The 72,089-nt window shown below is 34.3% G+C and overlaps 2 protein-coding genes and 1 pseudogene across 4 annotated transcripts; 2 read left to right on the top strand and 1 right to left on the bottom strand.

Moving 5' to 3' along the window:
• The first annotated feature begins 13,359 nt into the window (after positions 1–13,359).
• LOC105763110 (tetraketide alpha-pyrone reductase 2) lies at positions 13,360–23,797 on the top strand. The gene is given in 6 exon segments (XM_052625851.1): positions 13,360–13,628; positions 13,714–13,890; positions 15,174–15,385; positions 15,477–15,639; positions 23,251–23,440; positions 23,562–23,797. Coding segments are annotated over 6 exon segments (1,065 nt in total). The 5' UTR covers positions 13,360–13,447; the 3' UTR covers positions 23,704–23,797.
• Positions 23,798–40,338: 16,541 nt separating this feature from the next.
• On the bottom strand, positions 40,339–42,140 carry LOC105763109 (polyadenylate-binding protein-interacting protein 5-like; annotated as a pseudogene).
• Positions 42,141–59,747: 17,607 nt separating this feature from the next.
• Positions 59,748–62,400, top strand: LOC105763108 (putative protein NRT1/ PTR FAMILY 2.14). Of its 3 annotated transcripts, XM_052625003.1 has the most exons (5): positions 59,748–59,891; positions 60,009–60,226; positions 60,795–61,363; positions 61,468–61,808; positions 61,878–62,400. In XM_052625003.1, exons 1-5 carry the CDS (start codon positions 59,771–59,773, stop codon positions 62,294–62,296), a joined length of 1,668 nt encoding a protein of 555 aa, XP_052480963.1. In that variant the 5' UTR covers positions 59,748–59,770; the 3' UTR covers positions 62,297–62,400. The 3 variants fall into 3 exon arrangements, with proteins under 3 accessions (XP_052480963.1, XP_052480962.1, XP_012436651.1); XM_052625002.1 differs by having other exon boundaries at positions 60,834–61,363; positions 61,468–62,400; XM_012581197.2 differs by having other exon boundaries at positions 61,468–62,400.
• The last annotated feature ends 9,689 nt before the right edge of the window (positions 62,401–72,089 follow it).

The following is a 72,089-nucleotide window of genomic DNA, read 5'->3' as shown; positions in this document are numbered from 1 at the left end:
GGCAAATTCGGGTCGAGCCCGGGCCTAAAAATCTTACTTGAGGCCCGACATGTTTAGAAAACAAGCATTATTTTTTATCCAACCCATTTTTTGCCCAAACCCTCCCACTTTTTGGGCAAGCATGGACGAGTTGCCCGACCCATGATTAGGTATACAGTGCCCCTATACTATTTTTAGTGTTTCGAGCTTTTTGATGCTCCTACTTGGCCTTGGACCCTTCTAATCAACTAAAAAATAATTCTAGATGAGTTTAAAATGACTTTTAAACCTTTGAATTGATTTTAACAAATTTTTTATACCTAAATTTAATTATTCCAAGTTCAAATTTTAAAATATTTTCATGATTTCTGCTTCATATGTGCTCTGGTGACATCTCCCATTTGTACTAGGCATCAGTGTCACGGACTTAGAGTTTTCTCACGGATCCGTGCGGCCTTAGGCAGTTTCTTTGCTCAAAAACGCCTAAGTCAGCCTAACTTGCAGTAATAAAGGATTCAATAGTAAAAACGCCTAAGTCAGCTTAACTCGCAACAATAAAGGATTCAACAGAATTCCCTTAAGGTTTCCACGAAGAACAGTAGAAGAACAAAGTAAGAATGAGCCTTGAAATATGAACAAAAGCAAGAACACTTGAGAGAAAAGTTTGAGTGAATACTCTCAAAATTCTTATTAACAACTGAATGAATTACAATGAGCAGAGAGTCCTCTATTTATAGTTGAGGCTCTCCAAAATCAACGGTCTAAATCAAAATAGATCAATGGCTACAATTAAAAGATATCACAATATCAAATCTCTAAGATTACATAATCGTATCTTCTAAAGATTTCATTTAATATCTAGGATCACATATCTCACAAGATCACCTTCCATATTTGCCAAGCATATCTTCAAAAGATCACTTTCCTTATTTGCCAAGCTCCGGAGATGGGCTTTTAATTCCTCCAAGTAATGGACCAGTCCAGTTGGGCCAAATGACCTCCCTCGAATGCGATGGATCGCACGAATCCGTCATGGTTGCGAGATCCCATGCGCAACCCATGACATTCTCCCCCACTTGTTCTAGCGACGCCCTCGTCGCGTCCTCCTCATGGAACTGGTCAATTTTTCCTTGGAACTGCCACAATGCCTCGGCAAGTTCCCAACTTACTTCGCTATCAGGAAGTCCCTTCCATCGAACTAAGTATTCATGACGCAGTCGATGGTACTTTTGTCTAATCACACGGTCTGCCTCAATGGTTTCCACGTCGCGGTCATAAGAGACCTTTACCCCCATTGGTGCTCGTTCAGACTTGTCCTGATTCAGATCTTCTTGGTCCCAATGAAATGGCTTAAGCATACTTACATGGAACACTGGGTGGATTTAAAGTTTTGGAGGCAACTCAAGCTTGTATGCCACTTTGCCCACTCTCTTAACAACTTTAAATGGCCCCTCATACCTTCGCACGAGCCCTTTGTGCAAGCTCGTATATCGCAACATCAAGTGTAGTTTGGCAAGGACTGAGTCACCCACTTGAAATTGCACGTCTCTTCGGTTTTGATCGGCCCACTTCTTATTGCGCTTGCTTGCCTTATGTAAACAAGCCCTAGCCAAGTCATTCTTCTCTTGCCAATCCTTCGCAAAACGATAAGTCACGGATTTGGTCCTCAGATAACGAGTTACCACAAGATTGGGTGTGAGTGGTCATTGGCCGTCACTATCTCAAATGACTTTGGTTCGTTGCCCCACTTCAGAGGTTATATGAGAATTGAGCCACATCTAATAACTTTGGCCAATCCCTTTGTGTGACACTCACATAGTGTCGCAGATATGTTTCTAACAATGCGTTTACTCTCTCAGTTTGCCCATCGGTTTGTGGATGCATACTCGTGGAAAAGTTCAAGTCTGAACCCGTTGACTTGAACAACTCGGTCCAGAACCGACCTGTGAATCGCCCATCTCGATCACTGACAATCGACTGTGGCACGCCCCAATATTTTACCACATCTCTAAGGAATAAACGAGCTGCCTCCTCAGCAGGACATTCCTTGGTGGCCGGAATGAACGTTGCATATTTCGAGAACTTGTCCACCACAACAAGAATACTCGTAAACCCGTCAGACTTAGGTAAACCAACAATAAAATCCATGGATAAACTCTCCCATGGTCTTTCTGGAATGGGCAAGGGTTGAAGCAAACCGGCTGGGGTCTTTAACTCAACCTTGTCTTGTTGGTAAACCAGACAAGTCTTCACATAAGTTTCCACATCATCACCCATGTGAGGCCAATAATAACGTTCCTCCAAAAGGGCCAAAGTACAGTGCATCCCTGGGTGGCCCGCCCATCTCGAGTCATGGCACTCTTTCATGACTTCCTTACGTAGCTTCCCATAATGAGGCACATAGAGGCGACGCCCTTGGGTGTATAGCAACTCTCCATCAAGCCAAAATCTTCTCGTTTTTCCCTCATTAGCCAACTCCGTCAGATTTTTGGCTGTGGGATCATGGGACAATCCTTTTCGAATACGTTCCAACAAGGAACCATCAGGTTGGCTAATTGCCGCAAATTTATCTTTCGACTCAGTGCGTCGGCCACAATGTTGGCACTCCCCGGCTTATACTCTATGGTAAAATCAAATTCAGCTAAGAAGACCTGCCAACGAGCCTGTTTGGGAGACAACTTTTTCTAGGTTAGAAAATAACTGTTGGCAACATTATCAGTAAGGACAACGAACCTAGAACCCAATAAATAATGTCTCCACGTGCGCAAGCAATGTACCACCACAGTCATCTCCTTCTCTTGGACCGTATATCTTCGCTCCGTCTGATTAAGCTTTCGACTCTCGAAAGCAATAGGATGTCCATTTTGCGTTAGGACTCCTCCGATAGCATAATCTGATGCATCTGTGTGTACCTCATATGGCCTCGAAAAATCTGGCAAGGCAAGCACAGGTTCCTTCGTCATCTCTTGCTTCAATTGATTAAAGGCCCTCTCACATTCCGGATTCCAATCTCATACCTTCCCTTTTTTCTTCATGTCCGTCAAGGGTGTGGTAATTCTCGAGTAGCCTTTAATAAAGCGTCGATAGTAATTTGCCAACCCAAGAAAAGATCTCAACTCTGTCACCTTGGTTGGGGCCTCCCACTCTGAAATGGCTCGAACCTTGCTCTTATCCATTCGGATCTTACCCCCTCCCACAATGTGGCCTAAGAATGACACCTCTTGTTGGGCAAATGAGCACTTCTCCTCCTTAACAAACAACTCATTTTCCCTTAAAGTTTGGAACACCTCCCTCAAGTGTTCCACGTGCTCCTCGAGAGACTTGCTATACACCACAATATCATCAAGATAAACAACCACAAAACGATCAAGGAAAGGTTGAAGTACCTTATTCATTAGGGTGCAGAAGGTAGCTGGGGCATTCGTGAGTCCGAAAGGCATCACAAGGAACTCGTACGAACCATATTGTGTCACACAAGCTGTCTTTGGTTCATCCCCCTCGGCTATCCGAACTTGATGGTACCCCGATCTCAAATCCAACTTGGTAAACCATCTTGCACTACCAAGTTGATCAAACAAATCTGCAATAAGAGGAATAGGGCACTTGTTCTTTACAGTGACCTTGTTTAGAGCCCGATAATCAATGCACATTCTCAAGGACCCATCATGTTTCTTTTGAAACAACACTGGCGCACCGTATGGGGATTTAGATGGTCTAATAAATCCTGCATCCAATAGCTCCTTCAGTTGTTTTCGTAGTTCTTCTAACTCTAGCGGAGCCATACGATAGGGGGCCCTTGCTGGCGGTACCACGTTGGACACTAACTCAATTTTGTGGTCCACCTCTCTCTTTGGTGGCAAACTTTTTGGCAACTGAGCAGGCATCACATCCCAAAAGCACTGCAATAATTGGCTCACTTCTTTCGGGATTTCACTAACGGACTTAACGGTATCCTCGATCTTCAAGGTAGCCAAATAAGAGACTTCATCCCTGCGTACTCCTTTAGCAAATTGAATTGCTGACAGTGTTTTTTCCTCTAAGCTTCTCTTCCTTGTCATTCTTACCATGCATGGATGGTTCGAACCCGCAATCACCATGTAATCACTCGAAGGGGCAATAAGTGCCTTAACCTGATCAAGAAAACTTAGTCCAACCACACAATCATAGTCATCGAGTGGTATTACCTTAATGGATACCTTGCCAGCCTAATCACCCAGTTGAAGATCCACTCCCTTGGCAACACCCTTAATTGGGACACTTTCTGAGTTAACTATTTTGATCCGACCCAGCTCATTCTCTATCTTGAGCCCAAGTCTCTGAACTGCCTCTTCGGACATGAACAAATCAGATGCCCCAGTGTCGACCAGCGCATTCAATTTTCTGTCGGCCACAATAATGTCCACAAACATCAATCCATGACTCGTTCTATCTTCGACACCCCCTAGTATTGAACCGAGATTGTTGTCCTCCACATCTGACTCCCCCTTTGTTTCCATAGCCGTGAGAGCGGCCTTCTTTGGGCAGTCCCTGATCATATGTGGACCATTACAGTGAAAGCAACTTATAGGCCCACTCTTTCTCTTGTCCCAAGGTTTCTTACCGTTGCCATTCCTAGCGGGCCTTTCTTTATCTCCCCCACTATTACCCTTTTGATTGAATCTGGGCTTAGAAGAATTCGCATTGTCTTTCTTCCCACCAAATTCAGCAAGCGATTCTGCCAAAGACATCGCCTTGGTAAGCTCTTGGGCTCCTCGGCGTTGCAACTCTTACTTTGCCCACGGTTTCAACCCATCCATGAAGGAAAAGAATGCTTCTTTCTCACCCATATTTGAGATTTGAAGCATAAGTTCGCTAAATTCCTGCACATACTCTCTCACAGTGCCTTGTTGCGTAAGCCGGCGCAACTTTACCCGAGCCTCATCCTCGGCATACTCTGGGTAAAACTGTGCTTTAAACTCACGTCGAAACTCCTCCCAAGTTCCAATTTCAGCCCCACCACGACTCACATCAGTGGACCTACGACGCCACCATAACAAAGCAACGTCAGTGAGATACATAGCAGCAGTAGTTACCTTAGTGGCATCCTTCGTAATGCCTTTGGCACGAAAGTATTGCTTGATTCCCCAAAGGAAGTTGTCCACATCTCTAGCAGACCTTGTTCCCTTGAACTCCTTTGGCTTGGGAACATCAACACTGGGCTTGGGTGCTACAGCAGCTAACCCTCCATTGCCCAAAGCAACCTTGTAGATTGTGAGTTCACCCTTGAGCTCCGCAATCTCCTCTTTCAAGGCTGTTACCATAGCCTCAATGGCATCATCTCTGCCATTCAGTTTTTCAACATTATCCAACACATACTCTTTGAGTTGCTCCTGCATGGACTGCAACCCACCATATAGCCTATCATCGACATCATCAATCATCTCCTTGATGTCTCCTACGGAATCCTCGAGAGTGATGACTCGATCTTCCAAAGCTGATAGTATATCTCTCGATCGACTAGCTTTCCTAGCCCTCCCACGGGTCTCCATTCCCTCAACATTCTCAGCAGCTTCTTTGGACATCTTTCAGTGGTACCTACAAACACTGGCTCGGATACCAACTGTCACGGACTTAGAGTTTTCTCACGGATTCGTGCGGCTTTAGGCAGTTTCTTTGCTCAAAAACACCTAAGTTAGCCTAACTTGCAGTAATAAAGGATTCAACAGTAAAAACGCCTAAGTCAGCTTAACTCGCAACAATAAAGGATTCAACAGAATTCCCTTAAGGTTTCCACAAAGAACAACAGAAGAACGAAGTAAGAACGAGCCTTGAAATATGAACAAAAGCAAGAACACTTGAGAGAAAAGTTTGAGTGAATACTCTCAAAATTCTTATTAACAACTGAATGAATTACAATGAGCAGAGAGTCCTCTATTTATAGTTGAGGCTCTCCAAAATCAACGGTCTAAATCAAAATACATCAATGGCTACAATTAAAAGCTATCACAATATCAAATCTCTAAGATTACATAATCGTATCTTCTAAAGATTTCATTTAATATCTAGGATCACATATCTCACAATATCACCTTCCATATTTGCCAAGCATATCTTCAAAAGATCACTTTCCTTATTTGCCAAGCTCCGGAGATGGGCTTTTAATTCCTCCAAGTAATGGACCAGTCCAGTTGGGCCAAATGACCTCCCTCGAATACGATGGATCGCACGAATCCGTCATGGTTGCGAGATCCCATGCGCAACCCATGACATCAGGGGTAGGTTAGGAGTGTTACATTTAGTGGTATGTAACACCTCATACCCAATCCGATCGCCAGGTCCGAGTTATAAGGTACCATATTCATTGTTGAAGCAACTTCTATCAAACTACAAACAAATTATACCATTAAATGATTAATTCTAGATAATACATAAATACAATACAATATACATTTGTGTTCGAGTCTTAAACGAGCTTACAAAAGCTCCAAATCTAAGGCAAGATCAATTTGAGACTAAAATGTAACGTTTCAAAAATTTAGGTTGACGCCACGATGTAAGAGGTTTCCTTGTCGCGACGTAACAAATTATTTAGGCCTCATTGCAAGGACCATCCTTAACATCACGATGTGGCACGGTGGCCAGATTTCGTCACGACGCCTTACATTTGACGTTGCGAAGTTACATACTATTTCTGCAATTCTTAATTGAATATTACCTACAAATTGTCCAAACACACATAATACACACCCACACCTAAAGATAAACCAATATATGCAACTTTCTAGCATCAATTCACACATAATACCTTATTCACATTTGAATTAAGAAGCATGTTGTGATATATTAATTTAAAACAATGACTAAATTGTAAATATATGAAAAGCTTGTGGCTCAAATGTAAATATTCAAAATCTAAAGGGTCAAAGGTTAAAAATGAGTAAGTTAAAGAATGAAAATAACCCAACTTTTATGACATCAAATTGGCATATGAGGACTAAATCGAGTAAGTGGAGAAATAAAAATGACAAAATCGTAATTTTAACAAAAGTGAATAATGACTCGATGATGGAATTTTGAAGAAATATGAGGGGTAAAGTGGTCATTACTCAACTTAGATAAATATATTATGAAATAATTAAGGAAGAAAAGTGTTAAAATATGATTGGTTGAATAAATTATTATTTTATAAGATATTTTGATATTTTAATTAATTAATTAAAGAGATATTTTTAAAGAAAAGTGTAGAAATTTCTTCCATCCTCCATGCTTCTCATGTCCATCTATATAAGGTTGAAAAGGATTTTCATTTTCTTACAATTTGGTCCTTTACGATGAAATCCCACTTTTTCTCTCAAATTCCTTGGAAATTTCCATAGCTACTCAAAAGGATAAGTGAAGTAGAAACACTAGAGAGTTAGAATATCATCTTGGAAGAAAGAAATTGAAAGCAGAAGCGGAGAAAGTTATGGAAAAAGTGAACAAATTAGAGAACTAAGGTAAGCACTTCAAGAATTTTTGCTTTATTTAATTTTAATCTAAGTATAGAGTATGTTAAAGAGTTGAATTAATTATGAAAGTGTAAATATTACTATGAAAATAAATTTGTGCATTGAAATAGTAGAAAATGAGTAAATTGTAAAGTAAACAAAATAAGTCTTGTGGAATTGAATGTTGAAAAGAGAATATAAATGAAGTGAGAAGAAATAGCGATGCTATAAAAAGTGAATGTGTGGTAAAATTCTAAAGTATATTGAAATTATGATAATAAAGACTAAATTGTAAAGTCTATAAAAGTTTATGATTTAAATAAAGTATTATGAAAAGAGTTTAAATGAAATGTTAAGTGTTAGTGAATTGATTTCAAAGTGATGCTAAGGTGAAATTATAGTAAATAATAAAATCCCACGATGTTAAAGATTAAATTGTAAATTTGTGAAATTTATAATTGAAACAATTGAAGTGTCTAAGAATTTGTTATGTGAAACAAGATATTATAACGGATTATTTGATTAAAGTACTTATGTAGTGAAACATAAATTCCATGGCATTAAGGACTAAATTGAACAGTACAAAAGTTTAAGTATGGATAAGATATTATTATAAAAACTTAAAGGAAAATTTAAATGTTAGTGAATTAATTACAAAGTAATACTTAAGTGAATTTCTAGTAATTCCTGAATTTCATATTGAAAATGACCAAATTGAAAAATATACAAAAGTGACTAAGTATACTAAGATTTTGAAATAGCACGTTAAAGTCAAAGATATATGAAATTGAAAGGTATGCCAAGTGAAAGGATAGTTATTAATGAAACTATATACTTAGCTATGCCGAGTACATAGGTTAAATTTAATGTGAACATAAATGGACCTAATTGTAGAATTTGGATATTTTGTTAATTTTATAAAATTTATTGAAATGAAATGGGTTTAAAATTAAATAACCCATATTGAGTTCTTCTTAAATTCTCAAACATTGAACCGTAAAACGATATCGACACCAGGATGAAGGTATCAATACTATAATAAATGTATTGATACTTTGATAAAAGGTAATTTGAGAAAAGTATCGATACTTTAAGCAATGTACATATACTTTAACCAAAATACAAATACTTTTAGTAAACATATTCATCAAAATAGTTTGGACAACAATAGTGGTCCAACTTTGAAAATTCAGCAAAAATTATAGGGATTGATTTAGAGGTTTAATTAGATATGAAATTAAAACTTAATTAGTCTAGTTTTGCTTAAAAGAAATGGTGTAAGCAATAGAATTGTAAATTATGAGATATATCGATTTTTGTGAGACAAGCTCAAAATGATTTTGGGTTCCTTTGTTCTAACATTGAAAAATTATAGTAATTTGTAAAAAAATTTAGGATATGAAATTTATATGAATAAAATTTTAGTGAGTCTATTTTAAGGAAAACAAATGAAAACTAAATATGAGTCTTGTACTATTAGATAATTAATTTTTAGTAAAGAATGGTCAAAGTTGATTAGATGCAGAACAAGGGAAGATTTGAAGAAAAAATTGTATTTTGGGCTTAAGTAGAAATTCTGAAATTTTTATGGTAAAAATTTATTGAGTCTAGTTTCAAAAATAAAAAGCGGATCTTAATTTTGAATTTCATAGATTGAAATACAAATAATTTAGTGCCATAGTGTCTGTTGGAATCTAGTGCCATAGTGCAGTGTTTTCGTATATATATATTTGTATTTTTTGAACAAATTGGTTTAATAAAATATCTCTTAGTTTCATTAATATCTTTGTGTATTGTTCTGAATGGTTTCTGCATGTAAAGCAAAATGAAAGCAAATATTGTCTCACTGATTATCTAATGTTTAACTAATATTAAATAGTATTATGTGGTCGGATCGTAATACAAAAAGACGACTTATATTAGTAGATAATCTTAGCACGTCCTTAGTCTAATTGAAATTGAGCAAATCGACTAAAAGATTAATATCTCGTCTATTAAGTTCAATTCGGGAAATACATTGTCTTGAGTATTGAAATGGATGACTCCAAAAGATAAAGATAGAGATATGACTAACTGGACTGACAATACATTCAACATGACCCAAGTAAAATAGATCCTAGATTCGTTTATAGATTTATTTACTTGTGAAGTTCATAATGTGACATATCTTGATATTGAGTAGACAATGGACTATAGGGGTGAGCAAAACTCAATTCGACTCAAAGGAAATAGAAAAAAAAAATTTAAATTCCGAGTTAAACAAATTAAGTTATTCGAGTCAACTCAATCTTTTTTTGAATTTCAAGTTTGAATCAAGTTAAGTTTTCGAATTCGAATAATTCAAATAAACCAAATATCAAACTATAATATTTACATTTTTACTTTAAACTCTTAAACCTTTTTACTTTCCCTCCAAAACTTTTACTCCCTCCTACTTTTCTCCGAAAACTTTTATTTCCCTTCCATCCCACCCCCTGTCTACCCCAAACCTATTTCCCCCCCAAAATTTTACTCTCCCAAATCCCCAAAACTTTTTGTTTTTTCCCTAAACTTTTACTTCTCACCCTTTACCCCCAAATAAAAAAAAATCAAAACAATCTAAAAAAATCCCTAAACCTAAATAGTAATAATTTTATTTATATCTAATATTTATATAATTAAATTAAATTTCACATTTTCTAATATTTATATTATTGAATTGTTTAATCATATTGAATCTTTATAAATTTACATTAAAATTGAATTATTGATGATGCCAAAAATTTCGTGTTAAAATTTTATATTAATATCAATTTCACATTTTATCTTTAAAATAATTTTATTAAAAATCATATTTTTTACATTTAATATATTTTTAATTTCAAAATACATAGTGACAATAATCAAAAGATATTTGAAGCAACTAAGTAAGAAAAGAAGTTAACATTTATATAAAAAATTAATAAATAAATTATGAGGGGGTGAAAGTTAATAACAAATTTGATTACGGTGGGCAAATTTGATTACAGTGGGTGACAGTGGTTACAAGAACCCAAAGTCATTTTTTAAATTTAACTCAAACAAATATATTCGACTCGATTCAATTCGAATTCCATCTCACTTGACTCGATCCGAGAAATTTTTAAATCGAGTTAGGATGATAAAATATGATTCGTCAACTCGATTAACTCGAAATTTTTTCATTCGAATCAATCTAACGCTCATCCCTAATGGACTATGTATGTGTGACTATATACATTGATGTAAATGAAAGCTTGAATTCAAAAAGATAAAGAACCGAAAGTTGACACTTTGGGTATATGACTTCTACAATATATAGCATCAATCCATAATAGTGGAATTCATAGCCTAATAAAGGGTAAATGATATCCTTTCGTTGGCATTACATGATAGATGAAAAGTAAACACGAATATGAGTCATTTGTTTTTGTAATAAATGATTTAATTACTATTTGATAATAGTTAACTTTTTATGAAGATATAATGATTACCATGAGATAAAATATGATCATATTTGAAAGTCGATTTATGGATTCTAATTGATGTACTTAGAGAATGACTACAATTTGTCATGATTTCCAAAAGATGAGGATTGTAAGAAGGTATTGAAAGAGAGATCATGGGTGATCTATGGTTAATACCTAATTGTGAAACATTGGTCTCCTATTTTTTTTGACAAGATCTTCATTTCCAAAGAATGTTATGGCTTGGATATGGCTTTTGGGTCTATTGGTAGAGATGTACAAAATGATATCATAATGGGTATTGGGGAGACTATTAGGAAGGTATCAAGGGGGAAGTTTGCACGTAACCCTCTAATTTCAAAAATTTTATATTGATGATCGAGCGGTGGTGGTCGAGTATGAATCTTTGCCCAACATATGTGTTAGTGTGGCATGTTTGGCCATTTGAAGACATCTTACATGTCCAAGCTAGTCCATGAGGTGAACCAAAATATGAAATGCACTGCGGAGTAGAGGTGCTCATGGGCCGGGCCAGGCCCAGAAGTGTCTTAGGCCCGGGCCTGGCCCGGCCCGAAATATGGGCCTGAAATTTTTGTCCAGGCCCGGCCCATTTTTTAAATAAACACAAAAAAAATTTTAAAAGTATTTTTAAAATATTTTAAAAATAAAAAAATTAAAAAAAAAGTATTTTAAAAATAAAAAAATTAAAAAATATTTATTATATTCGGGCCGGGCCGGGCCGGGCCCGGGCCAAAAAAGTGCTGCCCGAGGCCCGACCCGTTTTCTAAACGAGCCTCATTGTTTTGCCCAAACCTATATTTCGGGCCTATATTTTTACCCGAACCCTCCCATATTTCGGGAGGGCCGTCGGGCCGGGCCGGGTCGCCCGGCCCATGAGCAGCTCTACTGCGGAGCAAGGAGGACCAAGTGGCGAAAAGCAGTTATTGCCCTTGGATGATTGCTAAGAATAAGAGACGACGATAGAAAATAAGGGCTTTATATCGAGGAAGTCCAGATTTGATATTTTTAAATTTTATTGATGAGGGAGTTTTTTTTTTTTTTTGGTGAATTACAATAACAGGGTAAAGCCCAAACAACAAACGCGACTAGTACGACTCAAACCTAGATCGCATCTGGGATGGTGAACACCCTTGATCATCATATCATCACATGCGGTTCGATGAGGCAGTTTTTAATGTTGAAGATAATGAAGATAAAGATAATAAACAGACTGTGAAATAGCTGTCCAGTGTATTACAGCCGGTTGTTGCCAATCAAATGGTCTGGTGCTGGTAAATTGAATTAAAGAGGTGTGTATGGTAAGTTCAAATTTCTCATATTCCCATGGATATGAACGGTGTGGCAGATCGGGTTTCTAAGTTACCAGCTGCTGAAGAGCTGAGTTTGACTATTATTGATCAAGCTCCCCCGACATCTACAGTTGTTTACATAACCATGTTTTGTCTTTTCAGCGATAAGCTAAGCTTTTTACACCCAAAAAAAAAAAATGGAAAATTTCCTAAATGCATCCAACTATTTTGGGCGTAAGAAAAATAATCATTTGATTTAAAATAGAAAACTATTTTTGTTATGGGAAATTATTTTTTAATATTAAAATTAAACTTATTTTAATTCAATTTTTGGATAATGCATGATTAGTTGATATTGTTTTAAAGATCGACATCTCCTCAAATTTTATTTTCACAGAAAAATTAGTGTTTTAATAAATTATAGACTATTTTAAAATTATATTAAAATGACAAACCTTTTGGCGAATTCATGTTTTTACAAAATTCGTCTAGTGGTAAAAAAATGGTTACGACAGGAGGATCAAAATTTTGTGATACATAATTTCACAATCGATCTTGACACCCAGTAAAAAACATACAATTAACTTTTACGTAAACACATATATAATGGAAGGCTGGTTAAATTTCAATTTGATCCTTATATTTCATTCAAATTTGAGATTTAATTTATATGTTTTAATTTTGACATAATTTGGTACATCGATTTTTATAATCTCATTAGTTAGTCTAAATATTGTATTCTAATTAAAATGATAATGTGAACTTTTAAGAATTGTTAGCGCTGTTAAAATTTTTCATTAAATTCAGTGTCTGTTATAATGTTATTTTTTGTTACAATGATACCAAGTGAGTATTTTTTTATTTCAAAATGTCACACCAAAGAAATTTAATAAAAGAATTTTAATAGTGTTAACAGATGGACCTAACTTTTAAATTCGAAAATTAGAAGGATTAAATTCCTAAAATAAAAATACAGAGATTAAATTCCAAATATATGAAAAGTAAAAAAACTTTGCGCAAATTATAACCTTTAAATTTTATAAAATTTTAATTAAAAATAATTAATTAGCCTGATGGAAACCAGCTTGAATAAATAAAGGAAAATGAATTTAAAGCACACTTGTCTGGGTCTTTGTTTCTCTCTTGCGGAATGAATGAAGCATCTGCTTATATCCTTCCCCACTCCAAAAGAAACATGATGATAAATATATAAAGAAATGCAAAGCACATGACAATTGAGCCACCAATATATTTAGTGATGGTAGAAATAAGAAATGAAACAAGTGAAGAAGACAGAAGAAATATGGCGGAATATTGTGTAACAGGCGGAACAGGATTCATTGCTGCTTATTTGGTGAAGTCGTTGCTGGAGAAAGGTTGTTTTGTGCGTACCACAGTGCGAGACCCAGGTTGTTGGTTGCTTGAACCCCATCAAGTATGAGGTTGATTTTCATGTTTTCCTTTTAATTGAATTGAATTGAATTGAATGAGCAGGGGATGCAGAAAAGGTTGGTTTTCTTATGGAATTGGCAGGAGCAAAGGAGAGGTTGAAGATTATGAAAGCTGATTTAACTGAGGATGGAAGCTTTGACGAAGCTATCCAAGGCGTCGTTGGTGTTTTCCACACTGCATCTCCTGTTCTCGTTCCTTACGATCAAAATATTCAAGCAAGTTTTCTTATTTATTTTCCTCTATTCTTTTGGGAATTGCTTGCTGGGTGGGAAGCCTAATTGAAACTCACATTATGGATAAAATATATATGCATGAATTTTGATAAATATTTATTTTGTGCATCTTTTTATATTAAAATTTCATTTGATTCTACTTTTATAAATTATTAACACAATTATCTATGTAGAATCATTTAACGCTTGTATATTGCATATTCAAATAATTATATTTATCTAATATATAAATAAATTGATGTATATATATTTTTGATTGTGTACAGTTGAATCAAAATCAAATTTTTAGTTATACATTTGTACTACAATACAAGTTGTGTATGATTGCATCAAAGTTCATGTGTAGTTTTGAAATTTATCCATTATGTTATACAAATCTTACTTCTATCCATAATCTCTTCCAACCCTTAAATTGGAGGGGAAAAAACCCACTCGAACCCACATCTTTCTAGTTGTTACAATAACAATGATATCAACTAAGTTAAGACTCAATCAACATCAATATAGCTAACTCAAAACTTGATATTATAATTTTTTTAGTTTTAAATTTTAAAATTTACTATTTAAAATTTGTTTATTTAATTTTAAATTCGAGCTTTTGTTTTATTATCAAAACTAGTATTAATACCAAACATTTTCATTAAAATTTAGGAAGACTCTTTCTCTTTTACATGTTAATCCAAGCAATTGATGCATTACGTGTTTGCAATTTGAGCAATATATTTTAAATAGGCTTCAAATCAAAATTGAGCTAACATTTAACGCTCATACTAATGGAGAGGTTGATGGAAAGACTTGATTAATGCAATACTCATACTTTGGAAACTCAATTAGAATATTTTGAAGTTTGAAAATAAATTTAAAATCTAGATCATAATTTGAGAAGATTTTGTGAAGTTAACCCTTAATATGATTAAGGACTTGAATTTCAACTACGTTAAATTGTTATTGAATTAAGTGTTGAATATATTAGATTATATATGGTTAATTAGGAAATATTATTGTTTCTCAATGTTATTTGAATCGGACCGGTTGGATCTGGAACTAATTAGGGTATTAGTTTGGGAGGTACTTTTGAATCGATTAGATCAAGAACTAGCATGAATCGTCGAACTGGCCTTTTTAATCGAATCGAACAAACCGACAAATTAATGACCTAATCGATTCAATCTTCGGTCCGGTTTAAAAAACATTGCAGTTTCATATAAATGTTTGTTCCCGCATTTATTTTGTTAAAAATGAGTCGGAAATGCTTATATCTAATGTCAGAAATACATTACCTGTAGGCAACTCTAATTGATCCATGCATAAAGGGTACGTTGAATGTGCTGAGATCATGCTCAAAAGCCAGCAGTGTGAAAAGGGTGGTGCTCACCTCATCATGCTCTTCTATACGTTACCGTTTCGATGTCCAGAAGCAGCAAATTACTTCCCTGGACGAGTCACATTGGAGTGATCCAGAGTATTGCAAGCGTTACAATGTAGTGAGATGCAAAAGATTCAATTGTGATTATTAATCTTTTTTTGTTGCATTCTCTTGTTATTAAAATTAAAACCTTTGCTTCGCTGCAGCTCTTTTACGCATATGCAAAGACTGTAGCGGAAAAAGAAGCGTGGAGAGTGGCAAAAGAAACAGGGATGGATCTGGTGGTAGTCAATCCATCTTTCGTGGTTGGCCCCTTGCTTGCTCCACACCCAACCAGTACTCTGCTCTTGATACTCGCTATAGTTAAAGGTCAGGTTTAAATGCATGCATGAATGATTTTTATTTTGGAATTTTGACTCTCACCACTGTTCATATTTATGATCAATATTTACTATATTTGGTCAATGAGGCCCCACTTGAGTCCTACAAAATCCCCTTATCCTAGTTGGACCATAGCTCTCAACATAGACCCGTCAGTGTTGAATTTAACATAGCTAGACAGTGGTGGAGACCATTGCCAATATAAAATAAATCAGAATGCTTGATAAAATCGATTAGATCAAGGTAAGCCTCCTTTCAGAGGACAGAAACTTCCCTTTCCAGTTAGCTAATCTAGCTTTAATTTGTCAACAACATGCTACCAAATTGCTGAAGAATTCTTATGACAGCTGAGAGGGAGCCCAAGATATTGTGTGGGAAGGGTTCCAAATCAACAGTATCGCCTTTCTCATAAACGGAACCGAAATGGATCTTCATAGCCATTCTAATCTCCGAACAATGACACAAGATCTCATTGCCAACAGTGATTTGCTCGATTCTGTTTAACTCTTCCCCTCTCCGAGGCAGCCAAGTGAAAGAAATTGGTGTTTTTGTCACCTTTGAGGAACCATCTCAAGCGTGACTTTTAAGCCATTCGAACTCCTCTTTCCTATACAAACTCCATAATTTGATACATCCCTCCTTGATTTTATTCATAATGTTACGACTCCTAGGATCATGTTGTTGCTTAACTTCGAGTTCATTACTATGATTTTCAAGAGCAAAAATGGTTGTCATCAGATTCGATTTACGCTAGGTATACCATTTATTGATCGCTACCTTCATTAATTATAGCTTTTGCCAATTTCACCATTTAGTGTACTTTGGATGAAAATCATCCCCATTTTCCACTTACCTAACAGATTCTTGACTGCCCATCTTTTATGAAATCAAATTGAAGGCAGACATAGAAAGATGGAAGTAACACACCTAATTGAACGCTTCCTCCAGGCTTAAGAAACAACAATGTCCTCCTCTTTAAGAACCTTAAATCTAACAAGGGCTCTATCCAATTCCTAGGTAACCCCGCCTCCTAGGAAATCGTTTATTCCCCATCCCCTCACCCTTGAATCAGAAACTTTAAACTATGAATTTCGGAGCTCATATGCCTTTTTCCCATTGCTCAATTCCACGATATCCCTATGAACATGATTCCTTTGGTGTTTCACTGCACAGTTAACTTCTAGAATATCACAGTTACGAAGGTTGAGCCTAACATCCATTTTGCTCTTGATGCACCCAAGATAGATCTCTTACCAATCCATTTCCTTTTGAGGGATATGAACCTCAAACTAGTTCTTGCAATGAGACCCAGCTCTAGGGCGCTCACCCAAAAAGACAGATCTCTTATGGTTGCTCTTGGTCTGAGGATTTGTTGGAACTAAGAATGCAAAATGAATGAAGTTAACAAAGACTTGAGGTAGAAGGCTCAATGACATGTTGAGCAAACAAGCAGAATCGGGCTTGAAGAACAAAAGAAAGCAGAACTTTAAGCAGAGAACTAGGAGAGAATTTGATGAAAATTGATTCATTCATATTTGAAAATGTAAACATTACATATATAAAGTGATTGTGAAGTTGATTACAGCAAAAATTTACCTAAACTCACCTAACTCCACTAACATTGCCTTGAAACTAATAAAACATTGCTTGTACATTTTGTTGTGCTGATTTACCAAATCTTATCATCACCAACTTACAACAAACTCATTACAAACTTGGTTCAAATCTAACTAAGCAACAAAACATAAGCTGAAAAGTAACAAACTGACAACATGTGCTCCAGCTACAATTTGCATGGCTTGGGCAGCTTGATCTGCTCCTTGTGCTGCATGAAAGCCAACTTCAACACTCCTCATTGGCTTGCATGTTGCATACTCCTAATTTAGCTATTAAAACTTTGAATCTTGACACACAAAGAGGTTTTGTCAAGATATTAGTAAGCTGATCTTTAGAACTTCAATGAATCAGTCTAATTTCTTGGGATTGTTCCATTTCCCTAACAAAATGAAACTTTTTCTTGAAATGATTTGTTCTTCAATGGAATACTAGATTCTTTGCAATTGAAACAGCAGATTCGTTGTCACATTTAACCAAATAGCTTGGTTAACAGCTCCTGCAGCTGCCACATGTTCTGCTTCAGCAGTTGATTGAGCAACAACATTTTGCTTCTTCGAACTCTAACAAAAAATGGCTGAACCAAGGGTAAACAGATACCCTGAGGTGCTCTTCATATCATCTATCGATCCAGCCCAATCACTATCAGGATAACCAAGTAGCTTCATGCTATCAACTTTGGTTAACATCATTCCAAAGCTCAGTATACCTTTGATGTACGAACTCTTTTGACAGCTTGGAAATGCTTCACATTGCAGTAATGCATGAATCTAGATAGCAAACTTACAGCAAATATGATGTCTGGTCTCGTGGCTATCAAATAAAGCAAACATCCAACCAAACTCCTGTAGGTTGACTCAGCTACTTTCTCAAAATCACCTTGGCTGGTCAACTTTTCTCCAACAGTAACTAGTGTGCTTGTAGCCTTACAATTTTCCATAGAGAATCTGTTTAGAATCTTCAAGGCAAAAGCCTTTTGGCTTAAAAAAATACCTTGCCGAGTTTGTGAAACTTCCATGCTAAGGAAGTAAGTCATTTCTCTCAAGTCTGACATCTCGAACATGTTCTCCATTTTGCCTTTGAAATCAGCCAATATGGCATTGTTTCCTCCTATCACCAACAGGTCATCCACATACAAGGAGACTATGAGTTGTGTTTCATCACCTTCCTTTTTCACATACAAGGTTGGCTCACTGATGCTCCTCTCGAACCCCAAGCTAGCTAGGTAGCTATCGATTCTGTCATACCAGGCTCTTGGTGCTTGTTTCAAGACATATAAGGCCTTTTTCAGCTTATACACTTTATTTTCTTCACCAACAACTTTGAAATCATCAGGTTTTTCAACATAAATCTCCTTATCAAGAAAACCTTTGAGGAAGGCAGACTTTACATCAAGTTGATGTATCTTCCATTGCTTCTGTGTAGACAAAGCAACCAACAGCTTGATTGTGTCAAGTCTGGCCACTGGTGTAAATGTTTTAAAGTAGTCAATGACATACTTCTGATTGAATCCCTTCACTACCAGCCTTTCCTTCAGCTTGCTCAAAGTTCCATCAGCATTATGCTTGGCTCGAAACACCCACTTCACTCCTATGACCTTTTTGTTGGCTGGTATTGCAAGTAGTTCTCAGGTCTGATTCTTATCAATCATGCTCATTTCATCGAGCATAGCCTGTTTCCATCCTTGTTGAGCTTCAGCCTCTTCAAAACAACTTGGTTCAACAGCAACCGCATCAGCTCTCTCATATATTTCAGCTAATGGTCTGGTTCCTCTAATTGGCACATCATCAATGTCTATTTCAGAATTATTTTTATCAGCTTCAGTTTGATCTGACACTAAGTCTTCAGCAGAGTCTCTGGTTCATTTTTATCCCAGTTCCAGCCTGACTTTTCATCAAACACAACATCTCTACTCACAAAGACTTTGTTGATTGAAGGATCCAGAATCCTATACCCTTTCTTCACAGTGCTGTAGCCCATCAGGATGCTAGGTTAGCATTCTTGGCTAACTTGTCTCTTTTTACTACAGGAATATGTGCATAACATATGCATCCAAAGACCTTCAAGTGAGCAAGTGATGGTTTGAACCTAAACCAGACCTCGAATAGAGTTTTTTGAACCAATGCTTTGGTTGGTAGCCTGTTTTGAATATATACAGTAGTGTTAACTGCCTCAGCCCACAAGGACAAACATCTTTCCATATCCATCAAGCTTCTATTCTTTCTCTCACTGACACCATTCTGCTGAGGTGTGTAGGTGTTGGTGAGCTGGTGCTTGATGCCTGCTTCATCATAAAAACCCTAAAACATAGCTGAAGTATACTCTGTCTCATTTTCTGACCTGAATGTCTTCAGCTTGCAACCTGTTTCTGTTTCTACTGCAGCATTGAACTTTCAAAACACTGAGGTCACTTCTGACTTGTACTTTAGGAAGTAAACCCAACAAAACCTCGAGTAATCATCAATGAAAAGGATAAAATACTTGCTGCCATTCAAATACTGTGTCTTCATATGGCCACACACATTAGTGGTGGACTAGTTGCAACCTTTCAGATGCTTTCTAGGCCTTGTTCAAAGAAAATGGCAGTCTAGCTTGCTTTCCTGGCTGACACACTTCACAAACATCTTCTTTCTCGACTGATTTGGAGAAGTTTTCAACCAAGTCCCATTTGGTCAGCTGAACCAGTGACTTGTAGTTGGCATGACCTAGCCTTTTGTGCCACAACTTAGACTCGTCTAAGACAGCTATGTAGGCACTGTCTCAACTCTTGTTCTAATCCACTACAAAACTTCTATCAGCCATGGTCACTGACATGAGTTTGGATCCACTTGGATCTCTAATTAGGCATTCTTTGCCTTTGAATACAACTGAGTATCCTTTTTCAAGTAGCTGAGCAATACTAAGAAGATTTTTGTCAATTTTAAGCACAAACAAGACATTAGAAACAAGTTTGGTACCTGTAGGAGTGTCAATCAGCACATCTCCCTTGCCTTTTACTTTGATGAAGTGTCCATTGCCAACTTTTATCCTTGTTTTAAACCTTCTATCTATGTTATTGAAGATAGCAACATTAGGGGTCATGTGGTTTGTGCAACCACTGTCAATCAACCATCTTTTTGTGGCTTTTCTTTAGGCAGCTGAGCATGAGATAGTAAAGACTTACTCTTCTTGATCACCACCTTCTTCTGCCACTTGAGCTTCAACTCTAGGCTGTTGAGGCTAATTTTTCTTCGGCTTGCCTTTGTTTCTACAAACGTTCTTCGAATGGCCCATCTTTTTGCAGACTTTGTACTGCACATCAGGCTTGAACCAATAGTTTTCTTTTGGATGACTGAGCCTTTTGCAATGTGGGCAAGGTGGATACCTTCTTCTTGCTCCATCTCTTCTAGGATTGTCTGACCAGGTCTTCTTCCCTTTGTGGCCAGAGGAGCTCAAGGTAGGTTTGCTCTTAGCTTGGAAGGCACCTTCTTGATGCTCCTATTGCATGCTAGCTCTTCTCTATTCTTGAGCATAGAGAGCATTGATCAGCTCAGTTAAGGAGATGCTTGACAGATCTCTTGAATATTCCAGGGAAGAAATCTTGGCTTCATATCTCTCAGGCAAGGTTGAGATAACCTTCTCTACAATTCTTGCTTCACTAAACTAATCCCCAAGCAATCTGATACTGTTCACAACAGCCATGATTCTATTTGAATATTGCTTTACTGTTGCTTCGTCCTTCATCTTCAAATTTTCAAAGTCCCTTCTCAAATTCAATAGTTGTTGTTGTTTCGTTCTTTCATTCCGTTAAAACTCTTCCTTCAGCCTATCCCAAGCTTATTTTAGAGACTCACAAGCCATGATCCTTGTGAAAATCACATCAGACACACTGTTTTGGATGCATGACATAGCCTTGTATCTTTTGGTTCTTTCATCTGTGTGTTGCCTGATCTGAGCCACAGTAGGATTGGCTCTTAGAGGTGCTGTTTCAACATCTAAATTGACAACCTCCCATAGGTCAAATGCTTGCGGGTGGGTCTTCATTTTTACTACCCAAATGTGGTAGCCTTCTCTATTGAACACTGGTGGTGGAGCTGGAGAGAATCCAAATGAAGACATGGTTTTAAGGATTGAAAAAATGATAGGTCCACTAAGAAAATGAGCTCTAGATACAAATTGTTGGAACTAAGAATACAAGATGAATGAAGTTAACAGAGACTTGAGCTAGAAGGCTCAATGACTTGCTTAGTAAACAAGCAGAATCGAGCTTGAAGAACAAAAGAAAGAAAAATTTTAAGCAGAGAACTAAGAGAGAATTTGATGAAAATTGATTCATTCATATTTGAAAATGTAAACATTACATATATCAAGTGATTGTGAAGTTGATTACAGCAAAAATTTACCTAAACTCACCTAACTCCACTAACATTGCCTTGAAACTAATAAAACATTGCTTGTACATCTTGTTGTGCTGATTTATCAAATCTTATCAGCACCAACTTACAACAAACTCATTACAAACTTGGTTCAAATCTAACTAAGCAATAAAACATAAGCTGAAAAGTAACAAAATGACAACATGTGCTCCAGCTGCAATTTGCATGGCTCGGGCAGCTTGATCTGCTCCATGTGCTGCTTCTTGTGCTGTATGAAATTCAACTTCAACAGGCCTTCCCAAAAGAACCTCTTTGTACGATTGGTGATCCCTGACACCCTACGTGTTTAAGGAGTGGAAACTCTTATGTTGAAATCTTGCCTGCCCTGTCTATTTGAATCCCTCACCTGTCTCTGAAACCTTGCGTTGGACCTTGATCCTCCTAAAGCCATCTAAGAGCATGATATTCCCTTTCACAATGGCGGATCCATTTCCTCTTTTCTCCCTACCTGACAAAGCTAAACATTGCACTGAGGAGCTTCTCTTGCTATTCCGATACACCCCATAAACATTAATGACTTTCCCATAGCACTAAAAACATTTCCAACGTCAGGCTTAGGGACTCTGTTGCTTAGGTTATCCACAAAGACGGTGAAAACCTCCTGATGATAGAAACTCCCGAACACCATTCACGGCAATGGTCACTTCATTAACACATGAATTGTTACTTTAGCTTTACGTTATCTCTTCGTATGTAAAGGCTCGTTGAGCTTCAATATTATGCAAGTTATATCATATTTAAATTAAATATTAAAAAACATGTTAAGATGTTAATATTTATAAATTTAATACAAAAACAATGAAAATACTAACTATTAAATAAAAATAATATTTAAAAAATCAAGGAGTTTAAACATGCTTGGATTAGTTGTTTACAAATTAAATAAAATCCTATATAAAATTTGGACATATTTCATTTAGGTTCAACTTGGATAATCATACATAGCGTTAATATCATACATGGGCTTGATTAAACTTGATCTAGTCCAATCCATGAACACTTCTAACTAGCTTCAATTTTATTGTAGGCTCTTAGATATTGTGATTTTGAGTGAACTCAAATGCATAATATTTTTATACTGAGTATATTTAAGGGTTTAAAATTAAAATTGGCAAGATAAAAGCATATCAACGAATACTTAGATTGGTACTTCAAGAATTAATTTAACAATTAAACTTTAACATTATTAGCAAATGTTGAGTCATTAGTGTTATAATGTTAAAATGCGAATGCCTCACTATAAAAAGAAAATATACACAAACGCACTAAAGGAGATAACGATAGCTTCTGTGTATGATATTTATTTTCAAATGTATAGGGTGAACATTACAACAATGATCTTATCGGCAATTAAAATAACAACTTGCTGGAAACGAGGAGCACATGATTGGAAAAGCAAAGGAAAAGAAGGGGCTATAAAATTTATTTAAATCAGGGCTTAGAATATACTTACACTAGTACTATAAGGCTATAAACATTTAGGGAGGTGAATCCCTGTTTTGTTTTCCTAAGTGACATGGCTTGTTTTCATTTGTTCAAAAAAATGTATTCTCATTAACTTCTTTACCAGGTTTGAGAGGAGAATACCCGAACACCACAGTAGGTTTTGTGCACATAGATGATGTGGTTGCTGCTCACATTTTAGCTATGGAGGAATGCAAAGCCTCAGGCAGGTTGGTATGCTCTAGCTCAGTAGCTCATTGGACACAGATTATTGAGATACTGAAGGCCAAGTATCCTTCCTATCCTTTTGAAAACAAGTGAGTGAAACAATAATCTAGGGTTACTTTTATTATACCTTTTTCTCAAGAATTAATCATTGAAAAAAAATTTCAAATGCAATGCTTAAGGAACTAACAGTTGAATTAATCTATATTGAAGGTGTAGCAGTCAAGAAGGAGACAACTGTGAGCATATCATGGAAACGAGCAAGATACAAAAGTTGGGCTTCCCAGCATTCAAATCGGTTCCTGAAATGTTTGATGACTGTATCAAGAGTTTCCAAGAAAAAGGATTTCTATGAACTTTCTCATTGTCCTCGCCATATCCCACTGTTTGTTTGTTTTTTTCCTTCATCGAATAAAAGCTGTCAAATTAATGAACTTATGCCAAATGCAAACACCGCATTAACTAATGCAGTTTGATCCGTAATTCTGCTCGTTCTTCCTATGCCTTCAAACCAAGTAGATCTTGTTAAAGAATCCAAAGGGGTAAAATCTAGAAAGGGTAGCCGTCACGAGGAGCTAAAAGACAATGTTACATACCATGGCATTTTTTATGATTACATTTTTCCATGAACAACCTTCACCTATCCCAACGTTCGGTAAGGATGGATATTCTACCAGAACATGTACAAATAATAAATCTTTAATTTTTTTTGATCATTTCAACTTAAAGCATCTTGTTTGAAAGTTTATCAAATAGAAATGATTATTCAAAATTAAAATAATCGAACAAACATATGTTTATGTACAACATCCTATATCTGACCCGATCGCTAAATTTGAGATACAAGGTGTTACACTCGTTGCAAGAGCAACTACGGTCAAAGCATATTCAATTAATACCAAGTAACATGAAAATACAAATAATATAAGCACATGATATGACATAAAATCATCCTCAATTCTTATACGAGCTTACGAAAGCTCTAATGCTAACCCGAAGTCAAATTAGGACTAAATTGTAATGTTGACAAAACTTCAGCTTGATATCCCGATGTAGGGGGTTCCTCGTCGCTACGTAACATACTGTTTTAGCCTCATCATGGCGACCAAGTTCGACATCACACCATGGCCTAGAGCCTTGATCTCGTCACGACAACACCCATTTGACGTTGTGATGTCACATACTATTTCTACAATTTCTAAATGAAAATCAACCTACAACTTTTCAATTCAACTACCAAACACAAGCAATTCATATTCAGCCAATATATGTCATTCCCTAGCATTAGTTCATGCACTTCAATACCTAATTCAATATTATACTAATGCATTATCACCAATAAGCTAACCATTTAGTGCAATTCATTCCAAACTTATACATACGTAAATTCACCAAGGTCATTAGCATATATAGTATTTCATACCATTTAAACCATATATACACAAAATTTAGGAACATGTTGCAATCATTTAACCAAATTTACACCTTTAAGCTCTACCCCTAAATGTTGTAACACTCCAAACTTAGCCTAGACGTTATGGTCGGATCTTGAGGAATTACATAACTTGTTTTTAACCCAGAAATTGAATTCGAAATCGTGAGTTTTGACAGAATCAATTTTGGCATATTGCTTTCCAATTTTAGGGAAAATACTCGTTAAAAACTATTTATTTTGTTATAGAAAAACACTTCAGTGATTACTCCATTTTGCAGCGAAAATTTCTAAGTTATTAAATTCTGAAAACCATGACTCAGTTTGTAAAACATATAATTTTGAAGATTAAAGATATTAACTACTAAATCCGAAAAAAACAAAGAAATAAATAATGAAAAATAACGTCCAAAATAGTTTAAAATCCAAAAAGTCTGAAAAAGTCCATGTTAAACATTAAGTCCTTTTTAAAATATTTTTATTACAGAGTATCCAACCTAAGCTACTGTGCGCCATCCAATCTTAAGTTTGTTGTAACAACCCTAACCTATATCGGTCACCAAAATAGGGTTACGGAGCATTACCGTACAAACGGAACATTTAAACATACATTTCATACATGATCATAAACACATAATAAAAAAATCATTCACATACATATTATCCCTTAACTAAGCCCTCGAGGCCTTAAAATTACCTTAGAAGCGATTCGAGATTAAATTGGAAACAATTTGGAAAGTTTAGGAAAAAGTTACAAAATTTACAAAACAGGGGTCACACGTCTGTATCTCAGACCGTGTAACATTCGAAATAGCCCCATATGCTCATGTGCCAAGCCGTGTGTTAGGCCGTGTAACTGTCTGACTTGCATGCAATAAAACCTAGGAGACACACGGCTGGGTCACACGTTCGTGTCTCAGGCCGTCTGGACATGAATTTTCCCAAAATCAAGCAATTTCCAACATCAACTCATGCATCCACCTAAAGACCTTTAGTGCACATTATCAAAGTAACATAACCTTACCAAAACATACATATAATGACCAATTTAATGGTCCCAAATCAATCAACCAACCAATATGCCAATCAAGGCACCTCAAATACAAACATTTAAACTTACCTAAACATGCATTTATTTGATCACATTTCCATCATCAAACCTAATTAAATTTCTAACAAATCAAACCACAAATATGACCATTACTATTCCATTACAAAACATGCAACATGATGTAGTCACAATGACAAACTAACAAGGCATCAAATAAACCAACATAGTTAACTTACATAACGTATACTTACCAAATCACTTTCAAACCATTTTCAAACTATCATCAATATGCCAAGTGTATCATGTCAACAAGCACTTTAAAGTAATCAATATCACATAACTTGGTAAGGTATCAAGGTGTACCAAACCAATATAGCTTTCCAAAGCTTACACATACCAAAACATCATTAACACACGCACTATTATACCATTACAAATCATCCTATACATGCCATTATAAACCGTAACCAAATTACTCAAAAACTATCGATTTGTCCTCCGGATAGTGTGATAGATCTCCGATGAACTTTCAACCGATTGAACTTCTAATAATATGTAAAGTAAAGGAAAAATAATTACTTAAGCAATGAATGCTTAGTAAGCTCGTATAAACTTTAAACATAATAATCCATTTCAATAATGAACTTTATAGGATAAATATAAACCTATATCAATGCCATATGATTTATAAAATTATATAACCATCAATTCGCAAATGAGTAAGTCCATCAACATCACATATATTTTTCATTCATAACATAATAGGATTTTATAAGACACATTACACAATCATCAACCTTTTCATAAGATTATGAACCATTCCACTTACTTATACTTACTTTCCATTCCATTCCAAATGTTTAACATAAGTCTAAACAACATTATCAATTCACGACTTAGTGTATTTATCCATGATATAGGTAAATTCATTCATAGCATAAGTAGATTTCTCATATATAAGTACAACATTTAACTCATAAATCCTTTTATATCATCATATTATATCCCAGTTATGAACTTACCATTTCATTCCCTTTTCTTACCCGTTTCATTTGCATAGTACAAAACATAACATAAAATCAACCATACATGTTCCTGTCATCCACAATCTCAACCGGTGAATTGTAACATTCAATTCAAACTCAAGGATATGATAAGTCCATCAAAATCACTAAACAAGTTACCTTACCGAAATTTACAATCCGATGAACAAATTACGGATACAAGTACATCGATAATCCAACCGAAACACACTAGATGCTCATAAGAGCTAATCATTCGAAACACACTAGTGCTCATAAGAGCTAATCTATCTAAAACACACCAATGCTCATAAGAGATATCCATCTAAAACACACCAAAACAAAGAGTATAACATGAGAGTTCACAAAAAATGCTAAACCTCGGTCCATTCGGGAAAACAGTTTCCACAACAATCTCCACTTCAATCCCCTATAACACATCATATCTCGATTGTACTTTACCCCACATTTAATTCGATCCAAATAATGAATTCCAACAAATTTTCTCAAATAACTTACACTTTTATAATCATACTATTTCATATCATCTAATATATCATAGATATGCTAAACTTTAAACTGTACGAACTTGCTTGACTAATTTGTAGCAATGACTAAGTACAGGGGCTATTTGGTAATTTTCTATTCTCCTCAATTTTCAATTTATTAATTCAAAAAGAAAAACCAATTCATTTTATGCAGTTAAGTCTTTTTTGACATTTTCACAAAATTACCCTCAACTTTTTATTTTTATTCAATTTAGTCCATATTTCCTAATCATGCAAATAAACCAATTTATTGAAAACTCATACCACCCGAATGTTAATAGCTTCCATTACAGCCCACATTTGTAACAATTTCACATCAAGTCCTTGACTTATTATTACTTTAGCAATTTAATCCCTAAACATTTAAATCATTAAAAATTACTTAACAAAATACTTATAAATAACTAATACTTCAAATTCATCATTTAACATCTAAAATCACAAAGATTCGTCAATGGTAACATTCAAAATCTTTAATAGATTCAAAAATGAAGGTACAAGCTAGCTGGACCTAGTTGCAATGATATAAAAAACATAAAAATTACAAGAAAACGAATCAATTTTACCTCCCATGCAAAGCCAAGAAGTAACCAAAACTCCTTAAGTCAAAAATGGTGCTTTTGGCCAAAGGTCGAAGAAAAATGAAGAGAATTTGATTAATGTTTCAATTTGTTTCATTAAATTTTAACTTATTGACAACTTTACCATTATACATACCATTCTTTTTATCATTTTTCATTTCAATATGTCGTCCAACATATTGAATATTGTTAAATTACCATTTAGGTCCTTTCTCATTTATTAATTAAGCCATTTGATTATCTAAATTTTATAATTACCATATTTTGCACCTTTTACAATTTAGTTCTTTTTAATTAATTAACTATCTAAACATTAAAATTTCTTAACGAAAATTTAATACAACCTTAATAATACTATATAAATATTTATTAAAATATTTACACTTTGATTTATAGAAATGAGTTCATGATACCTCATTTTTAAAATCACTTGATTTTAGGGTCATAACACTTGAACCTAATTGTTCTCTCAAATAGCATAAATTACCAGTTCAACATTTATTTTAATACCATATTTTACTTGTAAATATTAAATAATAACATTTACGAACTCACTTGTCAGATTTGTGGCCTCGAAACCACTATTTTTGACACCATTAAAAAACGGGTTGTTATATTTGTTGATTACCTTAAAGAATAAAAACAAAGGGTGAGCTAACGAGCTTAGTGTGTAACTCAACCGAAACTAACATAAAAAAAAATCAAAATAATAGACAAATAGTTACAAATACAAATACAAATTCGATTTCAAATGCAGATACAAATTCAGTTACAAATGCATATATAGATACAGATTTAGATCCTACCCGCATTTGCTACACACCATCTCTGTCCATCCCCACACACCAATTAGGTTAATAAATATTCATCCAACCCTACACACCTATAAGTGAGCGTATGTCACTTTTCATAATAGCGTAGTCAAGCTACCAGAAATAGTACGGTAATCTGCCAGGATCAGATAAGTGTGGTCAAGCCACCAGAATAGATATGTGGTCTAAACCACCAGATAAGATGGATCATTAAACTGCCAACACTTCCTCCGTCACATTATTATCCCACCCCAATGCACATGTAGAACATAATACATACTCAGATGCATATATATGAGTCATGCTTTGAGTAATCAGAACATGCTAACAGAATAACCAGATTACTGATCAAAAATGAATTTCACATTATTTAGTAATTACACATGCATTATTCATATCACAGACATCACATAAGAAGTAAAAGAAAACACACAACAGGCCCCACAAAGTAGCTAACATCGATTCGTACTTCAACTACGACCCTAACCAAAATTTAAAAGGAAAATTGGGCCCACACACCCGTGTGGCCAACTCGGCCAAACTAGCCTAGCCCGTGTGGCCCACACGACCATGTGATGTCGACAGTGCACTTTTTGGCTTTGTGTCGCTCGTAGTTTTTCGGGATTTCCATTACACACTTGGCCATTTCTAAACCTCGACGCAATAGCACACTTTTAGACCATAAAATCATCATTCTACCTCAAACAGTTAATGATGACATACAAAATTCGATGAATAATTCAGCCACGAACGCTAAGCATATAGCCTTAAACACCAAAAATTGGCCCTTAAAAGACATTCGTTCACATACCCTTAAAGAAACTGTAACTTCCAACAGAAACTAAATCGCCGAAGGAGTGTTTGTCTCAAGATTCTCACCTAAAAGCATGATTTCAAAATAATTAAACCTACCCACATAAAATAGTCAAATATCTTACATGAAACCAGTAACAATGCACTTACGCAATAAACGAATGATACTAATGAAGAACTAAAGCCTTGCCACTGAACCAACAGGCTCATTCTTGTCATCAGTTGAGCGAAAATTAAATATAAGGCAGATGTTCAAGGATAGGGGTTGGGACAAAAATAGAAAAAGTTTAAGGAAAATGACCTCACACATACAAGCACAACACTTAACCACTGAACCAAATAATTCACTTCACAAATTCTAACAATTCAAAAGCACAAATTTTGGGGTGTTATAACTCTCCCCTCTTTAAAGAAATTTTGGCCTTGAAATTTACTTGACTTAATCAGATATGGTATTGTTGTCGAGTCGAGTCCTCTCGTTCTCATGTGGCTTCCTCTGTACCATGATTTTTCCACAGAACCTTAACCAATGGAATAGTCTTCTCTCTTCAGACCTTTACCTCTCGATCCAGAATCTGTACTAGATCCTTCTCGAAAGTCAAATCTGGTCTCACCTCAATCTCTTCAATAAGCATAATATGATATGGATCAGACCGGTACCATCTTAACATAGAGACGTTGTAACAATCTGTTTTCAGTTATGTTAGAAATAGTGGTCAAGACCACAATTTTGATCAGTGAATTATTATTATTTTATTTATTTCATGTCACAAATATAACAATCTGTTTTCTAGTGGTGTCAGAAATAGTGGTTTCGAGGCCACAAATTTGACGAGTAAGTTCGTAAATGTTATTATTTAATATTTACAAGTCAAATATGATATTAAAATAAATTTTTAATTGGAAATTTATGTTATTTGAATGAATAATTATGTTCAAGTGATATGACCCTAAAGTTAAGTGATTTTAGAAAATGAGGTATTGGGACCTCATTTTTATAATCGAGTTGTAAATATTTTATTAAATATTTACAAAATGTTATTAAGGTTGTATTAAAATTTAGTTAAGAAATTTTAATGTTTAGATAGTTAATTAATTAAAAGGAATAAATTGTAAACGATGCAAAAGTTTATCGCTATTAGCTTACTTACATTAATTGGGTAAAGAACCATAAATTAAGGGTTTTAAAAGGTAAATATACCTTGTTTTACTTGTGTACGGTTTCAAGGTGTGGATTAGCTAATTTATAAATGTTAAAATAGTAATTTAGTAAGTAATTTAAAAAATAAAATTAAAACATGTCTTCATCTTTTATTTTGGTTTTCAATCGACTGAAAGCAGGAAGAAAAATCCAATGATGATAGCTAGGGTTCCGCCAACTCTTCTCCATGCATGCTTGTGATTTTGAGATCAAGAACGAGAGCAAAATCGAGGAGAAGAGAAAAATTTTCAAATAGCCCCTGTACTTAGTCATTGCTGCAATTAGTCAGGCAAGTTTGTATGAACTGTAATCATTATAATGTTAATTAAATTAAATGCTTACTATGTTGTTTTTAATGTAAAATAATTAATATATATATGTGAATGTACCCACATTATGACGAATTGACGGATATCGAGTCCCGGTTGAACCTTAAGAATTCTTAGGATACAAAAGACATGCCATTAGGGATTTCATGTTTCAGGTGCTGGTCTTGAATGTCCTACTAATGGCTGAGGTCCTCAATTTGTTGCGAATTCTCCACAGCTCATGTGAGCAGCATCGTGTAGCTTACATTCCGACCCACAGCTCATGTGAGCAATGATATAAATGAAAGGTTACGATTATATGTAAAGGCACACTTGTTTGAGCTTTCCCAAGTATCTGATGTAATTCTAAATGGTTCAACGGGTAAGAAAATTAATAGAATAGTAAGTGACTTAATGGAACGGTTCATAACTATATTAAAAGGTTGATGGTTATATCATGTATCTTATAAAATCTACTTATGGTATAAATAAGCTTATATGATTGTCAATGAATCTACTAACATGTGAGCATGATGATGCTTGAATAGGGTGATATTAAACTCATGGTATTAGAAACGGTAAGTAAGGAAATGGAATGAATCGTGATCGTATATGATGATAAATTAAATGTTATGTTTATATATGGTTGATTTCATATGTATCATGAACAAGTATACTAACTTGTGAGTTTGATGGTGTTATATAGGCTTTTATTAAGCTTATGGCATTGGTAAAGGTTTATACTTATTCTATAAATTTCATTATTGAAATGGTATGTTATGTTTAAGGTTTTTATGAGCTTACTAAGAATTCATTGCTTACGTAGTTATTTTTCTTTGTTTTATAGATTATCGGAAGCTCAATCGGTTGGAAGCTTACTAAGAATCATTTGATGAAATCCTTAATGTGCAAGTCAGTAAGTTACACGGCCTGACACATGGGCGTGTGACATGGTCGTGTGACCCTACTCAGAGAGTTATACGGGTGAGGACATATGCTGGGACACGGCCGTGTGTTCCTAGTTCAAGGGTTACACGGCGTAAGACACGAGCGTGTGTCTCAACCATGTGAAGCACACAGCCATATGTCTCCTGTTTTGCAAATTTTCCAACTTTTTCCTAAACTTTCCAAATTGTTTCAAATTGGTCTCGATTTGCTTCTAAGCTATTTTTAAAGCCTTGAGGGCTCGATTTAGGGATAATATGCATGTGAATGAATGATTTATTATATAATTTAAATTATTGAATGTTAAAATGTTACAATGTTTTTTATTGTACTGTAATGCTCTGTAACCCTAATCTGACGATGGAGACAGGTTAGGGGTGTTACAACGGGATTATATTAAGGTCGTATTAAAATTTTGTTAAGAAATTTTGATGTTTAAATGGTTAATTAGGTAAAAAAGACTAAATCATAAAAAGTGTAAAAGTTGATTTCTATTAGTTAAAGGGGTACAATGGCTACGAAATCTTAAAATAAAGGACTTGAATGGTAAATATACCATTTAAAGAGTTAGTGGATATGCATGGATAGGTTTTCATGAAATTTTGATAAATTTTAAAGGTTAAGTGTGTAATTGAATAATTAAAGCCTAAACGAAATAAAACAAATTTGTTTCATCTTCTCCAATCTCCTTCTCCACTAAAAATTGAAGAAATAAATAGCCGTTTTAAGGCTTGAAGATTTAGCTAGCATAGGTGCTTGCATGGTATGTGATTTTGGTCTCGTTTTTAATGATTTTTATGTGTTTGCATGGTATGATGTTAATTGATAGATTATTAGTTTTGGTTGTTAAACAAACATGTTTTGTTAAGTGATTTTTGGTTAAATTGTAATTAGGGATCAAATTGTTAAAAGTATAAATCCATGGGTTTTATTGTGAATTGTTGATAATTATGAGTTGTTTCAAGGTCCCTTGTAACATTGGTTAAGTTGGACTTAGGCTAAAATGAGTTATATTTAAGCTATGAGCTTAAGGACTAAAGTGCAAAAAGTTTAAGTACTCGGGGCAATTTTGAAATTTTGGATAAATATGAATTATGAATTAAATTGAATACTAGGAGTACTTAATTGATTGAAGTTATCTATTTAGATCAAGATAAACCACATTCGGACTTAAATCGAGGAAAAGTTAAAGCTTCGGATTAGTTCAGATTTCACTTCTACGACTTTATTATCGAGGAAGTTCATGGATACGACTTTACAATCCAGCAATCATATCGGCAGATTTTGTGTATTTTGGCCAAGGTTAATAATGACATAGATAGGAATTTTGAATTGGTAGTTCATGGATGTCTAATGAATGTGTTTGTATGTTTAAGCTTTTGGAAGTTATGTTGGTTTGGTGCACTTTGATGCCTTACCAAATTATGCCATATTGGTCACTTTTAAGCGTTTGTAATTAAGGTTCCTTTGGTATGTTTTGATGGCTTGCAAATGCTCATGTGTGGTAGTTAATTGGACTAAGCTATTATGCTTGGAAATATGCAATATTGACTTATTTTGGCAAGTGATGTTTTTGATATATTTGTGGTGCCTTTGAATGACATATTGGTTAAATGAATTAGGGTGTTTGAAGTGGCATGTTTATCTGTATCTGAATGATGTTTAAATCCCTTGGTTGTGTGCCCAAATGGTTTGAATGGTTAGGTATGAATTGGACTTGAAATGGCTTGATTTTAGGTCAAAATTTGGGCTCACACGGCCGTGGGTCATCTATAGAATTTTAATGTTTTAACTTAGTGAGTCACACGGCCTAGCACACAGCTTGGCACACGTGTGTGTCTGGAAACTCAGTAAGTTACATGGGTGAAGACATAAGCTGGGACATAGTCATGTTTCCCTAGTTCGATTGTTACACGGCCTGGGATATGTCACATGGCCGTGTGACCCTTGTTTTCCAATTTTTTCATCTTTTTTTTAAACTTCTATTTTGTTTCAATTTAGTCTCGAATTGCTTCTAAGCTATTTTTAGGACCTTGAAGGCTCGATTTAGGGACCAAATGCTTATGTTTGATAGGTTTTGAATGAGATTAATTTATTTAAAGTTATAATGATAAATGCTTTTAGATTGACCGGTAATGCTTCGTAACCCTAATTCGGTAATGGAGACAAGTTAGGGGTGCTACAGACATGGAAAACATCGTGTATACGATCTAATTCAAGACGCAACTCCAACTGGTAGGCAATTGGCCCCACTTGCCTCAAAATCTGATAAGCCCTAATAAACTTATGGCTCAACTAGCCTTTACGACCAAATCTAAGGACCTTCTTCCACGAAGATGCTTTAAGGAAAACTTGATCTTCCATAGCAATCTCTATGTCTCTCCCCTTAAGATCCGCATAAGAATTCTGTCTATCACAAGTTGCATTAAGTCGATCCCGAATCAATCTGACATTATCCTCGATCTTAGTAAGCATATCGGGACCCATAACCCTTCTCTCATCACATTCGGTCCAACACAACAGAGTGCGACACTTACGACCATATAAAGCCTCGTATAGTGCCATATGAATACTGGAATGAGAGCTATTACTATAAGAAAATTTAGCCAATGGCAGAAACTCCTCCCAACTGCTATGAAAATTGGTAACACAACTTTGTAGCATATCCTCCAATACCTGAATCACCCTCTCGAATTGTCTATCAGTCTATGGATGGAACGCAATACTGAAGTCTTACCGAGTACCTAAAGGCTCATGCAATTTCTTCTAAATTAAGACGTAAATCAAGGGTCTCAATCTGAGGTAATCAACATTGAAACCCTATGAAGTTTTACAATCTCGGATATGTATAACTTTGATAACTTCTGCAGAGAATAATGGGTCCAAACTGAAAAAAAATGAGCGGCCTTGGTTAATCGAACCACGATGACCCAAACAGAATCCTTCTTAATGGTTGTTAAGGGCAACCCACTAACGATGTCTATAGTTACATATTCCTATTTCCATAGCGGAATCTTAACGGGTTGAAGCAAACCTGAAGGAAGTTGGTGCTCAACCTTAACCTGTTGGCACGTCAAACATCGTGACACATAATTGGTCTCCTCTTGTTTCAACCCGAGCCACCAGTACCACTCCTGGAGATCACAATACATTTAATTATTGTCGAGATACATAGCATAACGGCTACTATACGTTTTACCGTAGAATATACTACCTCAACTCAGTGTCATTTGGCACACAAACCCAACTTCTGAAGCATAAAACACCCTCATTGTTAAACCCAAAATCTGAAGTCTTACCCTCTTCAATCTGCTAAACCTAACTAACCAGAGACACATCCAAAAGATATTTATCTCGAATATCATCAAACCAAGTCGACTTAACTTGCAACTTGGCCAATAAACCACCATCCTCAAACAAACTTAGGCGTGAAAACATAGCCTTCAACTCTGACATAGTTCTCCAACTAAAAGCATTAGCCACAACATTGGCTTTACTAGGATAATACTCTATGACACATTAGTAATCCTTAAGCAACTCAAGTCGACTATGTTGCTTAAGATTCAACTCCATCTAAGTGAGGAGGTACTAAGGCTTTTGTGATCAGTGTAGATGATACACCTCTTACCATAAAGGTAATCCTCTAGATTTTTAGTGTGAAGACAAGTGCAGCAAACTCAAGATCATGCGTTGGATAGTTGCCCTCATACAACTTAAGTTGTCTCGACACTTAAGCCAACACCTTACCCTATTGCATCAACACATAACCTAAACCAGTGTGATATGGATCACTATAAACACCAAATTCTTTCTTGGATTCAGGCTGTAGCAGAATGGGTGCCTAAGTCAAAACTGGTTTGAGCTTTTCAAAGCTCAATTGTTGATCATCAATCCATGAAAAAGGTGCGTTCTTACACAATATTTTAGTCAATGAAGCTGCGATAAGTGAGAACTCATCCACAAATCTTCGATAGTACCCCACTTAATCAAGAAAACTCTAAATCTCAAACACATTCCTAGGTTGTTTCCACTCAATAATAGCCTCAATTTTTTTTGGGTCCACACAGATACCCTTGACAGAAACCACGTGTCTCAGAAAAGTAACTACGCCCAACCAGAATTCACTCTTGCTTAATTTGGCATAGAGTTTCTTCTCACATAGAATCTACAGAACCGCTCTAAGATGCTCATCATGATCAACCTCAGTCTTAGAGATACCGGAATATCGTCAATGAACACCACGATAAACTGATCCAAATACGACTGAAATACCTTATTCATGAGATCTATGAACGTAGCTGAAGCATTCATCAAACTGAATGGCATAACAAGGAACTCGTAATGCCGATAACGAGTCCTAAAGGCAATCTTGTGCACATCAGGTTCTTTGACCTTTAACTTATGGTACCTAAAATGAAGATCAATCTTGGAGAATACAAACGCTCATCGAAATTGATCGAACAAATCATTGATCCCTGGCAATTGATACTTATTTTTTATTGTTAACTTATTCAGCTATCGGTAGTCCACACACATTCTTATTGTACCATCTTTCTTCTTGACAAAGAGTAGTAGTGCATTCTATGGAGACACACTAGGTCTAATGAACCCTCTATTGAGAAGTTCCTGAAGCTGCACTTTCATTTCATTTAGCTCATTCAATGTCATACGGTAAGGAGCAATAAACATCGGAGTTGTCCTAGGCAGTACCTCAATTCTGAACTCGAGTTCCCTATCCGGTGGTAACCCTAGCAATTCCTCAGGAAAGACGTTCGAAAATTCTTTAATTGTCTGAATGCTCTCAATAGTAAAACCTTCACCACTTGTGTCTTGCACATAGGCCAAAAACGTCTCACACCCTTTATGAACTAACTTTTCAGCCACTATAACGGAGATTACATTAGAGAGGTAGTCTCGACACTTGTCAACCATCACAATTTTCACTCCATAATTGGTTTTGAGAGTTATCCTCTTAATCGCACAATCCAAACTAACTCAATACTCCACAAGCCAGTTCATGCCCAAAATCAAACCAAATTCCCTAAACAGTAACTCCAACAGATCACCCAGAGACACCACCCTTTCAATCTCTAGCGGACATCTCCTATACACCGTACTAACTTTCACTGATTAACCTAACAGACTAATTATAAAAATCCCACTAGAAGTATTCTCCACAGGAATCCCCAGATTACCAGAAACAGTACTAGCTACATATGAATGCGTGGAATCAATGTCAATCAATGCAAAATATAGACGGGAATGAGTAGTAAACAGACCGCCTATCACGTCGACCGCATCTCTGTCCTCCGGTGCCTCACCGCATATATTAAAGCAAGTTGCCTCACCTTAGTCTAATTAGCACCTCTATCTGGTGCCCTCTGTCTTCAACCCAAACCATTACCACCCGTAGTTTGACCACAATCCTTATATGGCTATTGTACTACCCTTTACTATTGAACTAGACCCTAAACTAGAGCTTGTAGCTGATCACCTCGGTATGGACAGTTCTTAATGCGATGTTCTATAGAACCACATCGAAGAAAAGCTCTCAACTTCCTCTAACACTTGCCCGAATAGCGTCCACCATAGTGACCACAAATTTAAATCCCAACGGTACCAACTGTCGCCTTAACCTGTCGAGGCCAATCAAACCTAGCTCATTTCTTAAGCTGCAAAGCTGAACTAGAAGGACTCGAATCCCTCTTATTCTTATTCTGACCTCTCTCTTGCTCCCTCATTTTGCACTCCACGTGCTTGATTTCCTTGGTAATCTTAGTCTTTTCCACTAATGTGTTGAAGACTCGCTCATGCTACAGAGAAACCAACACTTTTAAATCATACTGTAATCCGTCCTCAAAATAGACACTCTTATCATAGTTAGAAGCTACTAAACTCTGAGCATACCTACTCAAGCTCAGAAATTTAGCCTCATATTCGGCCACAGATCTATCACCCTACTTCAGCCCAATAAACTCTAACTTATAGGCCTCAATGTACCTCACCCCCACATACTTTTTCTGGAAAGCACTCGGGAAGAAAGCCCAGGTCACACGCTCAGTCTGTGTGCCTCACTCTATTAATTACCACCATTGATATGCTTCATCATGAAGTAAAGATATTGCATCCTTCAATTTCTGCTCTAGGGTGCAGTCCAAGTCATTCATAATTCTCTTGGTGCCTTCCAACCAATACTCGGCCATAGTAGCGGTAACCTTAGCGACACCCTTTAACAACTCAGCCTCGTTGGACTAGAGTCACTCCATTTTCGACCCTCGACCTCTAGATCCAAATTAGGTCCTAGTGACCCTCTATAGTACCCTTAACATAGCTTGGGACAATGCATCATCCCCTACACTTTTAGCCTGGGGTTCAATCTTTGTGGTAGGTGTCTCTACCGTCTCTCAAATGGGTGTGCTTCCAAAAGAAGATGGCTCAGCTCAATCTCTTCTACGGCGTACACCATGCCTTCGAGTACCACGTTCACAAGTTCCTCGAGTACTTATTATGAATAATTATCTAAATTTTAGAATTTTGTGCATTAGCTTAGGTTTATTAAAAATCCTAAGTTTAGAGTTTTATTAGAGTTATCACAATCTCTTTTCTAAAGCAAAAAAGTTCTACTCTACAGTCTCTACTAAAATAACTAAAGTAATTACTTGGATCGGCGTTGGAAACTCAGATTCACTTTTTATACCCAAATTTAAAAATTCATCAAAAATCCAAATATTTAAAACGATTTTCATGAAGATTTTTTAACCCAAATATACAATCTGAGTTTTGAACCTAGGTTTTCATACCACCAAATGTTGCCTAGACATTATGGCTGAATCTTGAGGAATTACATAACTTGTTTTTAGCCCATAATTTAATTTGAAATCGTGAGTTTTGCAAGAATCAATTTTGGCGTATAGCTTTCAAATTTTATGGCAAATACTCGTTAAAAACTATTTATTTTGTTGTAGAAAAACACTTATTTGATTACTTCATTTTGCAATGGAAGATTCTAAGTTATTAAATTTCGAAAACCGTGACTTGGTTTGTAAAACATATAATTTTGCAGTTTAAAGACATTAACTACTAAATCTGACAAAAACAAATGAAAAATAATGTCCAAAATAGTTTACATTCCAAAAATTCTGAAAAAGACCATATTAAACATTAAGGGTGCGTTTGGTTCGCTGTATTGGATTAGAGGTGTATTGGATTAGAGGTGTAATAGCAAATCAACTGTTTGGTTGAATGTAATGGAATAGAGGCGTAATAGTAATCTTGTGTTTGGTTGAATGGAATAGAGGTGTAATAGCATAATGGAAAAAACTAAAATGACTAGAATACCCTTAGCATAAATTTGTTTTGGTAAATGATTATTGTTATTGTTATTTAAATTTTAATAAGATTGTTATTATCAATAATAAATAATTTAATCATATTTAAACATAATTATTTTTAAATATATTTTAATTAAAATATATAATTTAACAAAATTCTTAATAATTAGCAGAAATTTGTTTTGGTAAATTATTATTGTTATTGTTATTTAAATTTTAATAAGATTATTAATATCAATAATAAATAATTTAATCATATTTAAACATAATTATTATTAAATATATTATAATTAAAATATATAATTTAATAAAATTCTTAATAATTAATATTCTTATATTAAGAGATCTCCAAACGCTATGAAAATATCTCAATCCAAGAATGTTTGATCCTATCCAAAAAGTCGTTGCAAGTCGACTGATTTTCCAAATTTGAAAATTGATAGATTCGGTGAATAAAATTTAATAAATTTCACCTCATTTGTGCATATATCACAAACTATGTAAAAAGATCAATTGTTAACAATAAAAATAATCAGACAATTACATGTAATGTACCACGTGTACCTCATGCCGACATATAAGGACCGGTTTTAACTATAAAAATGGATGAAATTTTTAACAAAAAGATTAGTTTGCTTTTTGATCTTACGTACACGAACTAATTTGCCCATTCTTTTAGTAGAGAGAAAAATACAATTTTACTTCTAATATAAGTTATTATATTATATAGAGAAAATGAACCCCCAGCAAAGGCATAAACAAAACAAATACTCTTCCATCGCCAAACAAATGTAGAAAAAGTTGAGCGACCAAGATGTGACCCCAACAGCTAAATCTATCAAAAGATGGTTAAGACCTAAATCATAATAATACACCAACATCAACAAATGTGAATCATTTTTCATTTCTGATGAAAACTATGATTTGATTTGCATGTAAACTGCCACTTTCACCAAACAAATGTTACAGCATACAACTATACATCCAATGTTAAACCCTTCAAGTGTTAAAAGCAAAGTACTACATTTCTCAACCTTGAAGAAGAACCCTACTTGTGTACACTTCTTATCCACTGAGAGATACAACTAAAACTAGAAACACTGAAACCCCTTTGATTATGTCAGTCAGGAGGTAACAGCTGATTCTGTAGAGCCTGATGAAGACGCGCCGGTTTCACCTGCCACATTCTTCAGTTTAAGAGTACCACAGTTTGCTGAAGAGATAAATTCAGAGATATCACCGATATCCAATGTGTCGGGAAGAGTGTCAGAGGACTCAACAGTGTACATCTAACAAAAAGAACTATCCAATGTACATGAATACCGAAATAAGGGCAAAAGGGTGCATTTTTTAATCCCAACCATAAACTAATTCAAGAATCAAAATCACAAATACTCCAGAAATCACTTCCAATGAAACCAAAGAAAGAACTTGTCGTACAATGAGTAAACAAGAAGCAAGCAGCATGAGGAAAACATCCTATCCCCAATATTCAAATTAGCATACATTATTAATGGCATTATAGAATAGGTAAATTTCCAAACAAATTTATATGAACAAGATAACACTACACAACCCTCAGTTATAATATATTCAACTGAAAGTGAGGTGAATAAAAACAATAAAAGCATCTGAAGGTATACGATCCATAAGAACAAAATATGTGGGAAATCATTGACATAAATCAATGTATAAAATCATATGAAAGTTCAAAAGGTGGGAGACAAAAATAGGTGGAAAAATCTCTATCATTTGCACAGGAGGATTAAAACAAATGAAGAAAACCATGGTTATGCTGAAATAGGCCTGAATGCAGACTAACATCCTTAACTCTTTGATGTCATACAGTTAAAAACAAGTGAAATATGTTACCCACAACGTCAGAAAATTATTCATAAATTCAATTACTTCACTACTAGCACTTTCATAGAGGGACACTTGGAAATCTGCAGGATGGAACAGCAAGAGGAGCTAATAATATAGGAAACACTCGAGATGAAAATAATATAGAAAACGAATCCAGCAAGACCACTTAGACAATCAAGTTATATAAATTATAAAATAAAGATAGGCAAAATTTACCTCAAGTTGGTTCAGCATGTCAATAGTGGCTTCTAAGTCTCCATTATTAGCCATGTAGACATCCAGAACAGAGTCATTGGACAAACCGGGGAACATCATGCGAAGATACTCCAAATCCATGTCGAATTCCTCATCCATAATCTGCTCGCCACTCATTTCACCCTGATTTTGCATCAAAGAACCATGACCAGGGTCGCTTTTCAGTGCAACCGGGTGGTTTCCAATGCCAGGGATTGCAGATTCAAGTGAAGCATTGCTACGTGAGGAAGGATCAAACTAAGCAGACTCATTTCCAGCCTTAATATCTTTAGCTATGGAACCCTCCCTTTTGGCAAGTGGTATGTATGATGCTGCACAGGGATTCAACATAATTACCTCTGGCTTCATTCTCTTTGCTGGAGAAGAATACTAATCATTTTAGCCCCCCATAACATAAAAACACAAATTAAATTAGATTACTAGGCAAAATCATTCATTTTTTAAAAGAACAACCCAGAAAAATGAAAATCTAATAGCAAAAACAACATACTGAACGAAAATGAATATGAGCAAGTCTAATCCTAACAAGATAAAAACACACATAGAAAAAGAAAAAAATGATTGTAAATTGGAATAAACTGTGACTTTTCTTGCATTGATAGGATCATTCTGGATTTCTGTTTAACATGCAACTAAGCATCGAAAACCTGTCACGCAATTAGAACAAAATAAACTCCATGTACACAAGTTGTTGTTCTTCAAATAATCATAACAATAATCATCTAATAACGAAGTAGATAACTCAATTATTCAAAAAGAATTAAGAAGTGGAAAATTACCAATCACAAGGTGGAAAAAATTCTTGGAATGTTTTAAATTGAATTTTATCAAGAAACTAAGGAAAATTCCCTTTAAACTTTCAGGTCTTTGATTCCATGAGGGCCGTAAAGATCAACCAATGAGAAAACAACCAAAATCAAATATTAGTAAGAAATTTTTACCGAAAATTAAAGCAAAAACTCCAGCAAAAGAGAAGAAGAAACAAAAGATTCCATGTTTCGATGAAGTTTATATGATCGAGCCCCGAAAGTGCAATGAAGAAGACACTAACAAGACACCATTAAAACTCAAGACAGAGAGAAGAAGAGAGTTAGAACAATTACAGGATAATTGAGAGCAAAGAGAGTTAGAAACCTTTACCTTTCAAGAGCAGAACTCGAAACCCACCAATTGAGAGCAATCAAGGAGTGACACAGAGACAAAGAAAAGAAAAAGGTCGATTGGTTGAGAAGGCAAATCGAAAGAGTGACTGGTTGTAAAGAAAAAGAAAAGAAGAGGTTGAGAGACAGAGGAATAGGCGAAGGAATGGGAAGCCAATCGGAGGCGAAGGTAGAACGAAGGTAGAACGAAGGAAGAGGCGACGGAATGGGGAAGCCAATTGGGAGGGTAAACAGGAGGGATTTGGATGCAAGACCTAATCTGAGCAAAAGGGTCATTATAAATCGGTGGTTTTTACCGATTAGATCTGTATTGTATTACACGGGTATTAGAAACACATTCAACCAAACGATGGAATAAAGATGTATTAGGTGGGGCCCACCGATTAGGGGTGTATTGGCATAGCCAATACACCCAACCAAACATACTGTAAGTCATTTTTAAAACATCTTTATTACAGAGAACCTAACCCGAACTCTCACGTGTCATCTGATCCTAAATTTGTTGATTATCTGAGAGGATAAAAACAAGGGGGTGAGCTAATAAGCTAAGTTGGTAACTCAGTCTAAACTAATAGAACATATATCAAAATAACAGATATATCAATTACAGATTCAGATTCGGTTTCACATGTAGTTACAAATACAGATTCAATTACAGATGCAGATACAGATACATATTTAGATCTTACCCCTATCTCTACACATCATATTCTTCCATCCCTACATGATAAATATCCATCCAGCCCTACACACCTATAAGTGAGCATATGTCACTTTTCATAATAACGTAGTTAAGCTACCAGAAATAGTGCAGTACTCAGCCAGAATCAAATAAATGTGGTCAAGCCACCGGAACAGATATGTGGCTTAAACCACTAAATAAGCTAGATCATTAAACTGCCAACACTTCCTCTGTCACATCATTATCCCACCCCAATGCTCATTCAGAACATAATACATACTCAAATGCATTCAGATGAGCCATGTTTTGAGTAATCAGAACATGCTAACAAAATTACCAGATTACTGATCAGATACGAATTTCATATTATTAACATACTTGTCGTAATTACACATGCATTATTCATATCACAGACATCACGTACAGAAGTAAAACAAAACACACAATAAGCCCTACAAAGCAGCTAACATCGAATTGTACTTCAACTATGGCCCTAACCAAAATTTACAAAAAAAAAAAATCAAGCCTACACGGCCTAAAACACGCTCATGGGAAATACACGGTCCACTTAACCTAGCCCTTGTAGCCCACACGACCAACCACACGGTGGTGTGGCTGAAACAGGCTGGCACACAGCTGTGTGATGTCAACAATACACCTTTCAGCTTCGCGTCATTTGCAACTTTTTGAGATTTATGTTACACACCTGATTCTTTCTAAACATCAATGCAACAACACACTCCTAGACCCTAAAATCATCGTTCAACACAAAAAATTAATGACAACATACAAAATCCAATGAATAATTTAGCCCCAAATGCTAAGCATTCGACCTTAAACACCAAAAACCGACCCCTAAAATATATTCATTCACTTACCCTTAAAAACTGCAACTTCCAACAAAAACTAAATCGTCGAAGGAGCGTTCGTCTCAAGATTCTCACTTAAAATACTAATTTCAAAAATAATTAAACCTACGCCACATAAAATAGCCAAATCTTCAATCAAAATCTCACACGAAACCAATAACAACGCACTTACGCAATAAACAAATAATACTAATAAAGAACTTCATTTATCACACCGGAACTCCCTACCCACACACAACCAACACGAAAACTAGGGAATAAAATGTCAAAAAAAACCATAGCAATGATATATGGCAACAAGAAGAAAAAGAACCAAAAGGTGGAATTATGGGATTGAGGAATAAAAAGTAACAAGGGAAAAAAAATGATGAAAACCAAAAGAAAAGAAATGATCATGGAAATTAGGGAGGGTAGAGAGAAAACGACAAAAGGGGAATAGTTGAGAAAGTGGACAGCAAAAATAGGATAGATTTTTGGGGAAATTTGATTATTATTATTTAAAAAAAAAACAAATCTGCTAAAATCCTATCTAAACCAATTTTTCTGACAACTTATCAGCTTATCCAGAGTTTGAATTTAACCCAAACACTACCACATGGGAGACATAGGCAGGAAATTGCAAAAATAAATTTAAATCAACAGGCAGATTCGAACACAAGACCTCTGGGTAAATTGAAGCCATGTTACTAAACCAACAAGCTCATTCTTGTCACCAGTTGAACAAATAATAAATTTAAATCAGATGTTCAAGGATAGTATGGGTTGGGACAAAAATAGTCGAAATTTAAGGGAAATGACTCAAACCCAAAACCTCTCACACACAAGCACAACACTTAATCACTGAACCAAATAATTCACTTCACAAATTTTAACAATTCAAAAACACAAATTTTAGGGCGTTACAAAGGTTACATGAACTTAGAAGCAAACTAGAATTTGACTCAACTTAGGTACATGCCAAACTTAGAACAAAATTAGGATTTATATAAACTTTGTTGAGTTGGGGATCAATTGTTGGATACTAGATCAACTGATTGAACTACCAAGATCTATTTTACCTATGTACGGAGAAAAACAAACTGTAAGTTGAGCAAATATGCTCAGTGGTAAATCTATGATACAAGACAATATAACAAGCTTAAATATGTACATGCATTCAATTCAATTTTTAATTTACAAACTATACTTATGCTATTCATACCAAAAAACTTCCATTTTCAAAATTACAAGTACATAATACAAAACCAATTTTACTCACTAATTTGGTTGGTATGCATAAAAATTCACCAATTCTTCGCAATTTATATACCATTAAATCCATTCCAAATATCATTTATAATGACATACATTTTCATTCATTTTTCATCCCTAACATATAGATATACATATATTTCATTCTATACTACATTTCATTTCATTCCCAAGCCTATTAATTCATTACTACATGATCGGACCCTACGGATCATGATAATACTCTAGAATGACATTTTTTTATGTATTAATTACATATTTATTTTGAGTATGATCCTATTAATTTGCGTTATTTATGGTTTTTTATCTTTAGGGACTAAATTGAAAGTAAAAGGAAATTTGGGGGAAAAATGGTGAATTTAAAGATAAAATAGGCCAACATGTGAAATAGGAAAGAAGTGGTGTCGAAAATGCAAAATGTGGAAGACTTGAGGGGAAAAATCAAAGAAGAGATTTTATAAACAAAAGACTCTCTTTAATTTTTAATTATATTAGGATTATTGTTAAGATTATTATTTAAGATTTAATTTTAGCTTTTATCTTTATTTATCTTTATTTATCTTTTAGAATTTAAATAGAAATAGACTAGGTTTTCTAATACTATAAATAGGGGATGGAGTGACACAAGTTGCAATCATCTTTTCTATAAAAACTCTGTCTCCCTAAAGCTCTTAGCTTTTGTTCCCTTTATTATTCAATAAAATTCCATTTGATTAAACTTATTTTTCCCCAAAAAATACGAGCCACTAAACACATCTAGCCAAAGGTTGTCAAGATTCCCCAAATAAGGGTTCATGAGGCTTAGAACCCACACTTAGCCTTCTTAACGAGTATTCATCATTTCTCCGCATTACGAGACTGACGCTTCCTTCCATGTCCCTTTAAAAGTGATCTTTTCATTTCGTGCAAAGATGGACACTTTCTATGTTTTGGGAAGGTTGCATAGTCGGTTCGTTAGCTTATTGCGTCAGTCGGTTCCCTAGGATTGAACCCAATAAGGATCAAGATAACCGGAGGCTGGAATCTCTCAATCAAATGATCACTTTTCTCAATTATGTTTCTCTTTACAATTTCGATTTCAATTTATACAATTCCTACCCCTCCACATTTTTAATTCTGTTTTTTTTTCCAGGTACGTCACTTTTTCTTAGGCACGACTATGCTCGGGATCTTGGGGAACAAGAAGTTGTGCAATTCTAGTCCCTGAGGATTTGACCCTACTTTCCTTATACTATTCTTTTCGTTATTTTATAGGGACAGGATATTTTTGGTACTCTCAACAACACATTAAATTTTGGCACCGTTGATGGGGACTGGTAACGTACTAATCTTGTTTCTTTTTTTTCTTATGACTAGATCTGCTCCAGGTATTCTTGAATTTTGTTCAGAAATAGAGAAGACAGCGAGAGCTAATCGCAAGGAAACAAAGCTACATAAAAAGCAGTCAAAGGTGGTGGGGACTCAAGTAACCCACCGCCAGAGATAGAACCAGAGGACGAGTTTGAGTCTAGAATTAACAAAAACCCTACCCAAACACTAGAAAATGAAAGAATAGGAGTCGATCCACCAGAAGAAGTGCTTAACGCGAGGGTTAATGAAAACCCGAATCTAGTACATCAACTTGTGGCTCACACAATCCGGCAAATGACCGAAGCTCCTACGGAACAACCGCTATTATGCATTGCGTATCTTATTCTGGATACTAATTTTGAACTGAAGTCAGGATTAATCAAGTTACTGCCAACTTTTCGTGGGTTGGGAAACAAAAATCCCCACAAACATCTAAAAGAGTTTCATATGGTTTGTCTTAGTATGAAACTTCAGGGCGTAACTGAGGATCAGATCAAATTGTGTGCTTTCCCTTTTTCCCTAGCAGACTCTACTAGGGAGTGGTTATTTTATCTACCCCTGGGTCTATTACAACTTAGGTTGATCTTTCCCGTCTATTTATCAACAGGTTTTTTTAGCATCGCGTGCAGCTGAGTTAAGAAGGAAGATCGTTGGAATAAGGCAAAAAGAAATAAAGTCTCTTTACGACTATTGCGAGTGATTTAAGAAGTTGTATGCAAGTTGCCCACAACAACATGGGATCACAGAACAGTCTCTGCTCCAATACTTTTATGAAGGCTTAAAGCCCATACAGATGAACATGGTAGATGCCGCCAGTGGAGGAGCGTTGGTCAACATGACTCCCCAACAAGTAAGGGACTTGATATCCACGATGGCTGCAAATACTCAGCACCTCCGAGCCAATCCTGAACCCACTAGAAGGGTTCACCAGTTAAGTAATTCAACCTTAGAAGATAAAGTTGATAGACTTACTCATATTGCGAATTATCTTTTTGCAGTAAAAATAGGACCAACCCGATTGTATGGAATTTGTGCAACACCCGAACATACAATAATGTATGCCCTAGTTTGTGTGACGATACTATGGCCCATTTAGATGCTGTGGGGAACTTTTCTAGACTGCCCCAAAGGCGATATGACCCTTATGCAAATACATATAACCTAGGATGGAAAGACCATCCTAATTTGAGTTATGGGGCAAACCTGCAGTATAACCAGCCATACCAAAATCAATTTCCACAACAAACGCAAGATTCAAGTACCTCTCTAGAAACCATGGTCAATAAATTAGCAGCTAATGTGCTTGATTTCCAACAACAGATACAACGGCAAACTCTTGATTTCCAAAAGGAAACAAAGGATTTTCAATAGAAAACTGAGGCGTCTATAAGAGAGTTGACCATATCAATTGAGAAAATTAACTCACAAGGGAAGCTTCCATCACAAACGGAACCTAATCCAAGACAACACGTAAATGTAGTAACGTAAATGTAGTAACGTTACTACATGTTTATATAGAAAAAAGAAGTAAAAAAATTAATAATAAAGAATTGCATTTGGGGGCTAAGGGTGGAAACAAATAGGGTGTCTTGGTAAGTTTAGTAAGTTACCTAATTTTCATGAAGTAATCCAAGTCGATTTTGATTTTTGTGTGTATTAATTAGAATATTTTTTTCATTTTTACTTAAAGCAAACTAAAGGTTCTCTTTATTTTTCGTATGCATTATGCAAACTTTGGAGTGATATTTCTTTCATGGCAAAATATAAATTTCACAATGGACAAGAACTACACTTGAGGACAAGCATGGGCTAAGTAGGGGGAATTTGATAATACTCTGGAATGACATATTTTTATGTATTAATTACATATTTATTTTGAGTATGATCCTACTAATTTGAGTTATTTATGGTTTTTTATCTTGTAGGGACTAAATTGAAGGCAAAAGGAAATTTGGAGGAAAAAAGCGTGAATTTAAAGATAAAACGGGCCAGCATGCGAAATAGGAAAGAAGTGGTGCCGAAAATGCAAAGTGTGGAAGACTTAGAGGGCAAAAATTCAAAGAAGAGATTTTATAAACACAAGACTCTATTTAAATTTTAATTATATTAGGATTACTGTTAATATTATTATTTAAGATTTAATTTTAGCTTTTATTTTTATTTATCTTTATTTATCTTTTAGAATTTAAATAGGAATAGAGTAGGTTTTCTAAGTACTGTAAATAGGGGATGGAGTGACACAAGTTGCAATCATCTTTTCTATAAAAACTCTGTCTCCCTAAAGCTCTTAGCTTTTGTTCCTTTTATTATTCACTAAAATTGCATTTGATTAAACTTATTTTTTTTCCCAAAAAACATGAGTCATTAAACTCATCTAGCCAAAGGTTGTCAAGCTTCCCCAACTAAGGGTTCATGAGGCTTAGAACCCACACTTAGCCTTCTCAACGGGTATTCATCGTTTCTCCGCATTACGAGACTGACGCTTCCATCCATGTCCCTTCAAAAGTGATCTTTTCATCTTGTGCAAAGGCGGCCGCTTTGTATGTTTTGGGAAAGTTGCATAGTCGATTCGTTAGCTTACTACGTCAATGTTTGTCGAGCCCAAGAGACAAAATGGTGTGGCATTCACCATTGAGAAGTGATGATCTAGTGTAAGATGGTCCCACAAAAGTGACGGTTGGCTAGAGTCAGGTTCCTCTAAATCGTAAGTCTAAAAATCTAAATGGAGCTGGTGGTCGTAGGTGTCCTCTTCCACTATAACTGGCTTATTCTGTTCGAGAAGGATCACCTAAAAGCCTAGGATTGAACCTAAGGAGGATAGAGATAACCGGAGGTTGGAATATCTCAATCAAAGGATCGTTTTTCTCAATTTTGTTTCTCTTTACAATTTTGAATTCAATTTATACAATTTCTATCCCTCCATAACTTTAATTATGTTTTTTTTATTTTTTTTCTAAGTACGCCAATTTTTCTTGGGCACGACTGTGCCCAGGATCTCAAGGAACAAGAAGTTGTGCAATTCCAATCCTTAAGGATTTGACCCTAGTTCCCTTATACTATTTTTTTTCGTTATTTTATAGGGATAGGATATTTTTGGTGCTCTCAATAACGTATCAACTCATTTTAGTTCATTTTGCATAATGTAATTTCAATGTCATTTATCAACTTACATATCATTTATCATTTCTAATGTTTATAACCCTATTAACCAGAAACAAAATCGGAATGGATATGTGGATCCGTCACCTTGGGTTGCCCAATCACGATAACGCTATAACAATGCATACTACCATCCCAGTTTACCCGGCAACGATAGTTTTTTCAATCTGAACAAACTGTCATCTCGGGTTGCCCGAGAACAATGACTCTAAGCACATAATATACCATCTCAAGTTGCCTGAAAACGATGGTTTTAATTTATAATTTGACCTTTTGGCAAGCCAACTATATTCGACTTGGTCCGAACAACTAATAGGGTAACCAAATTTTTGATTCATTATATATAGTTTAGATCATATTTAATCATATCCAATTAACCACCAATTCATCAAATCATCATATAATACAACATATTTCAACACATTTTCATACCAATTATCACATATCAATCAAATCATAAAATTTTCTATCCTATCCAATTTAGTCCATGTCTCGATAATCAATCTCAACCGAGACAATTCAATTAAAAAGTCCATTAACAACTTGCCTCAATATTATATGATGCATAGTAACATGAATATGCAATAATTCAACCGGTCCTAAATCATAGAAATACAAATCAAATTTCCAAGCTATTCATTATCGAGTTTCGAATCATAGAACATATAATATTATCAAATTCCATTCAAATCAGAATCAATCACAATATCAAGTATGTAATAGCATGTTTTACAGGGTACTGAGAACGGTGATTTTGGAACCCCATTTTCTGATGATCGAGTCTGTAAATATTGTTATTTAATATTTACAAGTCTATTATAGTATTATATTGAATTCCGATCTAGTAATTTTATTGGACGGATAGTCAATTGTGGTATAAGGACTAAATCGTAAAAGTGGTAAAAGTTAATCGCTATAGATTTTTATTTTTAAAGGGCTTATTTAGTAATTAAACAAGTTTTAAAGTGGCAATTTAACCACTTTAGAATAATAGTGGACGGTTGGAGTGTAGATTAATATGAATTGTATATAGTTTTTATAAATTTAAGTAATAAAATGTAATAATTTTAAATAAAAATAAAATAAAAGTGGAAAGAAAGAAAGAAAATGCTTGAGTTTCATCTTCTCCATCGATTTTTCACCATTGAAGGAAGAAAAACTTCAAACATTTCAAACATTTGGCCATTGCATGACAAGTTATTCGAAATTCGTTTTCCGTAAATTTTATATACTTGAGATCGTGGCACCTCAATTTAGCTAATCCGTGTTTTATTTTTCAAAATTGCTAAAGTTTTTAAAAGTTGCTATTGTTTAATCTTGAAGCTTTTGGTATAAAATGTGTAAATATTTCGAAAATGGTATAAAATTTCTGTAAATTTTGATTCTAGAGGATTTTAGAAGGATAAATTTGAGAACGGTTTCAAAATCGAAACTCAAATTTGAAAAGTTCTGACAATTTCGATTTTAGGGGATAAATTGAATAAAATGCAAAACTTTAAGGAATTTTTGTAAAATGGAAATTAATTGTCATATGCATATAATTAGATGTTATAAGACATTTTGAATTGATAATTTGAAATTAATTATTAACCGAGGAAAAGAAAAAAATACCAAATAATCCTTGCAGTTCAACTTGATTATCGGTTTTGCCAAGTAAGTTCATTTGGTGTAATTATGACTAGATCCTTATGTATGATATATTATGAATCTATGTATGATTTGTTGAACTTTGAATTATTTGCAATTTATTTATAAAATGTAAGAATTGGATTAAATTGAAAAGGGATAAATATGCACTTATATTATGGAAATTACCCTGATGAACTTTGTAAACGTATCGTACACATGGTTACAGGTTGATTTCCGATAATTTCAAGCTCCAACATTTTTTATGGACTTGAAGATACATGTGACATAGGTTTAGCCTAGATTGGTAATATGACGTCATTTTAAAGGTTTATCCCGGACGAGTAACCTGATATGTATATGTATAGCTCTGGCCAAGTTTTCTAATGTGTCAATATAAAGGTTTAGCCTGGACAAGTAACCTGACACGATTATATGTTTAGCTTGAACGAGCCTCTGATGAGATTTGTATCTGTGTATTTAAGTTGTTTATTGAGTTTCATCGGGTAATACCGATAATACAAAATGAGAGATAGAAATGATTAACTGTATTTGAGGATTAAATGTGGTATTAATGTATGTGTTGAATATAAAGCTTTGATATTCATGTATACCTATTCAATGTTATGTTTCAATATATTGTGAATCGGTACATTGTATGATTGATTTTGGTATTGAAGCTCACATTATTGTTGTGACTTGTTATGTTAGGTAATCTTTACCAAATTATTTAGTTTGAATTGTTAAATTGTAAATCAAGGTAAATTTATCATTTAATTACCTATGAACTTACTAAGTATCAATTATATTTACTGATGTTCTATCTTTCCTTGTAGTTGTCGAATTGTGGAACGTCGGATCATCTCAAAGATCACACTATCCCACTATTAAATCGGTAATATTTTAGCTCATTTAATCTTGGTTATGTAGCATATACATAGGGCTAATATATGTGTTTATTTTGAATTGGTAATGGTTATATGAAAATGTGTATATGATGGTAGTTGTTAAATGGTACATGTATCACTTGAATGGAAAATTTGATAGTCATTTTGGCATGACTAAAATGTTGGTATGAAATGACTCAATTGAGTGTGTAATGGAATAAATTGAATATGAAAATGGTGTATTTATATGTTTTTTTTTTAATGGCTTGAAAGCATAGAAGATTAATTGGTGTTTTAGTGACTTAATTGATGTGTTTTGGTGTCAAATAAAGCATGATGGTTTGGTCTATTTTGGTAAAGATTAAATGATGAATTGTATGTGTTTTGGAGTGTTTATGTAGGTTTTGATTTATGCTAAAAGGCACCTTTTGAACACTTTTTAAGTTGAGCATGAAATGGGTACCAAAATGGAAGTTTTTGATATTTTGGCATTAAGGTATCAATACCATGGTAAAAGTATTGATACTTACCATTTTTCATTTAGTTTTCCAAACAAACAAAATGCCAAAATGGTATTGATACCGGAATAAAGTATTGATACTCTACATCAGGGTACCAATACTTTACAAGAGTATTGATACATTTTTTCTATGGTTAGTTTTTACAAAAGAAACAAAATCGTAAAACGGTATCGATACTAGAACATGGTATCGATACTTGTAAGGGAGTATTGGTACCATAAGTCAAGTATCTATACATGTTGTATAACGATGAATTTTTCAAACATCAAAGTTGAATTTGGTATCGGTACTTTTCAAGGGTATCGATAACTATTCAAGAATTTTAAAATTTAGCAATTTGGCCCTATTTCATGTTCAGTTTAACAATTAAGTTTTCCTACGTTAGATTGAGTCTCAAGAAAGTATGTTTATTATATAATGATTGTAATTATGAAATATTTGTATGTTTAAATTATTTATTTCAGTGTTTTCGTTGGTAGTTGCTTCGGCAACGGATGTGGCATCCCAAAGCTTGGACCCAATGACCGGGTCGGGTGAGGGGTCTTACAAATTTTATTTTACAATTTATTCAATTTAGTCCCTAAACCCGAGACAAACGTAACTTTCAATCTAAAGCTTCAAATTGAAATTTGATTTCACAATTACTCATTAGGGACCTCCTATTTCGTATTACTACTAAAATTTCTTGTTAATTTTATATTTTATTCAGTTTGATCCCTAATGTACAAAACTATTAATTAAACTTTACAATTTAGTTCTTTTCTTAAACTAAGCTTAATTTCTATCAATTTAGCACTTAAATCATTCAATTCTCAACAATGACATCTCATCAAAACTTCACCAATTAATCAAATTAATCATTGGACTAGCTTAATCAAGCTTCCAAGAAAAAATCTATAAAAATCAAAGGAAAATGGCTAGGGACTTACTGGAAATTAAGGTTAAAATCTTAAAGAAACAACAATGACGTCCCCCCTTTTAGTTTCAGTGTTAGGCCGGTTGGAGAAGATGATTCTTCTTCTCTCCATCCACTAGTTTACACACACACACACACACACACACACACATATATATATATAGTTTTAATTAGTTTAATTAATTAGGTTTTAATCTCTATTAACTTTAATTTATTTAATTTAATCCACAATCATCATTACCATCCACTAGCACATGATTCGCAATGGTTTATTAATCATTTTGGCCATTTGGATAATTGCAATTTAAGTCGCCAAGTCATTTTCTAATTAAAAATCTATAGCGATTAGACTTTAAAATTTAGTCACTAGACCTTAATTAATCACAATTTCAGCTAAATTAACTATCAAAATTTGAATTCACCTATACAATAACTCCATAAATATCTTTATTTAATATTTATGGACTCAATTTACGGAAGCGGGGTCCCGAACCCGCAATTTCTTATACCACTAGAAACCGGGTCGTTACATTACTGGTTAAGGCACTAATTAGGACATCATTTCCTTCCATTGCTTATAAGCTTCATTAACTCCATTTTTGCTTTCATGATTGTTATATACATAAATGTATATAATTTATAACATATTTCTATGCCAATCATAACTATGAATGTCAAAATATCATGCATACAAAAAAAAAGTACCGTTTAATTTATATCAAATAAGTAATTCATGAGAAATCATACTTTTGCATAATAGAATCAATATAAATATAACTTAACCATTGAAATTTAATTCATGCAATACAAGTAAAACGATAAATTTGACATACATTTCTTCGTGATAAAGATTTCTTTTAAATCAAATATTGACAAAATAATTGACCTCGATGTTGCCCCATGTTGATAGTCATTCTCAAAGTACCATGCTTGCAATGACATGCAACCGTGTGGTAAATCAACATGACTTCTCATAAATTTGTGAAAGTAGAACCTCAAAAATTGTTGGTGCTTGGGGATAAAATAAACTTATGAGAAATTAACCGAAAGCTTCAAGATGTGTAACTATTCCACTTTCTTTAAGGTTCTATTTACTCACGTATATTTTGGTGTGTATAAGACTTACATGCAAATAAACATCGACGATACAATAAAAATCAATAATTGTTTGCGTTTTGGTCTAACGAGCATTAAGAGGAGCATAGCAAGACTATAAATCCTATTAAAAAATTTATGTAGTAATTCTTCATAGAACAATATTTGAATACTAAAAAATGGTAGGAAAATAGAGGAACTTTTGGTGTGGTGTGATAAATTTATTTTAAAATATCCAAATCGAACCGGTTATTTGTACAGGTTGAGTAGGAAATAATCAATTGGTATATGTTTTAGGAGGTGCACTTATTTATGTGCGGGCCTCCGACTTTGAATTTGTTTACATTTAATTATCAAAATTTTCATAAAACAATTTATTTTGTAAAGGTATTTTGTTTCAAAATTTCCATAAAAAATTATTAAAACTCAAAACATACATAAATATTTTTTTTTTTATTTTCCAAGATACTATTGAAATGAATCTAGTAATAACTTTACCGTATTTAATAGGCTTATTAAGGGATAGATGTTGACCACAAATTTTAAAACTATTCCATACCTAGGACGAGGATCGAGTCCTCAATCACTAATTAAGATAAGAAAGCGTAACTTCAATAATTTCTTTTTATTTTTCTTTCATTCTCTATTAAAATAATAATATAGGTTATAGACCGTATTTATTTACATAAAACCATTCTGGCAAATTGTGACGTGCACATTGTATCCATTTGTAGATATATGTTAGTGGTCATGGTCTTTGGGTAACTCCAAAATATACAACCAATTTTGCTTCACAGATATGTCCTCAACTATAATTTTTATTTATATCTTTTCAAAATGATTTCTTTCATAAAAACAACGGTCGGTTTAAAATCCGTTAATTAAGTTGGTTCTGCGCCCTCTTATGATATTTATATTGTCGAAACTATTTTTTTATTTTGAAAAACGGGGATCGACTTTGAAAATAAAAATGGGAGTCGCCACCGATCTTTTATCGAGGTATGATCGGTTCACCATTAAAAATGATTTTGGTCTGCGAAATTTGAGAAAACAAGTTCGGGAGTCGGTTACGCACGAGGAAGGATTAGCACCCTCGTAACGCTCAAAATTGGTACCAAATTGATTGTTTAATGTCTTAGGGTCGAAATTTTGAAAAGATTTTAAAATACGATCCTTTGAAGTTTAAGTTTGAATAAACCAAATTGAATAATAAGACGCGCTTATTTTGATGAAATAAATTACCACACTCAGTGAGTTAGGGTGCAACAATTCAATTGTCAAAATTAAGTATGTCTTTTTAATTTTTAAATTTTAAAATTCATGAATTTTGAGAAGATTATTTGGTCATTTAAGTCAAACGAGAAATTAGAATCCAGTAAGTTAGGGTTCAATTTCTCGAAATTCCAAAACATCAAACATTGCCTTTATTTTAAAATCAAGGTAACAAAATGTCGTATACAGTAAGTTAGGATCCCATATTTTGAAATCTAAAGGTTTTTATTTTAAAATTGTATAAAATGAATACTTGATGGTATAAATTCATTGAGAAGAATTGAAGCCCAGTAAGTTAGGGCACAATTCTCTCGAGAACTATTAAACACCAAGCCCTTTTTTAGGAATTTTGAAGTGAAACGATTATAATGTTTTAATGAAATGCAATTCTTACAAACAATATAATTGAATGGCAATATATAATGCAAAAGATGAATAGTAATCTAAATTTACATTAAAGCAACCAAACATATAATTCATCCATATTGATAATTAAACACCTAATAAATCAATAATCAAATTCCTAAAGATACCTTGATTTAAACAATAAAATAAAATGAAAACAATAATTAATATGAGGATTTCAAAACAAATTTAAAATACAATGATAAGCTAAATGTCAAAATAAGGTTAAAATGATGAGTTAAGATATGAATTAATTTATCTAAAAACCTTTATAGACAACATTAGATATGAGAAAAATAATTTTAAAATGGATAACAATGATTATGATAATATTAGCCAATATTAAAAGATATTAAAATAATGATTTATTTAAAAGAATTTGGAAGCAAAATTAAATACATAAACATTTTTGAAATCGAGAACAATAATCGACAACCTTTAAATCAAAGTTTAAATAGAATTAAAATAATAAGAGGAAACAAAATTAAATAAAATATGATAAGCTTAAAGTATTAATGTTTAGTGAATTTAAAATATAAAATACGAACTAAAATAATAATTTATTACATTTTAAACTATAATAATAATAAATTTAAACATTATTAAAATTAAATACTATAAGTAATATTAAAATCTATAATATGTGAAGGTAGGATTAGTTATATATATAAAAAAAGTATCATTGAAAATAAAAAAAACGAATTTGTATTAAATCGAAATTTATTTCAAAACTGAGGGACTGATCCAGCAATTAAGCGCAAACACTAAAATAATTACAATCAACCACATAAAATGGTACCGTTTTAATTTGGATCTGAATGAAAACAAAGTTAAATGCGCCGTACAAATTACAATCAATTAAAGAAATTAAATCGTAATCTCAGTAAACACACAGGGACCTATTTAGCAAATAGCCCAATTAGTCCAGCATGCGCGGATCCTACCCCGGGTCGGGTCACCGCCTGGATCTGGTCACCAAACGATGCCGTTTTGAAGCTATTATGTTATCAACAAACGACGACGTTTTAGTCCCGTGTTTAAAAAACTAAAACCCTAGGCATTTTCATTTCAGAAGACCTAAAGAGAACCAGCATTCTCTGTGCCGCTCTGACGATTCCTCGCCCCCGAAGACCTCCGATCTTCGCCCCAACTCCGATGGCTGCGGAGTGAGCAAAAATCTGGCCTTCAGGTAAGCCCTTTTTCTTTTTGTTTTCTGTTTTTCTTCTTTAACAGATGATTAATGGATGTAAAACAAAAGGAAAGAAAAAAAAAACGATCTGCGAAAAAGAGAAAAGAGAACCGAAATCACCTCTTGAAATTTTTTGATTTCTGCATTCTGAAAAATGCGTAATTCGTTTACAGCGTTCGAATGGCTTTCTTATAGCCCGATTTACAGAAAATAAAAATAAAAAAAATCACCCCTATGCTGTTGTTTTTCTATTTGCTGTTGTTTCCGTGTTTTTTTTTTGCAGATATTCGGCCAGCCTGGAGATACGGAGGTGGCCGTACGGAGGTGTGCGTGGCAGCGTATGCATGGGGAAGCGTCGTACGAGGCCGTGGCGCACGCGCGAGGGCGGGTGATGGGTCCTAGTTGCTGCGGCGCTGGGAGCCGAATGTTGCTAGGGTTTTGGTCTCTGTTAGGCTAGGTGTTGGGCCATCGAGCCATTAGGTTAGTTTGGGTTTAGTGTTTGGGCTAAGGTTAATTGGGTTTAGGCTAATTGGGACTTTGGATTTTGTAATCGGGTTTGGGCTTTGGTTTGTAATCTGGACTGATGTTATGGACATTTAAAATTTTGCTTTTATGTTGGTTTTATTTATTTTATTATTTTTTATTGGGCCGGGCAATATTGGGTCATTACATATATATATATATGATGAAAGTATTATAAAGGCTTTTGTATTAGGAGTCGATTATATTAATTTTTTTATTCAAAAAATTGATAAATTAGTTCTGTACATTAAATCAAAGGGCAAATTGATCATTTTTATTAAAAATTTTATCAATTTGTAGTGTTAAAATTAGCGTGGCTAACGAAATAATTAAACAATGACACGTGTTGTGCCACATGTATCTTATGTTGATGTATAGAGATTAATTTTAACAGTAAAAATGGAAGAAAGTTTTAATAGAACTACCGGTTTGCTCTTTGATTTAATGTACATATATTGATTTATCTATTTTTAAAAAGAAGGCAAAATATAACTTGACTCTTAATACATATATTTCTATGATACTTTTACCGTATATAATTTAAATTAATCCACTCCTTTTGCTTTTAGAATAAAATATTTTTTGCTTTTTGTATTAAAGGTTTGACATTTAAAATTTAAAAGAATTTTACATTTAAGATATAAATTTTAGTATTTAATATTTATGATTTAAAATTTAGAAGGTACTGTTTAGGGTTTAAAATTTCTTTTAAATAAAGTTTAGGATTTTAAGATTTAGTGTTGAAGTAGGGTTTTATATTTGTGATTTATAATTTAATATTTTGGTGTGTAGTGGTTAAAGTTTAAAATTTATTTGCAATTAATAGTAAAAATTAAAATTGAATTTGTCCAACATTCACTCTACAAAAGAGGGACTGTCAGGTCCTTTAACCTTAGAATGGCACTGAGTGAGACCACATGGAGCGGTGGTCTTATGCGTTTCAAGATGGAAGGTTTTATCTTCTTGTGGGATGTCTCCCTCTTCTGGTTGGCTAGGTGGCTTAGACAGTAGATACTACCTCATCATAACCCTCCCCCATCAAGGTCATTGAGCCAATTACACATAAATCAGAAGTGAGTATTTCTTTTAACGGACGGAATCCGGGTCCATTATTTAAATCACAAGTTACTATTAATAAAACAAGTTAATTACCTCACGCAATCATCTTAAAAAGAAAAAAGAGAGTCTTGGTGCATTACCAACACAAATCACGTCTGCTTTGTCCTTGAAACACTATATTATTAAAAACCTCATCACGTGCCTTGCGTTTTCAGCTCTTATTTCATACACTACATATAGAAACCAACCAGACGTGGGTCTATGTGATGACTAGTCTCATTTTCTTGCACAAATATGTCAGGGATTTGCAGTTCTTTCTCTCCATCAGAAGAAGAAATAGGTGCTGCAGATTTACAAGATACAAATACAAATCAAAGGAAGCCTGCAGGATGGAAAGCAATGCCTTTCGTCTTAGGTGCACCCCTCTCTCCCTCCTCTATGTAAAAGTATAGTGGCATTTCTGCTGGTGGTTGTGTAACGTATTTCTGATTAGTTTATGTAGTGAAAAGGGTGTGGCTTTTCCTGAGTGCAGGAAATGAAACGTTTGAGAGATTGGCATCATTCGGGTTGATGGCAAACTTTATGGTGTATTTGCAGAGTGAGTATCACATGAACCAGGTTAAGGCTGCAACACTCCTTAACACCTGGTCTGCTGCTTCCAATTTTGCTCCGGTTATTGGTGCCTATGTCTCGGATGCATTCATCGGCAAATTCTGGACCATTGCTTTCGGTTCATTTTCATCTCTCCTGGTACCCCAGTAATTTTTGTTTATTTAAGAATTACAAGTCTATGAACTGCAATCTTGCTTGCATACACAGAGTCCTCAGAGGCATGAAAAATACGAATTTTATATGAAAAACATGAAGAAAAACAATATAATTTACCACTTCCGCCGATGGAGTTGGAGAAAGGGCTTGATTCATGCTATATTTAACTATGTTACAGGAATAAATCTTAAAATTATATATAAAATTTGATATAGAGTGTACTTTGATAAGTAAATATTGATTTAATGTTACTACCGTTGCATCATTTTATATTTACTAACATGAAAATAATTAAATTTACGTATATTTTAAATGTAAATAATTAAATCAAAATATAATTTTTTTTATGTATAATTGAAATATATTAAAATTACATGTCATTTTTAACTTATTGCACATTTAATAAAATTCAAGTTTATCTTTTTTATGATATATATAAAGTTAAAGAAGCTAACCATATTATTGGTGTCATTATAGTAATTCGTAGCCTTGTAAGGGTCCTTAGATATGCCTGATTAATTAACACGTCATATCAACCAATAACTGGCAGGGAATGATAATCATGACTTTAACAGCTTTGTTACCACAGCTGCGTCCTCCGCCATGCACCCATGAAGGACAACTACATGGGCAATGCGTAGGCCACAATAAAGCTCAACTTGGCATTTTGATTGCTAGCTTGTGTTGGTTGTCCATTGGCACTGGTGGAATCAAGCCCTGTAGCATTCCCTTCAGTGTTGATCAATTTGATTTAACAACCGAAGAAGGCAGAAAAGGAAACAACAGTTTCTACAATTTGTACTACACTACTCAAACAATTGTTCTGTTGATTACTCAGACTGTTGTGGTTTATATCCAAAATGATATTAGCTGGGCCTTAGGCTTTGGGATTCCAGCCCTCTGCATGCTCTTCGCTATTGTTTTGTTCTTTGTTGGAACAAAAGTTTACATATACATAAAGCCGGAAGGAAGCGTCTTTGCTGCTGTAGCACAAGTGTTTGTTGCCGCTTACAAAAAACGACAGCTTAATCTTCCAGCTGATGAAGTAGATGGGCAATTCTATAATCCTCCATTCAGCAGAAGCTTGCTTCCAGAACTCCATCTCACCAGACAGTACAGGTGATGTATTTGTTTCTTCTTAACCAAATACTTTGGCTACATGAATTCAAATATAAATTCTTTTGCGAGCAATAATTTGCTATTTTTCTGTGTTTCCTCATCAGTTGCTTAAATAAAGCGGCTTTAATCGTGGGTGATGAAGTGAAGCAAGATGGTTTATGTGAGAATCCATGGAGGCTTTGTAGTGGTCAACAAGTTGAAAATGTTAAATGCCTAATAAACATTATCCCCATTTGGCTTACCAGTGTCCTTGGTTTCCTAGCCATGAATCAACAAGGAACTTTCACGGTAGCACAAGCCCTTAAGATGGACTTGCAGTTTGGTCCCAGCATAAAGATCCCTGCCGGTTCAGTTGGCGTCATTACGCTGATTGCAATCGCAATATGGCTACCATTTTACGATAGAGTCGTAGTAGCAGCGCTCGAGAAAGTCACAAAGCAAGAAGGTGGAATCACACTTCTCCAAAGAATAGGAATTGGAAACCTTTTCTCAATCCTAACAATGTTAGTTTCAGGGTTCATTGAAACAGAAAGAAGACTGTCAGCCCTTTCGCATGGCGGCACTGATGGAATTGCTCCAATGACAGTCATGTGGTTAACGCCTCAGCTAATCCTGATTGGATTCTCCGAGATCTTCAGTATCGTTGGACTTATCGAATTTTACAACAAGCAGTTCCCGGAGCATATGAGAAGCATCGGAAATTCTCTAATCTATCTCACCTTTTCTTTCGCAAGCTATGCGAGCAGCATTGTTATCAGTGTTGTGCATGATGTGAGTGCAAGGCATGGCTCCAATTGGTTGTCTGACGACATCAACACTAGCAAATTGGACTATTTCTACTTCCTAATAGCAGGGATATCTTCTCTGAATTTCCTCTTCTTTCTCTTCTGCGCTCGAAGGTATCACTATAGGAGTAGTGTAAAATTAATGTAGGCTAGTGTTTGGCCATGATCAAAGTATTTGCTTCCCTCACAATTTACATAAACAAACTTATGTGCAATGGACGGATATATATAATTGATAAATTTTATGTATAATTTTTTTTGTTTAAAAGAAATATACACCATTATATAGTAATATTTTAAGCTCATATGCAATTTTGCATGTAATTTTAAAATGCTTTGCAAATTTTAGAATATAAAACCAACAATACATTATTAAAGTGTTAGGAAACATGTTCTAAAGGTGTGGCTAAACTTGTACTAACATAAACAACCACATCTGTCTAGTACAACATGAAGTTTTAATTGGCAGTTTTTTATGCTTGTATTTAACATTTTTCTATCTTGTAAAATAGATTTAGGTACAGAAATGTGTGAAGACCTTTCAAAGATTGACATAAGAGGTGTGTTTTACTCAAAGACCAAAGGTTAAAGAAGAGTCCTTGATATTTAAAACCTTGGGCATTCTTCAGAAATCAAGATATGGAGAATAGAATAGCCTTTTGAATGGGGAGTGAGCTGCACTTTTGAAATTAAAGATAAGGATAAAGTTTACCCAGACATGTCGATCTTAAACATACAATGGCTTGACAAATGTGGAAAATTGAATAGAGTAAGTTTAGAGTGAAATATCTGTTTATTGAGAAATTTACTTGTGAAGAGTTTATTTATTTATATTATTTATTAGAAAAACACTTACTAGGTAATAGTAAAGTGTGAGAATCAAGCTAAGATGTACAAATATGAGATTACAACTTGAGTGAAAAGTTTAGGCTTAAATTATTAAGTGCATTTTATTGTATGATTTTTTAGTGGATTGATTCCTAAGCAAGGCTCTCTAGATATAGGTTAATTCTGAATTGTGTAAATAATTAATGTGTTTTTTAATTTTTTTCCGATTCTGCCATACACTCAAATGGTATTAGAGCGAACACTTAACATATTTGATGGAGATCTTGTGTTTGACAAGTTCACATGAAAGATATGAAAGGAGGATAAAACACTCGTTCACTATTTATTACTAGATAAACTACTTCTATTGAAAGCTAGAATGAGGGCCTTTATTAAATCTATTGATGAAAAGGCTTGAAAAGTTGTTCTAATAGGATGAGAACCATCCCAAACAACTAAGAAGACTCCTAAGCCCAAAGTTACTTGGACCATTAAAGAAGGCAAGGCAACAAATTACAATTCAATGAAGCGTATCCTTAAAATTTATGAAGGATTTAATTATGCACATCATTAAGAGAAGCTAAGAATATCTTAGAGATTGCATATAAAGGAACTTCAAAGGTGAATACGTGAAAGCTGTAGATGTTCACCACTGGATTTGAAACTTCACACATATTTGAATCTAAATATGAATCTATCTTTGATTTACATTCTAAACTATGTTAGCTTTGGGTGAGATGTATTCTGAAGAAAAAACATGTTCAAAAAATGCTAAGATCACTACCATGAAAGTTTGGAATAAAGTTTGTTTCCATTAAGAAAGCTAAATATATAAGCGTAAGAAGAGTGACTAAGCTTATAAGTGTTGGAATCTGATTATAGCCTAAAAAATAAATCGAAATAAGTATAATAGTAAATGCAAAGGAAAACAAAAACATACAATGCATCAGATTCCACCAAGGATTAGTTTAAACAATTTTATCACGTCATCACACACAAAATATAATAGAAGAACTAATACCTCGAACAAGGATTGTCGCTATCATTATTTAATTATTTCTTCGTTTTTGCACTAACACCAGGCTTGGTTGTCAAAAATCAATAGTCGTCCAAACGTTCAGCCTCTAACAGTAATCCACTTTGCCTAGATAATGCTAGTTATCTAATCATGCAGATACTATCACACCCTAAAATGCCAAAATTAAGTTGGAATGGTGATTGTAGGTGCTAAATTAAAAAAACTTACAAATTGAGCAGGTTCTAGTGGAAATAAGTAAAAATGGTGGACTGGTTGTGGAAAGGTTGGAATTCAACCTTAGTTCTGTTAGATTTGACTAGAGAGTTTCTATAACAACCCGTTTTTAGTGAATTCGGAACAGTGGTTTCGGGACCACAAATCTAAGTTCGGAAGAAAATTTATTTAATATTATTTTACGGTCTACCGTATGATAGGAATATCGTATAAAAATTTTGTTAAGAAAATTTTACCAATTGCATGTTTAATTGATAGAATGACGAAATTGCATAACATGAAAAAGTTGAATTCTAGTAGCTATAGGTATCAAATAGCTATGGAATTCAAAATTTGAGGTCCTTATATGGCAAATAGACCATTAAGAGGAGTTAGTAAATAAGTACGATTAGTTATCATTGGAAAATTAAATAAAGAAAATGACTAAATTGCAAAGTAAAAGATAAAAAGATGATAAATAATAAAATAAAGGAAAAATATCATCATTTTATATCATCTTTCCCAAATAAAAGACATGGAAACTGTAGTTTGAATAGCTTGAAGTTAGCAAGCTTACTTGGCTCAATTGGATCTGGATAGATCAAATATAGAGGTAGATCGAGGAAAGAGAAAGTGACGGATTAGTAGCTTTTGTGTACACGAACATTGTCGAGGTAAGGTTGTGTAACTAAATTGTATATTTATACTTTTGAATTGAATTGTATGTATGTGATTGTATTATTGCCATGTATATTAAATTAATCACATATCCGACGATGACTGACAAGTATTAAGTCTTGTTTGAATAAATAAAATTTGATGGATACAGGGTTCCCGAATTGGTTGTGGTCCTACATGTGTTGCGGACACACCACAACTCAAAAGAGCGTCCGTTATTAGCTCTCATGGGCTTCCTGTTATATGGTTCTTGCGAGCTTCCTGTTAATAGCTCTTCAGAGCATCCCAATTGGTTGTGATCTTGCATGTGTTGTGGACACACCGCAGCTCTTATAAGCGTCCCGATATATGGCTCTTTGAAGTTTCCCTATTAAAATTTTTTTCATGAGCTTCTTGATTAATTGGGTATCCAGAGCTTCCCGATATTGGCTCGCTTGAGCTTTCTGTTATACAGCTCGAATGAGCTTCCCGTTTATGTACTCGTATGAGCATTCCTGAATATGAAATGATGAATTACAATTTTGTACACTTTGTGTGTACTACCCATGTATCCATCGACATTTTACATGATTCAACGAGCAAAATCCTGACATGAAAAAATATGAGTTCGAAATGAATCATTACCTGTATATGCATGAAACACATGGAAATTTGATATTTGATGAGTTCATACATGTTTCTTGGTATTCATGTGAAATACATGACTAACATGTTTGATGAGGTTATGTGTTTAGGCTATTAGCCAAATTTCTTTGGATGTATTTTGTATGCTTAACTTAAATGTAAATAAATGGTAAGTTAATTTCCGTTATACGAATTTAGTAAGCATTAAATGCTTACTATGTTTCATTTCCTCTTTTTTATAGTAATTTGGAAGCTCGATTTGGTTGAAAGCTAGTCGGAGCAACATCACACTATCCTTCGGCTCATTTCGGTATAAATGGCAAAATTACTTTTGGTTATAATGGCATGTATAGGGTATATGGCCAATGTTGGCTTAAAAGTATTTTGTTGCAAATAGCCATTGGAATAGCTTGAGTTAGATATATTTGATATGTATATATGCGTGGCTTATCATGTTTGTTGTGTTGATATGGTTATGAATGGAAAATTTATGGGTATATTGATGAATGGTTTGAAATAACATGATTGGAGAAATATGCATATGTGTTTATATGGTCATTTAGGTAAGATTAAATACTTAGGCATATGGGGTGCTATGATATGTATTAAACTTGGTTTTGGCTTGAGTTAGATGTCTTGTATTGGTTGGTGAAAGTGTTAATGTATTAATGTAGGTGGAAGACAAATTGGGTGAGAAAAGTGACTTTAGAAATGGCCTATTTTCATCCACACGGGCATGTGTCTTAGCCATGTGTGACACACGGCCTAGCACACGGGTGTGTGGTTTGGTCGTGTGTCCCTTGCATCTTAAAAATTGAGAAACAGAATGCTCAAAATATTCACACGGCTTGGTACATGGGTGTATAGCTTGGCCATGTGACCCCTGCACCTAATTATTACAAAACAGTATGCTCAAATGGCCTAGCACACGGGCGTGTGGCTTGATCATGTGACCCAAGTCAGTGAGCACCCTAAATTGGACACAAGCTGGGTCACGGCCGTGTGCCCTACTTCGAATGCCCATATGGCCTGATACACGGGTGTGTCTCTTGACCGTGTAAGCCACACGACCTGGCCACATGGGCGTGTATCCCCTGCACCTAGGCAAAACTTTTTTGAAGTTTCACAAAAAAATTCTCTAAGCTCCCGGTTTAATCCCGACTTGTTTCTAATGTGTAGTTTAGGCCTAGAGGGCTCATGTAAGGGACAATATGATTGGTTTTGATTTGGTTTCTGACATGAATGCTAAATGAACTGAAATGTCTATATTTGATATGTAAATTTCGGTAATGCTCCGTAACCCTGTTCCGGCGACGAATATGAGTTTGGGGTGTTACAGTTTCTTAGTGGGAGACATGATGATTATAGATTTGCACACTTGGCTGTTGAAATTGATATCGATGAAGGAAATACGTGAGTAGTAAATAAGAGAGAGACGTTATTCTCTAGTGTAGTTCTCTCATTTTTCTGTTATTTCTTCATCTTCTTCACTAGTCTGGATTGAAAGAAAGAAATATTAATGAGTGGTCTGTGTGGAAGAAGGTAGCTAAAGTTTATGCATAAGTAACTAACGATTTCTCAAGCTGGTAAGCTTCCTAACCTTTCTATGTTCCCAAATTTAAGAAAAGGAATGACAATTAAGGATTTCAGCTATCCCTCAATTTTGTGCTGTTTTGGATAAAGTTGTGGACAAAATTTATTGAAATGTGACAAGATTGCAAATTGATAAAGAATAGTGATGGATGAAATTATACATTTATTGAGTGATAATTTAGTGTTATTAATGTTAACATGTCCTGAACTTATTTACAATAATGATATTGAGTTATGTTTTCCTGTGTAAATAGAATGTAAGTTTAATTCTTGTTGTACTTACTAAGCTTTTATTAGCGTAACACATGTTTTAAATGAGTAGGTAAAAGCTAGAAGTAAAAGATTATTGAGGATTAGTAGCCTTACATCTCATTACATCATCAGAGCCGGGAAAAGAGTAAATCACCTCTCTATTTTGTTTTTAAGTAAATGGCATGTACCTAGGTGAGTGCTTATGCTAGTAAATGGAAAACAAATGGACTTCCTACATTATGTAAATGTGTTTTTGGCAAGTAATTATAGAATATATGTGGAAATTAATTATGCCTTAGATAATTTAAGTTGAAGAAATAGAAACAAGGCAAAAACAGAATGGACGTCATGTCAATGACCTATGACAGCGTGATGAAGGCAATTCAGAGAGTGATGTCACGATGAGGAACCCCCAACTTTGTGACGTCAGCTTGAAACTTTAAAAACTTTACATTTTAGTCCCTATTCAAACTTAGACCACTAAAAGTGCTATCATAAGCTCGTATATAACCAAATTTGTGTTCGAATCTTGTTGTAAATGTATAATGATCTTATTAACTTGAATGAAATAATGAAATGAATCAAAATTAATTGTTGTTGCTTCTACAACAAATGTAGCATTCTAATACATTGACTCGGCGATCAAGTCGGGTATAGGGGTGTTACAACTAACCCTAAAATTCTGACCCCTCTAAGCTATAGAAGTAGATCCTACAAATTGAAACACAATGTCCTCGACCCTTATCGAGTAATCCCTCAATAAGTGGTCTTTGGACCCACATCCAAAACAAGCTCCCATAACTTTCCAACAAACTTCAAGATTAGTTCTGCCACAATGCTTATATGCAGGTATCAATGTCTTTTTTATCCTCCGATGCTCACATCTAACCTAATGAGTCAGCAAGAACTACTATCCTAGCAGGGCCTATTCAATCAACTAGTCATTAACCTAGCAGGGCTTATCGACCTTCACTAACCTAATGAGTCAACAAGAACTACTTATCTCTCAATGTCACAATTCAGACCAGATTAGGGTAAGGTTTTCATGGATAGGCAATACCGATTTCAAGTTTATTCCCACCTATATGACTTCCTAAGGTCATCAAGCCTAGGGTTTTAAGTTCTTCCTATCCCAACCAACTAATCTACTAAGAAACCCTACATAGATGTTAATTAATCCCACATCCACTAGTTAATCTCCCTTACCGGATTAAGTGACCTCATCACGTCAGTGTCACGACACTAATGGCAGTTTACTCCTTAGGGCGTGGCTTCAGGACTGTTCCGTGACACCCTATGGCTATGTCACGACACCGATGGCAGACTACTATTTTGATACTTTGTTTACTGTGTTGCGACATCCAAGCTCTAAGTTACAACAATGCAGGCACTCCACTGTCTTTGTGCTTTCGAATAATGTCCTGCACACTCACCAAACATATTAGTCTACCTTTAGGCCTCCATTGGCCTGCAAAGTCATATAAATCACTTAAATTGCTCAGTTTATTTCCTAAAGGCTAAAAGTGAGAACTAAACGAAAATATAACTAAATTGCTTTCCTACAAGCTCATTAAGTACAGAAAGTAGTTTAATTTGCTACAGCAAATTGCAGCAAATCAAATGTGCATGACTAACTCCCTATGGCATGTCATATGTGTCCTACGCTATTTTACTAAGTTATAAGGGAAACATATTATTAGTAGCAATTTACACTTCCATTATTAACGCAATAGCATTTTCATAACCATATCTCATATAGACATGTAAAATAATTCTTATGAGCAATCGGCATACATATCTCAAAGCACATTCATATTTTAGACGAAATGGTCTCAAAACTCTATCCAAGATATATATATATATATATATATATATATATATATATATATATGCTGTAATCATCCATTTGATGCTTAACATCAAAAACCAATCACATTAAAGAACAAGATTTCATAAAAACATTTTTGTAAAGTACTTTCAAAATACAATGAAATCTATAACATTTCAACTTACCTTACTCTTAACTCACCTAAATGAAATTTCATTAGGTTAATTTGAATATTAGTCATAAGCTATTAAAATCTTATTTTATCATCTATCAAGGTTAATAACATTTTCTCAATACCTTTAGTCTTCATGTTCATATAATTTATTCAATTAATAACACATTTCAATAACAATGATTTTAAGAAAATTTAGGTTTCCATGAGAACTTACTCAAAATACAACAAAATAAGGGAGGCTTCCAACTTCCTCTTCACTGTTCAATAATTTCTTTCCATTTGTTAGAAGCTCCCTTATAAAGCTTCCTCTCTTCAATGACAACATTAATACATGCTCATGAATACAAATCATAAATGTCTACACTAGTGGTTTAACCATAAATCATATAATGAAAATGAAAACTAAACATGATATGATGGTGAGACACAAAAACTCTTACCTTATCCAACACTTTCTCATCCTACGCAAGCTTTCTCTCACTAATCAACTAAAATCCTATGTTGGTGGTGATGGAGAGGAAGGCTTGAATGGAGTTTTTATAGGGTGGTTTTCGAGAAGTAGAGGAAAAATGGTTAGAAATTTTAAGACAAAATGATGAAATTAGAAAAAGGAAGAAAAATGAAAGTTCTTCTCTAATAGAACAATAGAGGTCGGCCAACTTGAGAAGAAATGGGGTTTTTAATCCCCTTTATATTTTTTTAACATTTTAAAATACAAGATTCGTCAAAAGGTCATCCCCTTTTTAATTTGTATGGCGATTATAAAATCATGGTATAAAAATAAGGTTTTAATGGTTCAAATCTAATTTCATCACCACAAACACTTATAATTTCTCAATTTATCCTTAAAATCAAGTCAAAAAAATTCAAAAACACTTTTCTAAATTAATTCATGACTCTAATAATGCTCAATTCCCACTAAATTCAAGTAACCCAAAAATTCTTATACTAAACTGTTCAAAAAAATCCTCTAATTCGTATCGTACAATTAATTGGAAAATTGTTGGGGTGTTACAAGTTATCTTCTTGCATCACGATCCGATCACATGATCCAACTTAATATTAGTTAAACGTTAGCTAATTAATGAGCTAATGTTTGCTTATACATTTTAAGAACAAATAAACAAAAGATAATAATTTTAATCATGAAATTTTATTAATTAATCTATTCGAAAAACTGGAAGCATTAATGGCGAAAAAACTAGGCTAAAGATACTTGATCCCAACAATATCAATGCATTCTCCCCTGTTCACATAAAAATACTATTTTGGTCATTTTAGGCCCCAAAAGCTCGTTTTATGCCTCAAACCCCTCCTAGCACCTTTGTAACGATTCAAAACATTTTCAATACTTATCATTCACATTAATATCAATTTATGGATTTTAATTATTGATTTTTAAATTGTAACTGTGTTGCCGTAATATCACCTATCCGTATTGTGGTGGTGGCAGTGGCACTACTGTCGAAATCTGTTCCCAATTCAAGATTGTCCAACAAACCACTTGATGATGGTTGATTTGATTCAATTTCTAGGTTTTAAGTTGCCTATGCATAAACAAAATCAGAACTTTTAAAGTAACAATTTCTAATACAATATCCAAAACAGAATAAAGAAAACGAAAGGATGAAAAATGTCCCAAAACCCAAAATGCTTGAAATGCATTCCACTTCCATAGCCATATCCAAGGCTTTTCATATACTTAAGTGAAAAGGTGATATAATTTAAGGGCTAATTTTGAATTTAAGTGAGAAATTCCCCCAAAACTAAAGTTGTATGTTGGTGTTTTGAGAAAAAACGAGTGGCTCTTTCCAATCACAGTCTTAGGAAATATTAGTTTGTAACCTCAAAGAATTTTAGATGCCAAATGCTTTCAAAAGAAAATTAGTTTATATTTGGAAGTTGGTTATTCATCGACGCATCAAACCACAAGTAAAATTAATCTAGGTTTGGAACTTCTGCTATATTTTTTAAAAAGAATATTGTTTTTTTATAGTTTTATATGAAATTAGGGTCTGATAAAATTATAAAAAATTAAAGATTAAATTTATTATTATACTAATAAAAAAATCTCAAAATATTGATGATCAAAGTGTAATTACTTTTTAATTGAATGACCAAAAGAAAAACTTATATATAACGGGATGCGTATTCGTAGTTTATATTTTATTTTTATTGTTAAAAACTATATATTAAAACTAATGTTGATTTCATTAGGGTCTAAACCTACCTTGAATACTCGGGTTTTTATGTAATGAATTATTGAATTGTTAGTTACGCTTTTAAAGCTTCTAAAATTGAATCGATAATCAAATCGATTAGATCATTGATTCAATCGGTTCATTCAGTTTAATTAGATAAATTATTAAAATATTAAAAAATTAGAGAAAATCGATTTGACAAATTAATCCATTTGACTCTTTATTTTAAATTGTTACACCTATAATTCTTGATCTAATCGTTTTGAGAAGAATGAGTTTTTAGAAAATAAAAGTAAAAAAATGGGATGAATAATTGATTGGGTTAGGTGGTGGAAACGTGCAGGGAGAAGAAATGAAACGTGCCTGTTATTGATACTGTTAGCGTAGATGGACTGCCTTCCTAAGACGAGTCCATGCATTGTAGATGTTCAACTTTACCAACAAATTTTTGTTTTCAAGTATTTAATCAGAAATCTCCTTCTTCTTCTTTTTTCTTTTTAATGAATGACCGGAAAAGGGAATTCGTGGTGA

Source organism: Gossypium raimondii, chromosome 12 (genome assembly GCF_025698545.1).
Source record: "Gossypium raimondii isolate GPD5lz chromosome 12, ASM2569854v1, whole genome shotgun sequence".
NCBI lineage: Eukaryota > Viridiplantae > Streptophyta > Magnoliopsida > Malvales > Malvaceae > Gossypium > Gossypium raimondii.
Note: the sequence above shows the minus strand (reverse complement) of the source record. Positions and strands in the feature narration are given on the sequence as shown.

What these genes read in the sequence shown, in the direction of transcription:
- LOC105763108 (XM_012581197.2), top strand. Translation starts at nt 59,771, where the DNA reads ATGTCAGGGATTTGCAGTTCTTTCTCTCCATCAGAAGAAGAAATAGGT. An exon ending in GTTCATTTTCATCTCTCCTG is followed by an intron (nt 60,227 to 60,794) that starts GTACCCCAGTAA and finishes AATAACTGGCAG; the next exon opens with GGAATGATAATCATGACTTT. An exon ending in CATCTCACCAGACAGTACAG is followed by an intron (nt 61,364 to 61,467) that starts GTGATGTATTTG and finishes TTTCCTCATCAG; the next exon opens with TTGCTTAAATAAAGCGGCTT.